The 60,590-nt window shown below is 43.7% G+C and overlaps 7 protein-coding genes across 7 annotated transcripts; all 7 read left to right on the top strand.

Moving 5' to 3' along the window:
• The first annotated feature begins 637 nt into the window (after positions 1-637).
• Positions 638-2,517, top strand: LOC310794916 (uncharacterized protein). Its single transcript, XM_083656951.1, has 4 exons — positions 638-870; positions 1,146-1,250; positions 1,362-1,463; positions 1,638-2,517. The coding sequence occupies exons 1-4, from the start codon at positions 679-681 to the stop codon at positions 1,725-1,727; spliced, it is 489 nt and encodes a 162-aa protein (XP_083513077.1). The 5' UTR covers positions 638-678; the 3' UTR covers positions 1,728-2,517.
• An 892-nt stretch (positions 2,518-3,409) lies between these two features.
• LOC310797058 (uncharacterized protein) lies at positions 3,410-5,145 on the top strand. Its single transcript, XM_083659336.1, has 4 exons — positions 3,410-3,616; positions 3,890-3,994; positions 4,108-4,209; positions 4,388-5,145. The coding sequence occupies exons 1-4, from the start codon at positions 3,425-3,427 to the stop codon at positions 4,475-4,477; spliced, it is 489 nt and encodes a 162-aa protein (XP_083515462.1). The 5' UTR covers positions 3,410-3,424; the 3' UTR covers positions 4,478-5,145.
• Positions 5,146-11,976: 6,831 nt separating this feature from the next.
• Positions 11,977-17,300, top strand: LOC310795787 (uncharacterized protein; the record flags this gene model as incomplete). The annotated part of the gene is made up of 5 exons (XM_083657873.1): positions 11,977-12,168; positions 12,503-12,607; positions 16,045-16,146; positions 16,325-16,443; positions 17,006-17,300. 4 exons carry the CDS (start codon positions 11,977-11,979, stop codon positions 16,412-16,414), a joined length of 489 nt encoding a protein of 162 aa, XP_083513999.1. The 3' UTR covers positions 16,415-16,443; positions 17,006-17,300.
• Positions 17,301-20,524: 3,224 nt separating this feature from the next.
• On the top strand, positions 20,525-23,383 carry LOC310795779 (uncharacterized protein). Its single transcript, XM_083657853.1, has 4 exons — positions 20,525-20,728; positions 22,623-22,727; positions 22,840-22,932; positions 23,064-23,383. The coding sequence occupies exons 1-4, from the start codon at positions 20,537-20,539 to the stop codon at positions 23,145-23,147; spliced, it is 474 nt and encodes a 157-aa protein (XP_083513979.1). The 5' UTR covers positions 20,525-20,536; the 3' UTR covers positions 23,148-23,383.
• Positions 23,384-34,441: 11,058 nt separating this feature from the next.
• On the top strand, positions 34,442-36,124 carry LOC310789593 (uncharacterized protein). The gene is made up of 4 exons (XM_083651239.1): positions 34,442-34,665; positions 35,036-35,140; positions 35,251-35,346; positions 35,479-36,124. Exons 1-4 carry the CDS (start codon positions 34,474-34,476, stop codon positions 35,560-35,562), a joined length of 477 nt encoding a protein of 158 aa, XP_083507365.1. The 5' UTR covers positions 34,442-34,473; the 3' UTR covers positions 35,563-36,124.
• A 2,696-nt stretch (positions 36,125-38,820) lies between these two features.
• Positions 38,821-43,528, top strand: LOC310772546 (uncharacterized protein). The gene is made up of 4 exons (XM_083632383.1): positions 38,821-39,070; positions 41,368-41,478; positions 41,571-41,672; positions 41,831-43,528. Exons 1-4 carry the CDS (start codon positions 38,876-38,878, stop codon positions 41,912-41,914), a joined length of 492 nt encoding a protein of 163 aa, XP_083488509.1. The 5' UTR covers positions 38,821-38,875; the 3' UTR covers positions 41,915-43,528.
• Positions 43,529-53,695: 10,167 nt separating this feature from the next.
• Positions 53,696-54,709, top strand: LOC310795791 (B-type lectin plumieribetin-like). Its single transcript, XM_083657878.1, has 3 exons — positions 53,696-53,722; positions 54,104-54,197; positions 54,402-54,709. The coding sequence occupies exons 2-3, from the start codon at positions 54,108-54,110 to the stop codon at positions 54,663-54,665; spliced, it is 354 nt and encodes a 117-aa protein (XP_083514004.1). The 5' UTR covers positions 53,696-53,722; positions 54,104-54,107; the 3' UTR covers positions 54,666-54,709.
• Positions 54,710-60,590: the final 5,881 nt, after the last annotated feature.

The raw sequence follows: 60,590 nt of genomic DNA, 5'->3' as shown, positions 1-60,590 counted from the left end.
CTGGAAATAAGGACTGTGGTGTAAAAAACCGAAATTCTCCTTTAACTAACATAGTAAAACAAAAATGCTAGCTGAAGTTCGTATCTGAAGTATCTCCAACAACATTAAGGCTAGACTAACAGCATTAAGTTATCTGCTCCGCTCTTCTATTTTCATCATCCTCTTTTTTCTTTCTTTTTTGTCTTCCAGATAACGTATTCGTTTTTCTTCATTAACTGTCAATTCAAGAGAATAGACATGAATCATTCCCGTCAAACTTGCATTACATTCTCCTGAATGTTCGTTCCACCTTCTATTCAAGAGAATGTACGTGAATCATACAGGTTTGACATCCAGTTTGTTCTCATGTCATTGCAAATCATGCAGGGATTGACATGGGGCCCCTTTAGCGAGGTTTCCTACATCATTGCAAATCGTCCAGGCCAGGGGGGGATTTGGGGCCCGTTTACGGAGGTTTCAATGTCATTGCAATGGGCAGGGGGTTGGGGTTTGCGGTCACTGCTGTGGAGTAAAGTTTGTCAGCCCTCTGGGGCCCCCTAACGCCCTGGGGCCCCAAGCAGCCTCTGGTTGTACTGTTTCCAGAAGAGGGGGCGGGTTCTTCCCGCATGTATTAGCATTTGGCCCAGTTTCAGAGTGAGTGGTCTGTTTCAGAGCAGTTGTACAGATACAGGGAGGAAGATGGCTGCTCTGTTGCTGTTGCTGCTCAGTGCCGGAGCGCTGCTGTTTCCTGCTAATGCTCAGGAGGATTACAATCAACTATCTGATAAGTACAGGAAAGGAGTGGATCTGGCCCTGAAGAACCTCAACTCTCATGTTGGAATCCAACACCATTTCCGCTTCTTCCAAAGCCGTGGGATGTCAAACATTGAGGTATTGTACAGTATGCCTGCTTTTAGAGTCGGTGATGGTTATTTTGTTGTGCTGAAGAGGTTGTACTGAATCTAATCTAAACCATGGAACACACACACACATAATTGTACATTTTCCTTGGCATTTTCCTAGTAGTAGTCTACGAGGGGAAAAGTTCATACCGTATTATCAAACTATGTAGTGAATATCTCAGATATCACTCAAGTGGTTGAGGATTGTTCAGTGACTTGTTCAGTGACGTGTTCAGTGCTAAATGCTTCTCTTTTTCTCCTCAGCCTGGGTTCGATGTGACCTACATCTACCACCACTTCTACCTTAAAGCCACTAAGTGCCCAAAAGGAACGGTTGACTCAAGTCAATGCCAATTCAGAACTGACAGAGTAAGTACCTTCTGAAAAGTGCGCAGATTTCCACCAGAGTTTCTGAACTTCCACAACATGACTGGCTTGTTCTGACTTGTCTGTGGTATTTGTTTGTGTGCGTCCATGCAGCCGTTAATAGACTGTGTAGCTTGCTACAAGACATTCGCTGGAGAGATTGAGCAAGATCCTAATCCGTATATCCACTGTGTGCGCAGGCCAGTCCTCACAGAGGTTAGTTCATTTAATGGAGGATTTAATCTATTGCATTTAATCTATTTTAATGTTTACACTGACATCAATTTTTGCACTGCAACTATGGATGCAGAATGTTATTTTCTGCACTTATTTCTGACCTTGATTTATGTGTCTCACATTATTTTGTCAACTGTTTTCCCCTCATGGCAGGTTATGAAGACGGAAAGAATGGAGCGCTGCAACACAATGAGTTACAGCAGCGGATCCCCGACTCTTCTACTAGTAAAAGGAACAGAGTGAATGCTGTGTGTAAAGGAAAAGAGTGAATGCTGTATGTAAAGGAACATAGTGAATGCTGTATGTAAAGGAACATAGCGAATGCTGTATGTAAAGGAACATAGTGAATGCTGTATGTAAAGGAACAGAGTGAATGCTGTATGTAAAGGAACATAGTGAATGCTGTATGTAAAGGAACATAGTGAATGCTGTATGTAAAGGAACATAGCGAATGCTGTATGTAAAGGAACATAGTGAATGCTGTATGTAAAGGAACATAGTGAATGCTGTATGTAAAGGAACATAGTGAATGCTGTATGTAAAGGAACATAGTGAATGCTGTATGTAAAGGAACATAGCGAATGCTGTATGTAAAGGAACGGAGTGAATGCTGTATGTAAAGGAACGGAGTGAATGCTGTGTGTAAAGAAGGAACAGAGTGAATGCTGTAATGCTGTGTGTAAAGGAACAGAGTGAATACTGTGTGTAAACTAAGGGGCAATGTTCAACAACATGTGGACAGTTTGAACTGAACAACAGCATAAGTGGGTCACCGGGTTACTGTCATTGATATGTCACTTCAGAGTGTATTTTTTATTTTTGAATACTTAAAAATTGTGAACAAAACACACATGAACTTGTTAATGTGTGCAGTGTGCACTTCACCTCATCAATATCTTTGTTAGTAGGATACATTTGTTTGTGATTTTGTGTTTGTTGTTTAGCAGTTTTTTATATAAAATGTTGAATGTTCAGTGGGATACATACGTTTAATAAAATAAATTTAAATAAAGTGTCACTTTGTAAAGAATCATCAGTTTTACTTTTTTCAAGAATGTTTATACTCTTGGGTCAATGTTTATACTGTTGGGTTATTTTGACCTAGATTATCTCAGTGATGTCACAATGCCTCCGTGTGTGTGTGTGTGTGTGTGTGTGTGTGTGTGTGTGTGTGTGTGTGTGTGTGTGTGTGTGCGTGCGTGCGCGCCCCATTATGATATCACTGATGACATAATCAGTGTGTGTGTGTGTGTGTGTGCCCCCCTATGACATCACAGTCTTGTCACAATGCCTCCTTGTGTGTGTGTGTGTGTGTGACATCACTGATGATCAGTCTTGTCACAGTGCCTCCTTCTGTGTGTGTGTGTGTGTGTGTGTGTGTGTGTGTGTGTGTGTGTGTGCGTGCGTGCGCGCGCCCTTATGACAAATCTTTTGACATTATCGTTGACATCATCACTGATGACATCACATCATTAGCTAATTAGCCAAATTAAAAAAATACGGCTCCGTCAGGTCAGCCACATGGGTGCCCTCTACACACCCTGAAGGTTTCAGCCCGATCGCACATAAAACAGCATAGCTGTGGCCGAACACAGAACTTGAAACAAACAGACAAAGTCCACATACTCAATTGTATAGATGATTAACTAATGATTAACTACTATACTCAGAACTGACTTTAACTAATCATTAATTAATGATTAACTAATGATTAAAGGCCATTAGCTAATCATTAACTATTCATTAACTAAAAGTTAGTTTCTCATTAGTTTACTAGTAACTACTATATTATTTGTGTACCTTATTGTAAAGTGTTACCGCCTCTGGTTGTAGACTGTTTCCAGAAGAGGGGGCAGGTTCTTCCCGCATGCATTAGCATTTGGCCCAGTTTCAGAGGGAGTGGTCTGTTTCAGAGCAGTTGTACAGATACAGGGAGGAAGATGGCTGCTCTGTTGCTGTTGCTGCTCAGTGCCGGAGCGCTGCTGTTTCCTGCTAATGCTCAGGAGGATTACAATCAACTATCTGATAAGTACAGGAAAGGAGTGGATCTGGCCCTGAAGAACCTCAACTCTCATGTTGGAATCCAACACCATTTCCGCTTCTTCAAAAGCCTCAAGACGGCAGACATTGAGGTATTGTAGAGTATGCCTGCTAAAGAATAAGTGCACAGTATGTTTTCTATCATTTAATCTAGTGGTGAAATTAGAGGTTACGGCGTGACTATATTTATATTTTTGCCCCTGGCAACAATCTGGGTTTCTCATGTGACCCCCCACCCCCAGGAAAAATTATTGATGAAGTGGTTGAGATTGTTCAGTGACTTGTTCAGTGACTTGTTCAGTGACGTGTTCAGTGACTTGTTCAGTGACTTGTTCAGTGCTAAATGCTTCTCTTTTTCTCCTCAGCCTGGGTTCGATGTCACCTACATCTACCACCACTTCTACCTTAAAGCCACTAATTGCCCAAAAGGAACGGTTGACTCAAGTCAATGCCAATTCAGAAATGACAGAGTAAGTACCTTCTGAAAAGTGAGCAGATTTTTGAACTTGAGTTTCTGAGCTTCAACAACATGACTGGCTTGTTCTGACTTGTCTGTGTTATGTTTGTGTGTGCGTCCATGCAGCCGTTAATAGACTGTACAATTTGCTACAAGACATTCGCTGGAGAGATTGAGCAAGATCCTAAGCCGTATATCCACTGTGTGCACAGGCCAGCCCTCACAGAGGTTAGTTCATTTAATGGAGGATTTCATCTATTGCATTTAATCTATTTTAATGTTTACACTGTGACATACATTTTTGCACTGCAACCATGGATGCAGAATGTTATTTTGTGCACTAATTTCTGACCTTGATTTATATGTCTCTCACTTTATTTTGTCAACTGTTTTCCCCTCATGGCAGGTTATGAAGACGCAAAGAAGGGAGCACTGCAACACAATGAGTTACAGCAGCGGATCCCCGACTCTTCTACTAGTAAAAGGAACAGAGTGAATGCTGTAATGCTGTGTGTTAGTGTGTACAGAGTGAATACTGTGTGTAAACTAAGGGGCAATGTTCAACAACATGTGGACAGTTTGAACTGAACAACAGCATAAGTGGCTCACTGGGTTACTGTCATTGATCGTATTTTAGATTTTTGAATACTTAGAATTGCGAACAAAACACATTCACTTTCTTGTTAATGTGTGCGGTGTGCACTTCACCTCATCAATATCTTTGTTAGTAGGGTACCTTTGTTTGTGATTTTGTGTTTGTTGTTTAGCTGTTTTTTATATATAAAAATGTTGAATGTTCAGTGGGATACATACGTTTAACTCATTGAATGCCAATGACGACAGCTGTCGTCAATTCAAATACTGACGTAGAGTGCCAATGACGACGGTTGTCGTCAATTGCGTTTTTTGACGGTGGGACGTGGATCAATCCCTGATACATCTCTGGTACAACTATTGTAGCTATTGGAGGTCTATAACCTATTTTACAGAACCCTTAGGTGGCGACAGTGCTCTCCACATAACAGAAAGGCAAGGAAAAAACAAAGAAGAAGTCGTTATGGAAACGGAAATCGCATCGCATCCGTATGCATCGATATGCTGAAGCACGTTACTGCAGCTGTGCCTGCAGCAGCCAATCTGCTCCCACAATTGAGCCGCTCTGTGTCGGTTGCGACAGCACATCCGCACATCCACACCGTGGAGTTATTATTCTCAACTGGAAGCATCGTTGCCGGTGACAAACACACGCGGAACGCTGTAAAAAAGCTGCACCCTTCACTGTGCGCACAGCAAACTCAGCAGAGAGCCACCACAGACAGGAGGAGGAGTGTGCAGTTGAGGCGAGGCGGGGCGGGGCGGGGCGGGGGGGGCACGCAGAGCAGCACGCAACACCCAGACAGACCCAGGCAGCAGGACAGGATTGACAAACGCAAGCCAGAATATCCGATGCCCACCAGCAGCAAATCAAGACCAGCAAGAAGCTGCAACCAGCAGCGCACGCAGGGGCCAGCGCTGCTGGTTGTAGCTAAAAATATTATTCTGCCAAACAAAATTCCCTGGCCTAAACTGTTTTATTGAAGGAAATTATTTTTGAGGTGTGACTACATTAGAAAAGATTAGCTTCAGAGTCAGTGTGTGCTTGAAATGTTTAATTTCACAAAAGGCCAATTATCTCAGCTTCTAGAAAAAAATTGCTGTTTTTGGATGAATCAAGCTATCTTCTCCGGCTCATAACTAAAGAACGGAAAATGGGATCAATAAACTTTTTTTTGCAGATGATAGAATAGAGTCTCATCGTTCTTTGTGCGTGTTCAGTGTTTACATAGTAATATCACACAATATTCTGTGGGCCTCGAGAAATCACTGAAAACGCTCTGAAACTCTGGCACTGGGAGCGTCCGTTCTCCAAAAGTGGCTGGCACTCAAATTAATAAAGTGTCACTTTGTAAAGAATCATCATTTTTATTTTTTTCAAGAATGTTTATACTCTTGGGTCAATGTTTATACTGATGGGTTATTTTGACCTAGATTATCTCAAACCCATTATTTAAAGGATTAGTTCACCACAAAATGAAAGTTCAGTCATTCTCTACTCATCCCCATGTCAGCTGAACACTGAGTTAGCACCTGTAGTTCCATCTCAACCTTCTGCCAAAGAGTTGAAGTCAACAGTACGATCTTTTTTACAACTCCAAAAAATAATCGAATGTCTCCTTCTCTCACAATGCCTGGAAGGAATTGTGAATTGGATCAACTGTTTAAACATCTGCTGTAGTTCATGTTCAGTTTGGATCAAGTATCTACAGGTTTGCAGCAGTGGCCTAGTTTTTTCTTTCTCCAAACACCTCAAACGTGCTTCCACATTTGCTTGAATACTTGACTCAAAGTTAAGGGCCTGGGCCCAGTTGCACAAAGCACCTTAGGTTAAGATTTCCCTCGATTCTATTTTATGGACACTTTAACTCTGACTCTAGGGGAAATCTTAACCTAAGGTGCTTTGTGCAACTGGGCCCAGATAAAGAAAACAGCAGCCTAAATCTATACTGCCAGCAGCTGATAGAAGTTCCTCAGAGTTTATTCTTAATCAGTGAGTGCGTTTACATGCACACTAATAAACCAATTATTATCAGAGTTCTAGAGTTACTTGATTATCATGTAAACAGCATACACAATATCCTTTACCGGATAAAGGCCGTTATCGGATTATGAGAAATCCGATAAACACACCTAGCTTTCTGCATGAGTGCATGGCCCAATTTCAATGTCCATTCACCCACTTTGAGTTGAGTTCCCACTATTTACCAAAGTGCATGTAAACACAGAAATCTGATTCATGCCAGTTACCTGATTATTCTCAGTTATATGATTATTGTGTGCATGTAAACGCACTCAGTGGATCAATTAGCTTGGTGAAACCCCACCACATGTGACCTGTGTGATGTGTGAAATATGAAACAAAGTAGCAACAGGTTAACATTGCTCAACTGTAGCCAGCTGAGGACTTCAGGAAAATCAGTCAGATCTAATGTTGGTGAGTCCAGCTGTCTCTGAACGGTCTGGTCAAGAAGTCTTGTTAGTAAATGGGGAGAGCACTAATTTATTGGTCCTTTGTGCCAAATGTCTCATGTAAATAGTTTTGTGTCAGAACAATCAACTCCAGTTCAGCAATCTCACTTCCTAAACCACGTTTAGGTGCACAAGGGGGGTCAGCATTAAAAAAAAAATTACAATACAATATTCCACAGTATATCCTAAGGTCATTTGGTGACTTAGTCAACATCAAGTCCGGCGCCTGCATTTACTGTGCTCAGGCCGGTCACTTCCTGGCTGCATGTCCACTGCGGCCAAAAGAGAAGGCTTGTCAGTGATGGCATGGGTACTGACGAGCCATACCACCATCTCTTCTCCAACCCCTTGTGCTCCTATGCAGTTCCATGCTTCCCTGCTCCGGAGAGAAGACACTATCCCTGTGCTCGCTCTGGTTGATTCTGGCGCCGATGCCAACTACATTGATGCCACACTAGTCACTCAGGTTTATCCAGAGAGGCTCTCCCTGCTACGCTGGACACCAGTGCTCTGGATGGCAGACTCCTAGCACGGGTCACCCAGCGCTCTGTACCCCTCACCCTCCTCATATTGGGAAACCACCGTGAGGCCATTCAGCTCCAGCCTCCACCTTATTTCCTCCCCTCTCTCTCCTGTGGTTCTGGGTCGGCCCGTGTTGAAGCTGCACAATCCTCCTCTCCTGTTGGAGCAGGGTTTTTCTTTGTGGTTTCGGTAACACTTCATAATACTGTAACACAAAAAATGGGTAGTTACTGAGGAACGAGTAAGGAACGAACCATTAGTTCATGAATAGTTAATGATTAGTTAATGAGTAGTTGATAGGTAGTTCCTTAATGGTAGTTACTTAAGAACTGACCATTAGTTACCATGTTAACGAACCAGTAAGTAATGATTACTTCCCTAAAAATTTTTTTTTTTAATATTTCACTAGTTCTTGGCTCAAACACTTAGTAAAAAAAACACTTTTTTTGGTAGGGTTTACATATCGCACTTCCGGTGGGCGTGGCCTAACCAAAGTAGGCTAGAACTGTAGCCACGCCCCCAAGGAGTTCGAATGTGAAAAATAGGCTCCGCCCCCTTTCCCTGGCTTCCGGCGGGGGTGGGTGGAGCCAAAAAAGGTAACTCCGCCCCTGAAGGTCGTAGAGCCTCGGGGGCGTGGTTTTAGTGGGGTACCTCGATCTCCTAAGTGGGGTAGGGTACTTTACTAAAGTGGGAGGAGCTACACTTTTTTAATTTGCATACTTGAATAAATTCGTCTTCACTAGTAAAGTAAGCAGGAAGTAATGGTATATTCCTTAGGAACAACTCAGGAAGATGTACTGCTTTACTTGAGGGGGCACAAACATGTTAACTAATGGTAAAGTAAGCAGGAAGTAATGGTATATTCCTTAGTAACAACTCAGTAAGATGTACTGCTTCACTTGAGGGGGCACAAACATGGGAACTAATGGTAAAGTAAGCAGGAAGTAATGGTGTATTCCTTAGTAACTACTCAGTAAGATGTACTGCTTCACTTGAGGGGGCACAAACATGGGAACTAATGGTAAAGTAAGCAGGAAGTAATGGTGTATTCCTTAGTAACTACTCAGTAAGATGTACTGCTTCACTTGAGGGGGCACAAACATGGGAACTAATGGTAAAGTAAGCAGGAAGTAATGGTGTATCCCTTAGTAACAACTCAGGAAGATGTACTGCTTTACTTGAGGGGGCACAAACATGTTAAGTAATGGTAAAGTAAGCAGGAAGTAATGGTGTATTCCTTAGTAACTACTCAGTAAGATGTACTGCTTCACTTGAGGGGGCACAAACATGGGAACTAATGGTAAAGTAAGCAGGAAGTAATGATGCACTAACATGGTAAATAATGGTAAGGTAATCATGAAGTAACGATGAGTACTCATGAACAACTGGTAAGTATTTGGTGGAGTCATGCTCACGAACATGGTAACTAATAGTCAGTTCTTAAGGAACTACCTGTTCATGAACTAGTGAAATATTAAAAAAAAAAAAAATTTAGGGAAGTAATCATTACTTACTGGTTCGTTAACATGGTAACTAATGGTCAGTTCTTTAGTAACTACCATGGGAACTAATGGTCAGTTCTTAAGTAACTACCATTAAGGATCTTTAAGGAACTACCCATTAACTATTAATGAACTAGTGGATGAAAACAAATGAAAAAAAAAATTAGGGAAGTAATCATTACTTACTGGTTCGTTAACATGGTAACTAATGGTCCGTTCTTTAGTAACTACCATGGGAACTAATGGTCAGTTCTTAAGTAACTACCATTAAGGATCTTTAAGGAACTACCCATTAACTATTAATGAACTAGTGAATGAAAACATATTAAAAAAAAAAAAATTAGGGAAGTAATCATTACTTACTGGTTCGTTAACATGGTAACTAATGGTCAGTTCTTTAGTAACTACCATGGGAACTAATGGTCAGTTCTTAAGTAACTACCATTAAGGATCTTTAAGGAACTACCCATTAACTATTAATGAACTAGTGGATGAAAACAAATGAAAAAAAAAATTAGGGAAGTAATCATTACTTACTGGTTCGTTAACATGGTAACTAATGGTCCGTTCTTTAGTAACTACCATGGGAACTAATGGTCAGTTCTTAAGTAACTACCATTAAGGATCTTTAAGGAACTACCCATTAACTATTAATGAACTAGTGAATGAAAACATATTAAAAAAAAAAAAAATAGGGAAGTAATCATTACTTACTGGTTCGTTAACATGGTAACTAATGGTCAGTTCTTAAGTAACTACCATTAAGGAACTACCTATCAACTACTCATTAACTAATCATTAACTATTCATGAACTAATGGTTCGTTCCTTACTCGTTCCTCAGTAACTACCCATTTTTTGTGTTACAGTATTATGAAGTGTTACCGTGGTTTCTTCGTCGAGAAGAAGGCTCACACCGTGGACTCAACGATATAACGGTAAAGAATAATACCCGCTTCCTCTCATTGACTCTGTTTTTGTGCCCCTGCAACAGGCCACTGTCTTTTCCAAGCAGGATCTCAGGAATGCACCACCTCATTCTGATTTCAGATGGAGACGAATGGAATTCTGTGTTTAACACCTCCTGAGACACTTTGAGTACCTGGTGATGCCTTTCGTTTTGACCAACCGTCTTCCTGGCCCTCATCAACGATGTCCTCCGAGACATGCTGAAGTGCATCACCTTCTCATACCTAGATGACATCCTGATCTCTCGTAACATGGAGGAACACATTCAAAATGGGCAGTAGTGGCCTAAAAGTTAGAGAAGCGAGTTTGTGACCGGAAGGTCATCGGTTCCCAGGACCGACAGGATAAATCTGGGCGGGGAAAGTGAAAAGGCAGCGCTTGCCCCTCCCTCATTACCACCACTGAGGTGCCCTTGAGCAAGGCCCTTAACCCCAACTGTTCCAGTGCAGCAGGTCAGTGGCCAGCAGATCAGGTTGTATAGGCCAGCTTCCAGGTGTGTGTGTGTGTGTGTGTGTGTGTGTGTGTGTGTGTGTGTGTGTGTGTGTGTGTGCGTGCGTGCGTGCGTGCGTGCGTGCGTGCGTGCGTGCGTGCGTGCGTGCGTGCGTCACAGGGCACTCCTGAAAAGAGAGTATTACAGTGAGGCTCCTGTAAAAAATACAGGTAAAAAAAAATGCTCTGCCGCCTGAAAACAATCTGTGAAAGCTGAGATGTGTGAGTTAAGTCCCCTGTGAGGTTCCTGGGTTGTAAAATAGCAACGTTGGTCCAAAACGTTGCTATTTTACAATTTTCTGTGAGACTGTGTTGCAGGTTTCACCATAGACCAGGAACAGGTGAAGACGGACGCGGCCAAGATCCAGTCAGTGTGGACAAGTCCCACCACCTTCCTGGACTTTGATATCTTCTACATGTGGTTCATCAGAGACTACAGCAGAGTGGCAGCTCCACCTTCCCTTGAACCCCTGAGGAAAATGTTGCGTTCAACTTCAACCACCTTAAGAGGCTCTTCACCTCTACTCCAGTCTTGGTTTACCCAGACAGACCCCTCTAAGCCGTTCGTGGTCGAGGTGGATGCTTCCGATTTAAGGGTAGGGGGCTAGGGGCCGTGCCGATGAAACCTCACCCATCACCTCACCTCACCCAGTTCCTGGAACGTCAAGTCTGATTCCCTCTCCCGCCAGTCTGCCCCTAAGAGATCCTCCTCCGAGCCTGAGTCATCCTTCCTCCTTCCTGCTTGGTAGCTGCAGTTACGAGGGAGGTGGAGGATGTCTGGCCCTCCTACAGTAACTGCTGTTTCTACCAGAGTCTACCAGGTCCCATGGCCACACCTCGAAGCTCTCCTGCCTCCCTGGTCTCCATTCCACGCTCTTTCATCAAGCAGCAATGTTTGTGGCCCTCAATGGAGAGGGGTACCAGGGATTATGTGTCTTTCTGCTCTGTTTGTGCCCACAGCTGGATTACTGCAATCCCTACCCATTCCCAGCAGCCCTTGGTCCCATATAATGTAGCTGTGGATTGTGTTACTCTGTTACACCTCCATCATCAGGTCAGGTCAATCAACACCACCATACCATACTTACCATAGTTGACCAGTTTTCAAAGGCTGTCAACTTTGTTCCTCTTGCCTCCAGCCAGTTCACTGGTGGTAAGTAGGGGACATTCCACCATCTGCTCAATAAACCTTTTTCCATCCCCCTACGCCTTTTGTCTGTGTCTGCATTTGGCTCTAAGAAAACAACCCCTAACAGTTTCTTAGGGAAAATACATAAGTAGAAGAAATCTCTAAGATTATTCATGAATATTCATGTTGAATGTGGGTGTTGTAGTTTGTTTTCAGGAAAAGAGGGCAGGTTCTTCCCGCATATTAATTAGCATTTAGGCCAACTCCAGAGAGGGTGGGTGGTCAGTTCCAGATCAGTTGTGCAGACACAGGGAGGACGATGGCTGCTCAGTTGCTGTTGCTGCTCAGTGCTGGAGCTCTGCTCTTCTCTGCTAATGCTCAGGAGGATTACAATCAACTACCTGATGACTACAAGAAAGGAGTGGATCTGGCCCAGGAGATGGTCCACTCTAATGGTCAAATCCGGACACATTTTCTCTTCTACAGCACCGTCTTGAAGTCAGACATCGAGGTATTGAACAGTATGCATTATGTATACATTATGTATATTATGTATGCAGTATGCATGCCTGCTTTTAGAGTCACTGTTGGCTATAGTCAGACGTTGAGGTATTGAACAGTAGCATGCCTGCTTTTAGAGTCACTGTTGGCTATTTTCTTTTGCGCTGAATCTCATCTACAGGGAGTAAACCATGAGGGGGGGGGGCAATTGGTAATTTTTCTTACATTTTTCTGAGTCTATAAGGGAGAATGCTCAGGAAAAGTTCATATTAAACTATCTGCAAAGTGGTTGAGGGTTGTTCAGTGATTTGTTCAGTGCTAAATGCCCCTCCTTTTCTCCTCAGCTTGGGTTCGATGAGATCTACTTCTACCACAACTTCTACCTTAGAGCCACCACGTGCCTAAAAGGAACTGTTGACTCAAGTCAATGCCAATTCAGAACTGACAGAGTAAGTACCTTCTGAAAAGTGAGCAGATTTTCACCAGAGTTTCTGAACTTTAACAACATGACTGGCTTGTTCTGACTTGTCTGCGGTATTTGTTTGTGTGTGTTCATGCAGCCGGCAATAGACTGTGTAGCTTGCTACAAAACATTGGCTGGAAATATTCAGGGATCTCCGTATATCAACTGTGTGCAGAAACCGACCCTCACACAGGTCAGTTTGTTTAATGGGTTGTTGCATGTAATCTCTGTTAATATTTAGTCTGTGATTTCATCCATGGAGGCAGAATGCATTTTGTGCACTTAATTCTGACATTTGTGTTTCTCGCACTATTTTATTCACCTTTTTTTCCTCATGACAGAATCAAAAGACAGCGAGACAGAAGCGCTGCAAGACTTACATGAGAGGAGCCGGAATTACTATACTCGCACGTTGAACAGCAGCTGTGTGTGGGGCAACGTTCAACAACCTGTGGACAGCATAAGTGGGTCACCGGGTTACTGTCATTAATCTGTCACCTTTGAGAGGAGCTTTTTGCTTTTTGAATACTTAAAATTGTAAACAAAGAGCAGATATTGACTTTCTTGTTAATGTGTGCACTTCACATATGCCTTTTTATATCCCATTTTAATGAAAATGTTGAATGTTCAGTGGGCTACACCATTATAATAAAGTGTCCCCCCCGCTAAAAAATGTTTGTACTCTTGGTTTGATGGGAGCAATGGGTTACTTTGACCTAAATGACCTGAAACCTATTATTTAATTAATTATTATCATAGTCTTTCAATGATTAGCAACAACATTGATTTTGATGGATTTTTTGTGTGTGCGCCTGTTCCATGCTCGTTAACGTGATATCTAGGGAACGCCTTGATGGAATTTCTTCAAATTTGGCTCAAACATCCACTTGATCTCAAGGATGAACTGATTCGAATTTGGTGGTTAAAGGTCAAAGTTCAAAGTCACTGTGACTGGGCTAGGTAAAATGGGTCATAGCTAGTTATAGGAAGTCGCAAGTCGGGATTTGAGGGATGATTAGGGGGAGTGGGTAGTGGGAGGGGCTGTGGTGAGGGAAATGGGCGGTGCTAGGGAAAAGGGGCCAGGGGGGATAGGAAGGATGTAGAGAGTTGGGGTTCGAGGGGTGGGTAGAGGGAGTGGCTGGGGGGTGTGGGTGGTTGCAGGGGGCATGCATGGTCAGTAAGGGGTGGGGCTAGGCAAACTGGGCCATAGCTAAGGATAGGACGTCATAGAGAGTTGGGAGTCGAGGGGTGGATAAGGGGAGTGGCTAGGATGTGGGTGGTGGGAGGGGGCATGGTGAGGGAAATGGGCCATAGCTAGGGATAGGAAGGTCGTAGAGAGTTGAGGGGTGGGTGTAGTTACGTGTAGGACCATTTTCCATGTTGAAAATGATTAGCTCTGTTGAGGTATGCCCAATCATTGCCTAAAGTGGCATAAGGCTGAATGGCCACACCACTGTGCCATGGGTCTCAAGGTAGGTTACTTGTTGGCGGAGGCATAAAACCACAAGGTGGTTATTTTGTTTTGGTATCTGAATAAGAGCTCTGAATCAAAGTGACACATTTAAGTTGGTTTGTTTTATATTGAAGGGTTTAAAATAAATAATTTAGCCAATCTAAGTGAAACGTGAACATTTATTTATTTAGGCTATTAGAAAAATGTATTGTCTATTTTCACATTTGTGTCTACTTATCCTCCTTACAGGGCCTAGACTTAAAATACTGGTGTACAACTATTTAATTGGCTTTTAAACTATTTCACCATAACAAGTTGTAAACCTACATCAACAAGAAAGTTACAATACCGGTAGTTACATACAAATTAGTAGAACTACAGTTCAATCATGAGAGACTCGTAGGAAGTTTTAACAAGCTTTATTGAACAAATAACCAATTTAAGTGTGGCGTATGGCTCCATGATATGATGACGCTCCTCTTGAGATGAGAGAGGGGGGGCGTTAGTGACGTATAGGATAGATAATCCCCCAAAAGAAATGAAAGTTAGAACGGGATAATATAACGAAAGGGGGCTCATGAAGCTCGCGGGGGGTATGCAAATTGTCAGGACGTGGGTTGACAGGGGTTTAAGCAAATACCGGGATAATGGGTTGTGCAAATTGTCAGGAAATGGGCTGACTTGACAAGACGTGCTCTGACTGAGGTTTAAGCAGAATGCAGGGATACTGGGTCATGAAAATTGTCATGACGTGGGGTGACTGAGGTTTAAGCAAAATGCAGGGATAATGGGTTGAGCAAATTGTCAAGACATGGGCTGACTTGTCAGGACGTGGGCTGATTGAGGTTTATGCAAATGCCGGAATGATGGGTTATGCAGATTGTCAGGACATGGGCCGACTTGTCAGGACGTGGGCTGACTGAAGTTTAAGCAGGATGCAGGGATAATGGGTTGAGCAAGTTGTCAGGACGTGGGCTGACTGAGGTTTAAGCAGAATGCAGGGATAATGGGTTGAGCAAATTGTCCGGACGGGGGCTGACTTGTCAGGACATGGGCTGACTGATGTTTAAGCAGAATGCAGGGATAATGGGTTGTGCAAATTGACAGGACGTGGGCTGACTGAGGTTAAGCAATGGCAAGGACGCTTATGGGGTTATATGCAAATTGCCCGGGCATGGGCACCAAACGGGGATTGGGAGAGAAGACCACCACCAACGAAATGCATTAATACTTCCCACCAATCATGGAATCTTTGGGCTGATAATATAGCAGCTTGCTCTGGATGGATGTAGGACGCATAGGCTGATGAAGACAGCAGCCCAGTTGTTGAAGGGAGGACCCCCCCAAAAGAAAAAAGGTCAACGATGAGGATTACAATCAACTCCCTGATAACTACAGGAAAGGAGTGGATCTGGCCCTGAAGAACCTCAACTCTCATGTTGGAATCCAACACCATTTCCGCTTCTTCAAAAGCCTCAAGACGGCAGACATTAAGGTATTGTAGAGTATGCCTGCTAAAGAATAAGTGCACAGTATGTTTTCTATCATTTAATCTAGTGGTGAAATTAGAGGTTACGGCGTGACTATATATATACAGTATTTTTGCCCCTGGCAACAATCTGGGTTTCTCATGTGACCCCCCACCCCCAGGAAAAAGTATTGCTGAAGTGGTTGAGATTGTTCAGTGACTTGTTCAGTGACTTGTTCAGTGACTTGTTCAGTGCTAAATGCTTCTCTTTTGCTCCTCAGCCTGGGTTCGATGTGACCTACATCTACCACCACTTCTACCTTAAAGCCACGAAGTGCCCAAAAGGAACGGTTGACTCAAGTCAATGCCAATTCAAAACTATCAGAGCCCCGGTAAGTACCTTCTGAAAAGTGCGCAGATTTCCACCAGAGTTTCTGAACTTCAACAACATGACTGGTTTGTCTGACTTGTCTATGTTATTTTTGTGTGTGCATCCATGCAGCCGTTAATAGACTGTACAATTTGCTACAAGACATTCGCTGGAGTAATTGAGCAAGATCCTAAGCCGTATATCCACTGTGTGCACAGGCCAGCCCTCACAGAGGTTAGTTCATTTAATGGAGGATTTCATCTATTGCATTTAATCTATTTTAATGTTTACACTGTGGCATACATTTTTGCACTGCAACTATGGATGCAGAATGTTATTTTGTGCACTTATTTTTGACCCTGATTTATATGTCTCTCACTTTATTTTGTCAACTGTTTTCCCCTCATGGCAGGTTATGAAGACGCAAAGAAGGGAGCGCTGCAACACAATGAGTTACAGCAGCGGATCCCCGACTCTTCTACTAGTAAAAGGAACAGAGTGAATGCTGTAATGCTGTGTGTTAGTGCAGTGGTTCTCAAATGGGGTCCGTGGCACTTTGCCAGGGGGTCCGCGAAAAGTTTTGAGGTCCAATTTTTTTTTTTTTTTTTTTTTTTTTTTTTTATGTTTTTTTTTTATAAAAAAAAAACGATACATGTTACTTATTCCTTCTCAAAGTACTTCCTACATGGTGCTAGTCTATCAAAATATCTTTGCTGTCATTGATTGTGTTGCATAGTGTTTTTCTGTACTGTTGACAAATTGTGATATTGCAAGTCGCTTTGGACAAAACAAAAGCGTCTGCTAAATGACGTAATGTAAATGTAATGTAATGAAAAAAAATATATAGATATATATTTTTTTGCAAAATCTTCATAGTTCAACGAAAATAGTTTATGCTTTAAATCTAAAATGGTTCATGGATTACATTCTAATAACAAACCTATCAAATTAAAAGTCAAGCATGTTACCGTGGAAACAATTAAGCTTAGCCCAAAATCACAAATCAGAATGAGGGGGTCCCCGGTATATTTTCTATCTTGTAAGGGGTCCTTGGCTGAAAAACATTTGAGAACCTCTGTGTTAGTGTGTACAGAGTGAATACTGTGTGTAAACTAAGGGGCAATGTTCAACAACATGTGGACAGTTTGAACTGAACAACAGCATAAGTGGGTCACCGGGTTACTGTCATTGATCGTATTTTAGATTTTTGAATACTTAAAATTGCAAACAAAACACATTAACTTTCTTGTTAATGTGTGCGGTGTGCACTTCACCTCATCAATATCTTTGTTAGTAGGGTACATTTGTTTGTGATTTTGTGTTTGTTGTTTAGCTGTTTTTTATATATAAAAATGTTGAATGTTCAGTGGGATACCTAAGTTTAATAAAGTGTCACTTTCTAAAGAATCATCACTTTTATTTTTTTCAAGAATGTTTATGCTCTTGGGTCAATGTTTATACTGATGGGTTATTTTGACCTAGATTATCTCAAACCCATTATTTAAAGGATTAGTTCACCACAAAATGAAAGTTCAGTCATTCTCTACTCATCCCCATGTCAGCTGAACACAGTGAGTTAGCACCTGTAGTTCCATCTCAACCTTCTGCCAAAGAGTTGAAGTCAACAGTACGATCTTTTTTACAACTCCAAAAAATAATTGAATGTCTCCTTCTCTCACAATGCCTGGAAGGAATTGTGAATTGGATCAGCTGTTTAAACATCTGCTGTAGTTCATGTTCAGTTTGGATCAAGTATCTACAGGTTTGCAGCAGTGGCCTAGTTTTTTCTTTCTCCAAACACCTCAAACGTGCTTCCACATTTGCTTGAATACTTGACTCAAAGTTAAGGGCCTGGGCCCAGTTGCACAAAGCACCTTAGGTTAAGATTTCCCTTAGAGTTAAGGTGTCCGTAAAATAGAATTGGGTGTTTTGTGCAGCCGATTCTATTTTATGGACACCTTAACTCTGACTCTAAGGGAAATCTTAACCTAAGGTGCTTTGTGCAACTGGGCCCAGATAAAGAAAACAGCAGCCTAAATCTATACTGCCAGCAGCTGATAGAAGTTCCTCAGAGTTTATTCTTAATCAGTGAGTGCGTTTACATGCACACTAATAAACCAATTATTATCAGAGTTCTAGAGTTACTTGATTATTCAAGTGGTCATGTAAACAGCATAAACGATATCCTTTACCGGATAAAGGCCGTTATCGGATTATGAGAAATCCGATAAACACACCTAGCTTTCTGCATGAGTGCATGGCCCAATTTCAAAGTCCATTCACCCACTTTGAGTTGAGTTCCCACTATTTACCAAAGTGCATGTAAACACAGAAATCTGATTCATGCCAGTTACCTGATTATTCTCAGTTATATGATTATTGTGTGCATGTAAACAAACTCAGTGGATCAATTAGCTTGGTGAAACCCCACCACATGTGACCTGTGTGAAATATGAAACAAAGTAGCAACAGGTTAACATTGCTCAACTGTAGCCAGCTGAGGACTTCAGGAAAATCAGTCAGATCTAATGTTGGTGAGTCCAGCTGTCTCTGAACGGTCTGGTCAAGAAATCTTGTTAGTAAATGGGGAGAGCACTAATTTATTGGTCCTTTGTGCCAAATGTCTCATGTAAATAGTTTTGTGTCGGGAACAATCAACTCCAGTTCAGCAATCTCACTTCCTAAACCACGTTTAGGTGCACAAGGGGGGTCAGCATTAAAAAAAAAAATACAATACAATATTCCACAGTATATCCTAAGGTCATTTGGTGACTTAGTCAACATCAAGTCCGGCGCCTGCATTTACTGTGCTCAGGCCGGTCACTTCCTGGCTGCATGTCCACTGCGGCCAAAAGAGAAGGCTTGTCAGTGATGGCATGGGTACTGACGAGCCATACCACCATCTCTTCTCCAACCCCTTGTGCTCCTATGCAGTTCCATGCTTCCCTGCTCCGGAGAGAAGACACTATCCCTGTGCTCGCTCTGGTTGATTCTGGCGCCGATGCCAACTACATTGATGCCACACTAGTCACTCAGGTTTATCCAGAGAGGCTCTCCCTGCTACGCTGGACACCAGTGCTCTGGATGGCAGACTCCTAGCACGGGTCACGCAGCGCTCTGTACACGCCTCACCCTCCTCATATTGGGAAACCACCGTGAGGCCATTCAGCTCCAGCCTCCACCTTATTTCCTCCCCTCTCTCTCCTGTGGTTCTGGGTCGGCCCGTGTTGAAGCTGCACAACCCTCCTCGCCTGTTGGAGCAGGGTTTTTCTTTGTGGTTTCTTCGTCGAGAAGAAGGCTCACACCGTGGACTCAACGATATAACGGTAAAGAATAATACCCGCTTCCTCTCATTGACTCTGTTTTTGTGCCCCTGCAACAGGCCACTGTCTTTTCCAAGCAGGATCTCAGGAATGCACCACCTCATTCTGATTTCAGATGGAGCCGAATGGAATTCTGTGTTTAAAGGGATAGTTCTGTTTGTTTGAAGTTGGGTCCTATGAGGTACTCTCATACAGTCAGTGCACTGGGTAAAGCACTGTGGACGCATCACGCACCGAGATAGGAGAACTGCACTCCAGCTGTGGCAGGCACAGAGAGCTGTCTGCTGAGTGTGAAGGGGGCCATGAGCAAAAACGTAAAAAACAACAGAAAAAATACATTAAATGCTTCCATACTGCTCACCTGGCATAATCCAAGTCTCCACAAGCCCTGAGATGCCAAGTTGACTTGAAAAGATGTCATGTACACCCTGTTTTTAGCTGAAATCGTCAATTCAAGGGTAGGGGGCTAGGGGCCGTGCCGATGAAACCTCACCCATCGCCTCACCTCACCCAGTTCCTGGAACGTCAAGTCTGATTCCCTCTCCCGCCAGTCTGCCCCTAAGAGATCCTCCTCCGAGCCTGAGTCATCCTTCCTCCTTCCTGCTTGGTAGCTGCAGTTACGTGGGAGGTGGAGGATGTCTGGCCCTCCTACAGTAACTGTTGTTTCTACCAGAGTCTACCAGGTCCCATGGCCACACCTCAAAGCTCTCCTGCCTCCCTGGTCTCCATTCCACGCTCTTTCATCAAGCAGCAATGTTTGTGGCCCTCAATGGAGAGGGGTACCAGGGATTATGTGTCTGTCTGTTTGTGCCCACAGCTGGATTACTGCAATCCCTACCCATTCCCAGCGGCCCTTGGTCCCATATAGCTGTGGATTGTGTTACCTTTTGTTACCACCTCCATCATCAGGTCAGGTCAATCAACACCACCATACCATACTTACCATAGTTGACCAGTTTTCAAAGGCTGTCAACTTTGTTCCTCTTGCTTCCAGCCAGTTCACTGGTGGTATAGGGAACATTCCACCATCTGCTCAATAAACCTTTTTCCATCCCCCTACGCCTTTTGTCTGTGTCTGCATTTGGCTCTAAGAAAACAACCCCTAACAGTTTCTTAGGGAAAATACATAAGTAGAAGAAATCTCTAAGATTATTCATGAATATTCATGTTGAATGTGGGTGTTGTAGTTTGTTTTCAGGAAAAGAGGGCAGGTTCTTCCCGCATATGAATTAGCATTTAGGCCAACTCCAGAGAGGGTGGGTGGTCAGTTCCAGATCAGTTGTGCAGACACAGGGAGGACGATGGCTGCTCAGTTGCTGTTGCTGCTCAGTGCTGGAGCTCTGCTCTTCTCTGCTAATGCTCAGGAGGATTACAATCAACTATCTGATAACTACAGGAAAGGAGTGGATCTGGCCCAGGAGATTGTCCACTCTAATGGTCAAGTCCGGCAACATTTTCTCTTCTACAGCACCCTGTTGAAGTCAGACATCGAGGTATTGAACAGTATGCATGCCTGCTTTTACGTCGAGGTATTGAACAGTATACATGCCTGCTTTTACGTTGAGGTATTGAACAGTATACATGCCTGCTTTTACGTTGAGGTATTGAATAGTATGCATGCCTGCTTTTACGTTGAGGTATTGAACAGTATGCATGCCTGCTTTTAGAGTCACTGTTGGCTATAGTCAGACGTCGAGGTATTGAACAGTATGCATGCCTGCTTTTACGTCGAGGTATTGAACAGTATACATGCCTGCTTTTACGTTGAGGTATTGAACAGTATACATGCCTGCTTTTACGTTGAGGTATTGAATAGTATGCATGCCTGCTTTTACGTTGAGGTATTGAACAGTATGCATGCCTGCTTTTACGTCGAGGTATTGAACAGTATGCATGCCTGCTTTTACGTCGAGGTATTGAACAGTATACATGCCTGCTTTTACGTCGAGGTATTGAACAGTATACATGCCTGCTTTTACGTCGAGGTATTGAACAGTATACATGCCTGCTTTTACGTTGAGGTATTGAACAGTATGCATGCCTGCTTTTACGTTGAGGTATTGAACAGTATACAGTACATGCCTGCTTTTACGTCGAGGTACTGAACAGTATACATGCCTGCTTTTACGTCGAGGTATTGAACAGTATACATGCCTGCTTTTACGTTGAGGTATTGAACAGTATACATGCCTGCTTTTACGTTGAGGTATTGAACAGTATGCATGCCTGCTTTTACGTTGAGGTATTGAACTGTATGCATGCCTGCTTTTACGTTGAGGTATTGAACAGTATACATGCCTGCTTTTACGTTGAGGTATTGAACAGTATGCATGCCTGCTTTTACGTTGAGGTATTGAATAGTATGCATGCCTGCTTTTACGTTGAGGTATTGAACAGTATGCATGCCTGCTTTTAGAGTCACTGTTGGCTATAGTCAGACGTCGAGGTATTGAACAGTATGCATGCCTGCTTTTACGTCGAGGTATTGAACAGTATACATGCCTGCTTTTACGTTGAGGTATTGAACAGTATACATGCCTGCTTTTACGTTGAGGTATTGAATAGTATGCATGCCTGCTTTTACGTTGAGGTATTGAACAGTATGCATGCCTGCTTTTACGTCGAGGTATTGAACAGTATGCAGTACATGCCTGCTTTTACGTCGAGGTACTGAACAGTATACATGCCTGCTTTTACGTCGAGGTATTGAACAGTATACATGCCTGCTTTTACGTTGAGGTATTGAACAGTATACATGCCTGCTTTTACGTTGAGGTATTGAACAGTATGCATGCCTGCTTTTACGTTGAGGTATTGAACAGTATGCATGCCTGCTTTTACGTTGAGGTATTGAACAGTATACATGCCTGCTTTTACGTTGAGGTATTGAACAGTATGCATGCCTGCTTTTACGTTGAGGTATTGAACAGTATGCATGCCTGCTTTTACGTTGAGGTATTGAACAGTATACATGCCTGCTTTTACGTTGAGGTATTGAACAGTATGCATGCCTGCTTTTACGTTGAGGTATTGAACAGTATGCATGCCTGCTTTTACGTTGAGGTATTGAACAGTATGCATGCCTGCTTTTACGTTGAGGTATTGAACAGTATGCATGCCTGCTTTTAGAGTCACTGTTGGCTATAGTCAGACGTTGAGGTATTGAACAGTAGCATGCCTGCTTTTAGAGTCACTGTTGGCTATTTTGTTTTGCGCTGAATCTCATCTACAGTGAGTAAACCATGAGGATGGGGGGGCACAATTGGTCATTTTTCTTGACATTTTTCTGAGTCTATAAGGGAGAATGTTCAGGAAAAGTTCATATTAAACTATCTGCAAAGTGGTTGAGGATTGTTCAGTGCTAAATGCCCCTCCTTTTCTCCTCAGCTTGGGTTCGATGAGATCTTCATCTACCACAACTTCTACCTTAAAGCCACCACGTGCCGAAAAGGAACTGTTGACTCAAGTCAATGCCAATTCAGAACTGACAGAGTAAGTACCTTCCTGAAAAGTGAGCAGATTTTCACCAGAGTTTCTGAATTTCAACAACATGACTGGCTTGTTCTGACTTGTCTGTGGTATTTGTTTGTGTGTGTTCATGCAGCCGGCAATAGACTGTGTAGCTTGCTACACAACATTGGCTGGAAATATTCAGGGATCTCCGTATATCGACTGTGTGCAGAAACAGAAGTCAGAGGTCAGTTTGTTTAATCTCTGTTAATATTTAGTCTGTGATTTCATCCATGGAGGCAGAATGCATTTTGTGCACTTAATTCTGACATTTGTGTTTCTCGCACTATTTTATTCACCTTTTTTTCCTCATGACAGAATCAAAAGACAGCGAGACAGAAGCGCTGCAAGACTTACATGAGAGGATCTGGAAGTATTCTAGCATCAACACGAACAAATTGAACACAGCTGTGTGTGGGGCAACGTTCAACAACCTGTGGACAGCATAAGTGGGTCACCGGGTTACTGTCATTAATCTGTCACCTTTGAGAGGAGCTTTTTGCTTTTTGAATACTTAGAATTGTAAACAAAGAGCAGATATTGACTTTCTTGTTAATGTGTGCACTTCACCTCATCAATATTCCTTTTTATATCCATTTTTAATGAAAATGTTGAATGTTCAGTGGGCTACACCAGTATAATAAAGTGTCCCCCCTTCCCTAAAAAATGTTTGTACTCTTGGTTCGATGGGAGCAATGGGTTACTTTGACCTAAATGACCTGAAACCTATTATTTAATTAATTATTATCATAGTCTTTCAATGATTAGCAACAACATTGATTTTGATGGATTTTTTGTGTGTGCGCCTGTTCCATGCTCGTTAACGCGATATCTCAGGAACGCCTTGATGGAATTTCTTCAAATTTGGCTCAAACATCCACTTGATCTCAAGGATGAACTGATTTGGTGGTTAAAGGTCAAAGTTCAAAGTCACTGTGAGTGGGCTAGATAAAATGGGCAATAGCTAGTTGTACCTAATGGTGATATGAATGTCTTTGGCTTAAAAGTGGATCTGTTTAGGTGTTTTAGGCAGATGAAACTGAAATATTTTTTCAGAAATCATGCTGACCTCCCTACTAAGGTGCCCCATTATCCTTTTAAACATAAGAGCACTTTTTGTCCAAATGTTACGAATCCTTCAATTAATACTTTCTGTAGAATTGTGGAGCAGGAGGTCTTGCAAACACACGAGAAGCCCTACCATTTTTCTGAAAATCTGTCTAAAGCTGAAAAAATAGCATTGAAAGAACTAACTACTAATAGAGATATTGTTATTAAACCTGCAGACAAGGGTGGTGCGATCTGCATACAAGACGCTGTTAACTATAAACAAGAGATCTTATCTCAGTTGTCAAATGAGACCTATTATAGGAAACTCCCTTCAGACCCTACCTTGTCTTTTCAAAAAGAGATCCAAACCTTCCTGGAAGACGCAAGAGAACGGGGCTGGATCTCTAAAGCTGAATTTGACTTTCTTTTTTGTCAACATCCTATTCGACCAGTTTTCTATACTCTCCCTAAGTTGCACAAATCATTGACAAACCCCCCGGGACGCCCTATTGTGGCACAGATCGATTCCCTATTAGCCCCTCTGTCTGAGTTTGTGGACTTTTTTATTAAACCGATGGTGAAAACACTACCAGCCTACATAAAGGATTCCACTGATTTTATAAATAAAATTTCCACTGTTATTGACATACCTGAGAATGCATTTTTATTGACATTGGATGTGGCTAGTCTATATACTAATATACCACATGACGAAGGGTAACAGTCTTTGAGTGTGTATTTGGAGAATAGAGATGCAGAAAACCCTCCTAATCAATTCATTGTTGACCTTGCCACTTTTGTGATGAAATATAACTATTTTAACTTTGATAATGACTTTTTTCAGCAGATCTCAGGGACAAGCATGGGTTCAATTTGTGCCCCTAATTATGCTAATTTGTACATGGATTATTTTGAGAAAAACTTTATCTTTAACCCCATAAAAAATAAGTATCTTCCCAGGTTGCTAAAGTATTATAGGTTCATTGATGACATTTTCTGCATCTTTCAAGGTGATTTGGAGGAGATGAATGACTTTCTTATTGTGTTAAATGGTTTCAAAAATAATCTCCAGTTCACATGTGAATGGAGCAAAGAAAAAGTGCATTTTCTTGACATGTGGGTAACTATGAAGGATGGTGAACTATGTACAACCATATATTGCAAAGAAACTGACAGAAACACTTTACTTTTACCGACTAGCGCACATCCCATTCCACTGAAAAGGGGTTTGCCCAAAAGTCAGTTTTTCAGACTGAGGAGACTATGTCAGACTATGTCCAAGATTATATTGAAAAAGCATCGGATATGAAATCGAAATTTCTTGCAAGGGGCTACCCCACAGACTGGGTTGAACAGGTATACAACTCGGCTTTAGAAAAACCTCGGCCTGATCTCCTAAACAAGAGTCAAAAAAAGAACAAACTTTATTCAACCACATGTATAACTACATATTCACCTCGTAGTCACCTGGTTAGATCAGCTTTTTTAAAACACTGGCATATACTAAAATCTGACCCTGATTTAACTCACATGTTCAAGGATCCACCTCTGTTTGTCTATAAAAGGGGTCGCAATCTAAGAGATCACTTGGTTCATGAAAATTTCTCATACAACAAACCCAAAAGCCAGATTCAAACTCTTCTAAGCCCTTTGGAAAATGACAATTGCCGATGTGGATCTTGTGCTCAATGCAACAACACAGCAAAAACATCACACTTCTGTCACCCACAGAATGGGAAAAAAATCTTTATTAAGAGTGTCATATCTTGTGCGTCTACTCATGTTGTTTATTTGATAAAATGTCCATGTGGCCTTGCCTACGTGGGAAAAACCACCAGAAAACTCAAACAAAGAACTTGTGAACACAAGAGTGCGATCCGACGCCAAGATAAAGATTCCCCAGTTGCACTTCATTTTAACACTAAGAAGCACGGCATTTAAAGCATGGCATAGCATGGCAATATTCCGCCACTATTTAAAGCATGGCACCCATGCTCTTAGTATTTCGCCACTATTCAAAGCATGGCACCCACTCTTCCCTAAAGCAAGGCACCCATAAGCTCTATATGTGAACATGTGCTTATTTGGCAAAAGGACTCACTACTAAAGGCTTGCAGCCAATTAAATTAGGCATAGTTTGGTTGCTTAGAAATTGACATATGTCCGTTTGCAAGATGTGCGACTATATTTCTCATTCTCTCCCCACCTCCTCCCTCCCCCTGCTCCCCTCTCCCCCACACCCCTCCCCCTTCCCCTCTCCTGCTCTCTCCTCTTGCTCCTTCCCCACCTCCTATACCCTCCAACATCTCCCATTCCCTCCCCACTCTATCACTCTCTCACATTCCCCCTGCTCTTCCCCCATCCCCTGCTCTCTCCTCTGCTCTCTCTTCATTTCTATATTTTCTATATTATCAATTGTTCAAATGTTATCTTTATTCTGTATATTCATGTTACTGTTGTGATAGCTAGAATCAGCTAGACATACTTTCTGTGAAGCCCTCTGAGACATGCTTGTGAATTAGGGCTATATAAATAAACTTGACTTGACTTGACTTGACACGACATGGCCTCCCTCCGTTTCTGTGGCATAGAGAAGGTTCTAATGCCACCTAGGGGTGGAGACCATGACTTGATTTTGAAGAGAAGGGAAGCGTACTGGATTTTTGCACTTCACACGTTGTCTCCTAAGGGATTAAATTATGAACTTTTATTGAATGTAATGCTATAATATGGCTTTTGTGTATATTGAAATGCTTATGTTAAAAATTAGTCCATCCGTCCAGATTGGTACTGACGGGTCTTGAAAGCATATAGCCTATGTAGGCCATGCAGCCTGTAAGTATGTTACTTTTTCTTATATTGTCCCGTTTTTTCTTATATTTACATTTTTATTTATAATACCTTGAATATGGTTGATGTACTTGTGATGTATTGGGCACTGTCTATGTTTTAATTCTAGTGCACATATATTCAAATTTTCCCCTGATTGAGCACTCAATGTAACCACTTCAAGGTGCTCAACCAGGTAAGGTCCTTCGCTGTGATTGGATGATTGGTTCACGATGCCATCCCCTATATGTATATATAGATGGAGTCAAGGCGATGTCGCCCATAATACTGATGAAGGTCCTAGTGACCGAAACGTTTATTCAATAAATTTCTCCTAAAAAGGTGAGACAGTGTGCGGGAGCTTTTTTCTTTAATAGCTAGTTATCGGAAGTCGCGAGTCAGGATTTGAGGGATGATTGGGGGGAGTGGGTAGTGGGAGGGGCTGTGGTGAGGGAAAGGGGCGGTGCTAGGGAAAAGGGGCCATAGCTAGGGATAGGAAGGATGTAGAGAGTTGGGGTTCGAGGGGTGGGTAGAGGGAGTGGGTGGTTGCAGGGGGCATGCATGGTCAGTAAGGGGTGGGGCTAGGCAAACTGGGCCATAGCTAGGGATAGGACGTCATAGAGAGTTGGGAGTCGAGGGGTGGATAAGGGGAGTGGCTAGGATGTGGGTGGTGGGAGGGGGCATGGTGAGGGAAATGGGCCATAGCTAGGGATAGGAAGGTCGTAGAGAGTTGAGGGGTGGGTGTAGTTACTGTACGTGTAGGACCATTTTCCATGTTGAAAATTATTAGCTCTGTTGTTGAGGTATGCCCAATCATTGCCTAAAGTGGCATAAGGCTGAATGGCCACACCACTGTGCCATGGGTCTCAAGGTAGGCTATTTGTGCTTGTAACTCTGGACAGACATGGGTGTAGACTGCAACGTTACTTGTTGGCGGAGGCATAAAACCACAAGGTGGTTATTTTGTTTTGGTATCTGAATAAGAGCTCTGAATCAAAGTGACACATTTAAGTTGGTTTGTTTTATATTGAAGGGTTTAAAATAAATCATTTAGCCAATCTAAGTGAAACATGAACATTTATTTATTTAGGCTATTAGAAAAATGTATTGTCTATTTTCCCATTTGTGTCTACTTATCCTCCTTACAGGGCCTAGACTTAAAATACTGGTGTACAACTATTTAATTGGCTTTTAAACTATTTCACCATAACAAGTTGTAAACCTACATCAACAAGAAAGTTACAATACCGGTAGTTACATACAAATTAGTAGAACTACAGTTCAATCATGAGAGACTCGTAGGAAGTTTTAACAAGCTTTATTGAACAAATAACCAGTTTAAGTGTGGCGTATGGCTCCATGATATGATGACGCTCCTCTTGAGATGAGAGAGGGGGGGCGTCAGTGACTTATAGGATAGATAATCCTCCCATAGGGATTTCTACAGGAGCCATGACGTTGGTGGTGATCAGGGGAGGGGGTGGGGCGAGACAACTGCTCCAGTGATGATCACCACAGATCACAGCAGCTGAGGATGATGGCACAAATTTGAGTAATGACGTAGTAGCAAGGGCTCTATATACCACCACCACCGCTTAGGTGATTGGCTCAGCAGATCAGGAGAGACAGATGACAGCTGATTGGATATTGGAAAATGGAGAAGGGGCAGTTGTGATGTCACTAGTGATGTCACTCGAGCAATTGTGATGTCACCAGTGATGTCACTGGCGTATGGCTCCATGATATGATGACGCTCCTCTTGAGATGAGAGAGGGGGGGCGTCAGTGACATATAGGATAGATAATCCCCCAAAAGAAATGAAAGTTAGAACGGGATAATATAACGAAAGGGGGGTCATGAAGCTCGCCGGGGGTATGCAAATTGTCAGGACGTGGGTTGACAGGGGTTTAAGCAAATACGGGATAATGGGTTGTGCAAATTGTCAGGACATGGGCTGACTTGACAAGAGGTGCGCTGACTGAGGTTTAAGCAGAATGCAGGGATACTGGGTCATGAAAATTGTCATGACGTGGGGTGACTGAGGTTTAAACAAAATGCAGGGATAATGGGTTGAGCAAATTGTCAGGACATGGGCTGACTTGTCAGGACGTGGGCTGATTGAGGTTTATGCAAATGCCGGAATGATGGGTTATGCAGATTGTCAGGACATGGGCCGACTTGTCAGGACATGGGCTGACTGAAGTTTAAGCAGGATGCAGGGATAATGGGTTGAGCAAGTTGTCAGGACGTGGGCTGACTGAGGTTTAAGCAGAATGCAGGGATAATGGGTTGAGCAAATTGTCAGGACGGGGGCTGACTTGTCAGGACATGGGCTGACTGATGTTTAAGCAGAATGCAGGGATAATGGGTTGTGCAAATTGACAGGACGTGGGCTGACTGAGGTTAAGCAATGGCAAGGACGCTTATGGGGTTATATGCAAATTGCCCGGGCATGGGCACCAAACGGGGATTGGGAGAGAAGACCACCACCAACGAAATGCATTAATACTTCCCACCAATCATGGAATCTTTGGGCTGATAATATAGCAGCTTGCTCTGGATGGATGTAGGACGCATAGGCTGATGAAGACAGCAGCCCAGTTGTTGAAGGGAGGACCCCCCCAAAAGAAAAAAGGTCAACGATGAGGATTACAATCAACTCCCTGATAACTACAGGAAAGGAGTGGATCTGGCCCTGAAGAACCTCAACTCTCATGTTGGAATCCAACACCATTTCCGCTTCTTCAAAAGCCTCAAGACGGCAGACATTAAGGTATTGTAGAGTATGCCTGCTAAAGAATAAGTGCACAGTATGTTTTCTATCATTTAATCTAGTGGTGAAATTAGAGGTTACGGCGTGACTATATTTATATTTTTGCCCCTGGCAACAATCTGGGTTTCTCATGTGACCCCCCACCCCCAGGAAAAGTTATTGCTGAAGTGGTTGAGATTGTTCAGTGACTTGTTCAGTGACTTGTTCAGTGACTTGTTCAGTGCTAAATGCTTCTCTTTTGCTCCTCAGCCTGGGTTCGATGTGACCTACTACATCTACCACCACTTCTACCTTAAAGCCACTAATTGCCCAAAAGGAACGGTTGACTCAAGTCAATGCCAATTCAAAACTGTCAGAGCCCCGGTAAGTACCTTCTGAAAAATGCGCAGATTTCCACCAGAGTTTCTGAACTGGTTTGTCTGACTTGTCTATGTTATTTTTGTGTGTGCGTCCATGCAGCCGTTAATAGACTGTACAATTTGCTACAAGACATTCGTTGGAGAAATTGAGCAAGATCCTAAGCCGTATATCCACTGTGTGCACAGGCCAGCCCTCACAGAGGTTAGTTCATTTAATGGAGGATTTCATCTATTGCATTTAATCTATTTTAATGTTTACACTGACATACATTTTTGCACTGCAACTATGGATGCAGAATGTTATTTTGTGCACTTATTTTTTACCCTGATTTATATGTCTCTCACTTTATTTTGTCAACTGTTTTCCCCTCATGGCAGGTTATGAAGACGCAAAGAAGGGAGCACTGCAACACAATGAGTTACAGCAGCGGATCCCCGACTCTTCTACTAGTAAAAGGAACAGAGTGAATGCTGTAATGCTGTGTGTTAGTGTGTACAGAGTGAATACTGTGTGTAAACTAAGGGGCAATCTTCAACAACATGTGGACAGTTTGAACTGAACAACAGCATAAGTGGGTCACCGGGTTACTGTCATTGATCGTATTTTAGATTTTTGAATACTTAAAATTGCGAACAAAACACATTAACTTTCTTGTTAATGTGTGCGGTGTGCACTTCACCTCATCAATATCTTTGTTAGTAGGGTACATTTGTTTGTGATTTTGTGTTTGTTGTTTAGCTGTTTTTTATATATAAAAATGTTGAATGTTCAGTGGGATACCTAAGTTTAATAAAGTGTCATTTTGTAAAGAATCATCACTTTTATTTTTTTCAAGAATGTTTATACTCTTGGGTCAATGTTTATACTGATGGGTTATTTTGACCTAGATTATCTCAAACCCATTATTTAAAGGATTAGTTCACCACAAAATGAAAGTTCAGTCATTCTCTACTCATCCCCATGTCAGCTGAACACAGTGAGTTAGCACCTGTAGTTCCATCTCAACCTTCTGCCAAAGAGTTGAAGTCAACAGTACGATCTTTTTTACAACTCCAAAAAATAATCGAATGTCTCCTTCTCTCACAATGCCTGGAAGGAATTGTGAATTGGATCAGCTGTTTAAACATCTGCTGTAGTTCATGTTCAGTTTGGATCAAGTATCTACAGGTTTGCAGCAGTGGCCTAGTTTTTTCTTTCTCCAAACACCTCAAACGTGCTTCCACATTTGCTTGAATACTTGACTCAAAGTTAAGGGCCTGGGCCCAGTTGCACAAAGCACCTTAGGTTAAGATTTCCCTTAGAGTTAAGGTGTCCGTAAAATAGAATTGGGTGTTTTGTGCAGCCGATTCTATTTTATGGACACCTTAACTCTGACTCTAAGGGAAATCTTAACCTAAGGTGCTTTGTGCAACTGGGCCCAGATAAAGAAAACAGCAGCCTAAATCTATACTGCCAGCAGCTGATAGAAGTTCCTCAGAGTTTATTCTTAATCAGTGAGTGCGTTTACATGCACACTAATAAACCAATTATTATCAGAGTTCTAGAGTTACTTGATTATTCAAGTGGTCATGTAAACAGCATACACGATATCCTTTACCGGATAAAGGCCGTTATCGGATTATGAGAAATCCGATAAACACACCTAGCTTTCTGCATGAGTGCATGGCCCAATTTCAATGTCCATTCACCCACTTTGAGTTGAGTTCCCACTATTTACCAAAGTGCATGTAAACACAGAAATCTGATTCATGCCAGTTACCTGATTATTCTCAGTTATATGATTATTGTGTGCATGTAAACACACTCAGTGAAATATGAAACAAAGTAGCAACAGGTTAACATTGCTCAACTGTAGCCAGCTGGGAACTTCAGGAAAATCAGTCAGATCTAATGTTGGTGAGTCCAGCTGTCTCTGAATGGTCTGGTCAAGAAATCTTGTTAGTAAATGGGGAGAGCACTAATTTATTGGTCCTTTGTGCCAAATGTCTCATGTAAATAGTTTTGTGTCAGAACAATCAACTCCAGTTCAGCAATCTCACTTCCTAAACCACGTTTAGGTGCACAAGGGGGGTCAGCATGATAAAAAAAAATTACAATACAATATTCCACAGTATATCCTAAGGTCATTTGGTGACTTAGTCAACATCAAGTCCGGCACCTGCATTTAGTGTGGTCTTTGACTGAATTTCAATCATGGAAGACTAACCTCTACAGCATAGTTTAGAGCACCCCATGCGTACATGCCCCTCATCATTCAGGGTGTATAACTCCTTAGTGACATCACTGATGACATCACAATTGCTTGAGTGACATCACTGATGACATCACAATTGCTCGAGTGACATCACTGGTGACATCACAATTGCTCGAGTGACATCACTAGTGACATCACAACTGCCCCTTCTCCATTTCCCAATATCCAATCAGCTAAGGACATCTGTCTCTCCTGATCTGCTGAGCCAATCACCTAAGCAGTGGTGGTGGTATATAGAGCCCTTGCTACTACGTCATTACTCACATTTGTGCCATCATCCTCAGCTGCTGTTCATCATCACTGGAGCAGTTGTCTCGCCCCACCCCCTCCCCTGATCACCACCAATGTCATGGCTCCTGTAGAAATCCCTATGGGGGATTATCTATCCTATACGTCACTGACGCCACCCCTCTCTCATCTCAAGAGGAGCGTCATCATATCACGGAGCCATGCGCCACACTTAAACTGGTTATTTGTTCAATAAAGCTTGTTAAAACTTCCTACGAGTTTCTCATGATTGAACTGTGCTCAGGCCGGTCACTTCCTGGCATTGCTATTTTACAATTTTCTGTGAGACTGTGTTGCGGGTTTCACCATAGCCCAGGAACAGGTGAAGACGGACGCGGCCAAGATCCAGTCAGTGTGGACAAGTCCCACCACTTTCCTGGGCTTTGATATATTCTACAGGTGGTTCATCAGAGACTACAGCAGAGTGGCAGCTCCACCTTCCCTTGAACCCCTGAGGCAAATGTTGTGTTCAACCACCTTAAGAGGCTCTTCACCTCTACTCCAGTCTTGGTTTACCCAGACAGACCCCTCTAAGCTGTTCGTGGTCGAGGTGGATGCTTCCGATTCAAGGGTAGGGGGCTAGGGGCCGTGCCGATGAAACCTCACCCATCGCCTCACCTCACCCAGTTCCTGGAATGTCAAGTCTGATTGCCTCTCCCGCCAGTCTGCCCCTGAGAGATCCTCCTCCGAGCCTGAGTCCATCCTTCCTCCTTCCTGCTTGGTAGCTGCAGTTACGTGGGAGGTGGAGGATGTCTGGCCCTCCTACAGTAACTGTTGTTTCTACCAGAGTCTACCAGGTCCCATGGCCACACCTCAAAGCTCTCCTGCCTCCCTGGTCTCCATTCCACGCTCTTTCATCAAGCAGCAATGTTTGTGGCCCTCAATGGAGAGGGGTACCAGGGATTATGTGTCTTTCTGCTCTGTTTGTGCCCACAGCTGGATTACTGCAATCCCTACCCATTCCCAGCGGCCCTTGGTCCCATATAATGTAGCTGTGGATTGTGTTACCCGAAGCCGTTTTCACACATGCGTACAGGAAAATTGCCTGTAAATCAATATCGGCCATTTCCCGGAATTTCCCTTCACACCTGAGCGCTCACATGTGTGAATATAGCAGCGAAATGGCCTGTATTTGACGGGGGGGGGGGGGCACTGCAGAGCGGGTGGGGAGTGACGTGTGCACTTGGATGGGGAATCCTCCTTATTTTGGGGGTCGGCAAAACTCCGATGGTGAAATAAGTTCGCTTGTCACACAATAAATCACACTCGTTTGACTTAAGAGGGCATGTATGTTGTATCCTTCACATTCGTTAACCAGTCTTTGAACTGAAATCTTTGAAGAAGTAGGGATCCCTGTCAGAGAGAAATCGCCTGGCTGGTTCGATGTTTATCTGTTCACCTGCATCGCGTTGAAGCACTTTTTACAGACTGGCTTCGTTTGATGTGTCCAGGGGGCTTGCCCTTGTCAGCAACGTAAGCAAAATACTTGCACATTTCGCTTCGTGCATTTGCTTTCTCAACAAACGTTGGGCAGCTTGCAAGACTCAAGCCGCTGCCATTTTCGCTGTCTGTGTCCCTGTCGGGCTGGACTGAAGGACTCTGGCCAGAGTGCGAGCAGAGAGGGGAGGGGGGGGAGCAGCACGCCCACACATGAAGCAGCCATACCGCTCTTCTGACAACCTAGGAACTGGTGAAATGTCCGCGATGACGGGGTCGCGCTTATACCGGACAACAACTTTCACACATGATGTGTGAAAACGGCTTCTGTTACACCTCCATCATCAGGTCAGGTCAATCAACACCACCATACCATACTTACCATAGTTGACCAGTTTTCAAAGGCTGTCAACTTTGTTCCTCTTGCTTCCAGCCAGTTCACTGGTGGTATAGGGAACATTCCACCATCTGCTCAATAAACCTTTTTCCATCCCCCTAAGCCTTTTGTCTGTCTGCATTTGGCTCTAAGAAAACAACCCCTAACAGTTTCTTAGGGAAAATACATAAGTAGAAGAAATCTCTAAGATTAACCAGAATATTCATGTTGAATGTGGGTGTTGTAGTTTGTTTTCAGGAAAAGAGGGCAGGTTCTTCCCGCATATGAATTAGCATTTAGGCCAACTCCAGAGAGGGTGGGTGGTCAGTTCCAGATCAGTTGTGCAGACACAGGGAGGAAGATGGCTGCTCAGTTGCTGTTGCTGCTCAGTGTTGGAGCTCTGCTCTTCTCTGCTAATGCTCAGGAGGATTACAATCAACTATCTGATGACTACAGGAAAGGAGTGGATCTGGCCCAGGAGATGGTCCACTCTAATGGTGAAGTCCGGAAACATTTTCTCTTCTACAGCACCGTGTTGAAGTCAGATGCCGAGGTATTGAACAGTATGCATGCCTGCTTTTAGAAGTCAGACGTTGATGTATTGAACAGTATGCATTATGTATACATTATGTATATTATGTATGCAGTATGCATGCCTGCTTTTAGAGTCACTGTTGGCTATAGTCAGACGTTGAGGTATTGAACAGTAGCATGCCTGCTTTTAGAGTCACTGTTGGCTATTTTGTTTTGCGCTGAATCTCATCTACAGTGAGTAAACCATGAGGGGGGGCGGCACAATTGGTCATTTTTCTTGACATTTTTCTGAGTCTATAAGGGAGAATGTTCAGGAAAAGTTCATATTAAACTATCTGCAAAGTGGTTGAGGATTGTTCAGTGCTAAATGCCCCTCCTTTTCTCCTCAGCTTGGGTTCGATGAGATCTACTTCTACCACAACTTCTACCTTAGAGCCACTAAGTGCCCAAAAGGAACTGTTGACTCAAGTCAATGCCAATTCCAAACTGACAAAGTAAGTACCTTCCTGAAAAGTGAGCAGATTTTCACCAGAGTTTCTAAACTTCAACAACATGACTGGCTTGTTCTGACTTGTCTGGTATTTGTTTGTGTGTGTTCATGCAGCCGTTAATAGACTGTGTAGCTTGCTACAAGACATTGGCTGGAAATATTCAGGGATCTCCGTATATCAACTGTGTGCAGAAACCGATCCTCACAGCGGTCAGTTTGTTTAATCTCTGTTAATATTTAGTCTGTGATTTCATCCATGGAGGCAGAATGCCATTTTGTGCACTTAATTCTGACATTTGTGTTTCTCGCACTATTTTATTCACCTTTTTTTCCTCATGACAGAATCAAAAGACAAAGAGACAGAAGCGCTGCAAGACTTACATGAGAGGATCTGGAAGTATTCTAGCATCAAGAGGAACAAATTGAACACAGCTGTGTGTGGGGCAACGTTCAACAACCTGTGGACAGCATAAGTGGGTCACCGGGTTACTGTCATTCATCTGTCACCTTTGAGAGGAGCTTTTTGCTTTTTGAATACTTAGAATTGTAAACAAAGAGCAGATATTGACTTTCTTGTTAATGTGTGCACTTCACCTCATCAATATTCCTTTTTATATCCCATTTTAATGAAAATGTTGAATGTTCAGTGGGCTACACCATTATAATAAAGTGTCCCCCCCCCCTAAAAAATGTTTGTACTCTTGGTTTGATGGGAGCAATGGGTTACTTTGACCTAAATGACCTGAAACCTATTATTTAATTAATTATTATCATAGTCTTTCAATGATTAGCAACAACATTGATTTTGATGGATTTTTTGTGTGTGCGCCTGTTCCATGCTCGTTAACGTGATATCTCAGGAACGCCTTGATGGAATTTCTTCAAATTTGGCTCAAACATCCGCTTGATCTCAAGGATGAACTGATTCGAATTTGGTGGTTAAAGGTCAAAGTTCAAAGTCACTGTGACTGGGCTAGGTTAATGGGCCATAGCTAGTTATAAGAAGTCGCGAGTCGGGATTTGAGGGATGATTAGGGGGAGTGGGTAGTGGGAGGGGCTGTGGTGAGGGAAAGGGGCGGTGCTAGGGAAAAGGGGCCAGGGGGGATAGGAAGGTCGTAGAGAGTTGAGGGGTGGGTAGGGGAGTGGCTAGGGGTATGTGGGTGGTGGGAGGGTAGGGTTACGTGTAGGACCATTTTCCATGTTGAAAATGATTAGCTCTGTTGTTGAGGTATGCCCAATCATTGCCTAAAGTGGCATAAGGCTGAATGGCCACACCACTGTGCCATGGGTCTCAAGGTAGGCTATTTGTGCTTGTAACTCTGGACAGACATGGGTGTAGACTGCAACGTTACTTGTTGGCGGAGGCATAAAACCACAAGGTGGTTATTTTGTTTTGGTATCTGAATAAGAGCTCTGAATCAAAGTGACACATTTAAGTTGGTTTGTTTTATATTGAAGGGTTTAAAATAAATCATTTAGCCAATCTAAGTGAAACATGAACATTTATTTATTTAGGCTATTAGAAAAATGTATTTATGTATCTATTTTCACATTTGTGTCTACTTATCCTCCTTACAGGGCCTAGACTTAAAATACTGCTGTACAACTATTTAATTGGCTTTTAAACTATTTCACCATAACAAGTTGTAAACCTACATCAACAAGAAAGTTGCAATACCGGTAGTTACATACAAATTAGTAGAACTACAGTAGTGCAGTGACCTTTCGCCCTGCTGCTGCACAAGGCGCTGTTCGCATGCCCCATTCAGTGTTTAACCCACTTCAAGCTAGGGTAGGCAAGCAACTTTCTTTTACTGGTATTTGGCCAACATGTCAAAGTATGTCATACCCCACTCCCTCTCCCTCTAGGCTATAATCCAAACGCTCTGAGAGATAATCAGATAAATGTGTTTGTCCCTGGCAGGTGAATTGAAGAATGTGCTCGAGGCTCCTTTGGGGGAAAGTGTTGTGAGTGGGAGGAGGTGGTTAAGGTTGATATAGGTAGGCCAGGGCACTCAACATTTTTGATAAGAGTCGCTTGACAGAAATAAAAGAGTCGCACGACGTCCCGCCTCCCTCCTCCCAGCGACAGCGTCTCTCCCCTCCGCTCCACTCGAGGAGGAACGGATCTTCGTTTCCAATAGACTACTGTAACATTTTTGCGTTCCTTTGAGTTCAAATCAATGTAAAAGCATCTTGCCCAAGTCCTAAATGCAAAAAATAACTGTGGGCCCTCTATCTTCAGCTCCCCGCCTCGGTTTTGACGACAACGGCTAACTCCTCTTTTCTGAGAATTGCTCCGCTCCGCTCCTAGGCCAGGCAGGTTGGCTGTCAGACTGACACTGCTACACTGACAGAACTTTCACTACATCACTACATACAGTGACTAGCCAATCACATTGCGCAACAAAATATGACGGTGTCTGCGACATTACAAAATTCTCCAGGTACGCAAAAATGTTCTGTCACTAAAGATGTTTAGTTAAGTGTTTTGATGAAGCATCAGTTGGGCTTTACGAGTGAGAGGGAGGGGTTACGTGGCAGAGAGAGGGACCAGAGAGGGAGGTAGTGGCTGTGTATGTTCCCATCCTACCTCTGTCTTGCTCTTTTCTCCAAAGTGGCCTAGGTGTCATCATCATATAAAAGGGAGGAAGTGGGCTCTGTGTCTTCTTCCTTTTGGTGTTTTATGGCAGTTGGCATAGCTTGTTCTCTTCTTTCGTCTTCGGTGTTTTATGGCAGCCGGCATCCCCCATATCACCTCACCTCCTCCTTTCTGGACTGTTTCCTCTCATCCTGCCCCTCTTAGGTCTCTTCTTCCTCCCGTTCTTCACAGCCACACATGCACACACACCTAAACTACTTCACACCCTACTAAACATCTGTATCCCTTATGGGCTGTGTGTCTCTGTTTGTTTCTTTTGAATTTTGTCCCTGATGATGTCACAATGTCTATGACATTGTCAGTGATGTCACTGTAATTCTGATGTCACTGATGATGTCACAATGTCTATGACATCATCAGTGATGTCACTGATGTCACAATGTCTATGACATGATGTCACTCAAGCACGCGGGCGAGGCCGAAGTTGAGCAATTGTGCGCTGAGTGACGTCACTCGAGCAACTCCATGATGTGATCAGTGATAGTCACTCGAGCAAATGTGATGTCATCAGTGATGCGAAGTTGAGCAATTGTGCGCTGTGCATGCCAATAGAGCAGGCGAGGCCGGCAGCCAGCAGCTGAGCTGTGTATGCGAGTCCTGCAGGGATCGAGCTCACGAGATTTCTAGTTTCCTATAACTGTCCTGGATTCTAATAAACGGTTTTGGCTCAAATCTGAAGTGGAGGAAACAGCTGTGACTGATGATTCCCATCACAGCAGACCTTTATAAACACTCTGGGGCTTTTTCAGGATACGCATGGGTTCCTTCCCAAGACTTGGATCACTACAACTAATCCAAGTCAGATTTGTCATGATCCTTAAGAGGATATTGTCTAATCACATTTCTGGGAAACTGGTTCAATCTGGGGGAAATTCCCCACTAAGAATGTGTTTGGACAAGAAGAGGCCACTCACTCTCACAGGATGTTGTGAGAAAGCTGAAAGATCAAAAGCAAACAGTCATTATTAGTCAGCCTTAATAGGACTTGTTTTGGACTTGTTAATATTTATCCCACTGGAGGAGAGGTGGCTGTCCATAGTCCCATCAGCCGAGCTGCTGTCCAGTGTAGAGAGGAAGATGGCTGCTGTGTTGCTGTTGCTGATTTGTGCTGGAATCCAGCTGTACTCTACCGAGGCCCAGCCGGCATATGATCAGCTCCCCGAACAACACTACAAGAAAGGTGTGGATCTGGTTTTGAGCCAACTCCAATCTCACGCTGCAGTCCGGCTCCATTTTCTCTTCTTCAAAAGTCTGAAAACAGAAGGCATCGAGGTAAAGCAGACATTTTTTATACTTTATTTGTAGGTTTTATATATTACAAAATATTAAATTGTGCACAGAAATATCGCATCAACAATATGCTATTTCAGACAAAGGACAAAGAGAAAAGAAAAAGCTACCATGTCGAGTATTACAAATCTTAGTGCTAAGAACAAAAGCAGTCTGTCTGAGTGGTAAGAACAAAAAAGGAGAAAAAAGACATCAGACAATTAAACAAAAGTACACACATATATACATAGTAGGGATGGGAATCACAAGTTTGATCACGATGCGATCCGATCTCGATTCATTTGACAATGATGCGATTTTTGCCGATATCACAAAGTCTGCCACGATATGATGCGATGCGATTCGATTCAGGGGGCTATGATCGATATTAGACGATATCCCCCATGATATGCCCACAATCAGTTAAACAATCAGTTAAAAAAAGCAACTAAAATATCAGCAACTAAAATATTATTTGACAATTTTATTGTTGAGCTCTTAGACATTTAAATGAAAAACAATATGATTTTTAATAAAAGCATAATGTTTATTTCTTTTATGGCGCGTCATAGTGATTAATATCAATGTTTTCACTGTGGATCGATGCAGTTGGATCGTTGATTATTGAATCGATGCATCAATGCAGATCGATGCATCTTGCCACCCCTAATGCATATAAAGTAATGACAAACACATAATATCCATCCAGATGATGAAGTCCATGGAGTTTATACAGCCCAACAAGAAACTAGACCCTTAGAATTAAGGGAGTGAGCTAAGTCTGTCTACATAGGATAGAAATGGCTGCCATAAGTCATAGAACCTGTCAGTTGAACCTCTATTAGTATATTTTATTTTTTGTAGGTGGATAAATTGCATGGGTTAGGGTTAGGGTTCCATTGAATATGTGAAGAATTAGAATTAAGCGTCTAGCCACTAGAGAAGCGGCTACTGAGTTAGCCTGTAGTTTGGATAGAGATAGGTCCTTTGGGACAATACCAAAAATTGCTGATAGAGGAGAGGGTTTAAATGGTATTCCAAATACATCTGTAAATGTCTCAAAAACAGAGATCCAATAAAGAGATAATCTTGGACATGTGCAGAACGTGTGGAAAAGAGATTTACCTCAATTACAATTTGGATCTGAATCAGGAAAAATCTTCGAAATCTTTTGGTAAAGCAGACATTTGGGTTTATTTTTTTATCAGAATCAGAATCACTTTTATTGCCACAGTATGCAAGTTACATACGAGGAATTTGCCTTAGTGTCTGTATGCAGCGTATTATCAGTAAAGGTTCTTGGCTTATTAGTACACAATACTGTATTGTCTGATTCACAGATTAAAGGACAACACCATTCCTTAGATCATTTTCTGTGTAAGGGGTACACATTGCGTTGTTGATGAGAAATCAATAGCAGCATCACTAAATCAAGGGTTACAGATCACATTTTAGGGGGCATTTTAGCGGGGCAAAACTGGCACACTGCCACCAGCTGATAATGTGAAGTTAATCAGTACTAATTTGGTGATTTATGGTCATTTTCGTATTGAATGGAATTGTTTACTCTCAATCCATGGATCAATTAGCTTGGAGAAAGGAGAAACCCCACCACTGTGTGAAATGTGAAACAAAGCACCAACAGGTTGACAATTTGAGGAAGTAGACATCAGTTAGAAGAAATTATATGAGCTGAACATCAAAGCAATTAAAGCAAATATATATATATATATATTATGGTCCAGAATTCAATTCAGGTCATGATGGTCAAGATCAACTCTTGAAGGAAACATTGAACAACAGTTACAGCTGTTAAAACCCACTTTTGCTTCTGGGTCACCTACATTTTCCCACAGCGCTGGGACAGTAGCGAGGGATAGGAAGGTGGTAGAGAGTCAGGAATCAGGATTTGAGGGGTGGGACCTCGAAGGCAAACCAACGAGGCAAGGTAGAAATGAGCGCGGCCAGGTGAGCGGGCGAGCACGCGCAGCGCAACGCAGCGAGGGATGCTGCTCAATTTCTACTGAGAAATAAAAGAAAAAATAGACCACAGAATACAAATCCAGCTAAACTTGTCTTAACCTTATACTAGTATTCTTATAAACACAAGAAATGCATGTATTTATTTTCCAAATCAGCTGATCATCTATTCTATTTCACCTAAGAACGTAACATGTTCTAGAACTGTTCATTTATTTATCGGCTATAAAAACAGTGCAAAGGTGATAGTTGTTTGTTTCTAGGGATGACAATTGCCACTAAATAGCTCATAATAAACTGATTGCCCCACTATCTTGCAGGCTGGATTTGGTGTGAGAAACATCTACCACAACTTCCTCCTGAAGCCTACCACGTGTGCCAAAGGAACAGCTGAATCAGATCCTCAGAGATGCCGTTTCATTAATACCAGAGTGGGTGAAGCGCTTTCCTTCGGATCATTGATTTTCTATTGCCAACATCCAAAAATCTAATTCTTCATATTTGTTTTACGATTGCTTTACAGCCAATGATGAACTGTGTAGTTTGCTACCATACCCTGACAGATGAGATAGAAAGCAAGCCCAAGCCTTTCGTTAACTGCATCCGCAGACCTCAACTCACACCGGTATACACACATTTTCTGTCTTGTCCAACTGTAACTTGGATCCTGTAATTTTTCTCCGTAATGTCTCAGGAACAAGTAGCCTATCTAAATTACTTCACCATGATACAACCTGGAATTTAATAAACACATAGCTAACTCCCCTCCCTTTGTCGTTTCAGGAAAAAATGAACTCCAGATTGGAACACTGCAAAAAAATTGGTTATAACAGTGGATCTCCTACACTTCTGGCTCAGAGACAGTAATGCAACTTAAAGGATGCCAACTGCCCTAAAACACCAAAGAAGAAGAAGCTTCTGGCTCTCTCTACTGAATGAGGAATTCTTTCACATAGCATCCGCTTCATAACAAAGTGCATATGTGGCCAAACGGAGGAATCTGTAGTAAATCTGTGACATGCATTTTAGGGGAGACGGGGGATGATTGTAACACTTTTTGCACTTTTTCTGTCCGTACCTGTATCTACTTGTTCATTTGAGATAGATTCTTCAAAATCTGGTGATGGACACTTTTTAGATCTGTCTATTGTATTACAAAACTGAGCAGTTTCAACATCTTCATGGTCCACAGAAAAATAGTTGCTCTATCAAACACAGGGGGAGAAATATTACATTCTACCCGACATCCCGGGTAGTTGTAACAACACTTGGGATTAAGATGCAAGACCATTAAGATCAGAAACCGGATCCAAACTGTCATTCCAACTAAAATTCTTTGTTACAACTATCCCATGTTACAACAATAGCAGTCTCTCCTACTACAGTATAGTGAAATTCCTGACTTGCCGATTCTGCCTAGACTCCACTGAATACACTGCACAAAAAACAGCAAATCACCCTTTATTGTCTTGTCTGTTTATTAGATCTTTGGCACATATAACCAAGATGCTACTGCCAGATGTTTGTTCAGGCAAACGTTCTTTTAGCTCTGCTGGGGTACATTACATCCTGCCATAATCACACTTTATAAAGCCAATACTCTCCAGATGCTAAATTGTTTCCAGATGCAAGATTGTATAGTCCTCATCATTGAAACGCCCACCACTCTCCACCCTTTACAAGACAAACAGTGTGATACTTTCTACATGGGAGTGAGAGTGAGCGTGCTAATTGGTATTCAACATGGCCAGCTGCTTATCTGGGACAGGTCTCCTTAGACTGGAATTAGTGGGAGTAATTGGACAAAAATGTCCTGTTTGGGGAAAGGGTGCCTGGCTGTTTGGCTGGTATGATGAAATCGTCACCTTGATACATAATGCACCAAATGTCTTTGTGAATCACTGATTGCATAACCAAAGCTTATTATAATAGTAAAATGTAGAGCAAGTTTACCAAATTGACACATACACTGTAATGTCCAGACTCCCACGCTGTATAGTGCTGAGATTTGATTTGCCTTGTTATGAGAATCACAGCAGCCCTTTGAAGGAGAAACAAAGTCAACTTTAGAAAATGCAGTATGTGACCTATTCATGAAAAACAGTCAGTGGCCAGTCAGTCCCAGCCAGACCAACAATGCTTGTACTTGTCTTCTGATGACTTGTCCAGGACTCAATGGGCTGTGAATCGTGGCCAATTGCATTCAAAGCAGCGCCAAGCTGTCTGGAGTTCAGAATGTTGCTGAACAACTTCGTTTCCACCAAGAGGGCATTGAGGCCATAAACTCTTTGTACATGTTGCCACAAAACAACATTTAAGTCAGTTTGCAATTTCTTTTTCTTTTTTCTCTTTTCGTATAAAAATCTTCAATCTTCAGGTAGTAATCACTTCAAGTCGGCCGCAAGACAAGCCTCACGGAGTTGTGTAATGAATGTAATGAAATTATATAATGATGATGTAATGAATAAATGAATGAGCTCATGCAGTCTATTAAATTAAAGCATTCACACACACCATTCTGTCTTCTGGATGTTTTAGGGAGTGTTAGCAAGGGGCTTCTAATCATCATTCATTTTTATTTAGATGTTTTTTTTCCCCTGCTTTTTGAAATTGCAATTCAAAGATTTTGGAATTAATCACCTGTTGATTTCATGAGCCTTTTTCAGAGTTGATTTAGACACTGGTAATTCTATAGAAACTGAATTAAAGCACTATAGCTGCCTGTTACATGATTGGAAAAGGAAAGTTGCACATCAACAAGGAATTCTCAGTGGAGTACTAAACCCAAAATCCAGAGCATGTCCCAAAAAAAGAGAAAGAAATTGAAACGCTCTGAAGAAGGCTCTGTGCCAGAACGGGTAAGTGTTTTTAAAATGTCAATTCTGTGCTCCTTGACTTGGGAATTTGAGTTGTGCTGCCGTTTCATATTTTTTTTAGAACTACCTGTTACATAAATGGGGGTTATGGTGTAGCAGTGGTAGCGCTGTCGCACCTCACAGCAAGAAGGTCCCCATGGGTTCCATTCCTGCCTGGGACACTGGCACATAACCCCCTCATGTCTTCGGTGCCTGATGCTCATGGGCTATCTCGTCAAAAGGCCCATTCTGTGTGGCGTTTGCATGTTCTCCCCGTGCTCCCCTGGGGTTTCCTCCATATATGAACCCCCCATTAAAAACATGCAAGAAGTTCACCGGCTGACCAGCGACGATAACAGAAGATGGTCCCCGGGTGCTGTACACTGAAAGCTGCTCCTGGCTGCCCCTCAGGGGAGAGGACATGCCTTGTCTGGGTTAAACAAGCAGAGACTGTATTTCACCAGCCACCGTCAGCATCGGTGTGTGTGTGTGTGTGTGTGTGTGTGTGTGTGTGTGTGTGTGTGTGTGTGTGTGTGTGTGTGTGTGTGTGTGTGTGTGTGTGTGTGTGTGTGTCTGTGTGTGTGGTTGCAATGCATGCATGTGTTGTGTTGTGCCCCTGCGGGGCTGCTCACTTATAGCCAACTGGTAAAAGGGTTTTTTGTGAGGACCTTTGCTGTGGTCAATAGTGTTATGCAACCTGATGTATCTGGAGGATTAGGTTCATACTTTCCAATACAAAAAGCTTTGTGATGGAACCTTATGACAACTTTATGGCAAGCTCATCTGTGTACATAACTACATGACTCGCCCGGCTGCTTTCTCATGGACCCCTTGCGCGGGATCCCATGCACAACATATGTGACTGGTAGCACCACATAATATTGAAGGTGGATGATGTATGTATGCTTTTTCTTTCTTTTCTTTTCCTGTGTCTGAGCCCATTTGTGTTTCTTCTAAAAAAAGTGTGTGTGTGTGGGGGGGGGGGGGGGGGACTACAGTCAGCGATACAACTAAATCAGTCAATGTGGACATGCGTAGGCGGTCCACGTCCGCTCCACATCCATCAATAATACTCCTTTGTGTTTAGTTTTGTTGTTCTTTGTTTGCTTGTTTTGTTTATTTAGTTTCTTCCCCATTCATTATCTCTGTCATCTCTGCTGTGTTTGTACACATCTATGCATGAAACATTTAATAACACATTGACTAAAAAACAACAACAAGCAAATACAAATAGTAAACATGTGGTCACCCACCAGTGATGTAATTCCACCCTTGGGTCAGTCAGTGCCTATTTAGTTATATCTTGAAACTGCTTTGTAATCATTCAGTACAGTAGTACAAAATATAAGAGCTACAATACGCAATCAATACAATCCGTACACAACACAATACAGTTTATAACAGACTAGTAGGGAACCTAGACCGGCACATCCGGGTAGCCTACTTTGCATAACGTCATGGCCGTGCCCCTTTTAGGGGTAATGTAAAATAGCAGTACAAAAAAATCTATAGAAAAAGAACAGAATTAATTTTGTTTATAAATGACCCAAAGACACCAGATAGCCAATATATTTCAACTCGACCGGCCGACTATTGTCAAGATACATCGACAATAGTACTTTCCTTATATGAACGCTGTATCCAGCCCACTGATGAGTTTCCACCAGGTTACATGCATCATCCTCATTGACGGTGTTGCCCCTACTCTATAAAAAACAAATATTGCAGATCTTTATTTTTTGGGGGGGTTTTGTTAGTGAAACCAACAACGCAACAACTCGCATAATATCAAATTAAACCATTTTAAATAGTTTGTTTGAAGTGTTTTCGGCTTCTTGTACAGTCTTTTCCTATGGTGGGTTTCCCCATAAAAGGGGCAGTGGCCTTCGCGCTGGATGCTTATGCGGCACAGTTCTGGTCTATAGCTGAATGGTGTGATGTGTTCATAGTTCATACTATCAGTCAGATACTTGTATAGCATACTCTCTAACCATTTATTTTTGCTCTGCACAGTCCAAGACTAACTTTGCTTGCAAGATGGATAACCTTAGTGAAACGCAGGGCCGTTTCTAGCCTGCTACATTAGGGTGGGCTGGTAGAAATATTAGGGGGGCAACTTTGGCGGTAGGTTGCCCAGAGGTTGTCGGTTCGGAGATGGGGATTAAGTTGCCTTATATTCTAATTTATAAAGAACGATTTGAAGCAGGGTGTAGAAGCCATTTCCAGAGTTAAGTGTAGTAGGGACACCAAATCGTTCCAGTAGGTGACTGTGTCACCATTGTGCTTTGGGTCACATACTGTAAGTAGGAACTTACACTCAGGTGACAGGCCAATGTTTACAAATCTATTAACTTACATCCTAATATATATATATTATTGACGGTGTTGGTCTCATCTCGGAATTGTAGTCAGTATTACTCAAACCAGACTTTTAGTCTAATTCTAACTCAAACTGAAAAGTGGCAAAGAAAACAACCTTGAAATCAGATTAACTCACCCTAAAATTAAATAAAAACTCCTTCATCCATAGTTTAAAATAATCAATTCCATAACTTTTTTTCATTGGATGAGCTTAGTTCTCAAATAAAATCAAAGACTAATACAGTGAGAGTTCTCAGTCACCATAGCCAATATTAACCAAACTAGGTCTTATTCAAACTCAAACTGAAAAGTGACAAAGAAAACAACTAAATCAACGAATCAAGCCTATACTCAAAATTCAACCTAACTATATTAGTATACGGTATATTATATATTTGGGATATATAGGCTATATCCCAAACGGGCAAAATCAGAACATTTTATAACACTTTACAGGAGTCGGAGCAGTGCCTGTGGAGTGTACAGGAGCGGTAATGTTAGCTGGAGCCTCTGATGTGCTAGCAGCAGCATCGCTAGAGGCAGTGCCAGCCCAAGCCTTTATGGGGCCCTAAGCAGAATCTGATTTGGGGGCCCGCACCACCTCGCCCAGACACCCATCTGTAATGGAAACATACCTTTTGTTATGTCTGAAGAACGGGCGGACCACGACGTGCTGTTTAATGCTTTATTAACAACGGCTGCTGGTAGTACAGGCTTCAAGGCTCATGCTGCCTAGACGCTAGCAGGCTAAACTGTTACTGTCCACAGTCCGACGTAACTTACTGCACTGTCGTAACACTCTTAAAGGGCCAGTCCCACTGACGTGGCGCATACATAACATTTCCCCCCCCCCTCCGAGATATAACAACACTTAGAAACCCAACCTCCACACAGACAACTTGGCCAGTTCAAAAGTCCGTAACATAGTCATTAAGGTAAGCGGGCCGAGCCCGAGCCCGGGCCAGCCGCTCAACAGGCGCCACCGGGTGGTGGTCGGCTGGTGCTAGAGGAAGTTCAAATGGCAGTCCGGGGTCGTCTGCTGCTGCCAACTCTGTGTCAGTGTCTGCCCACATACCTGTGACGACCGGTGGTGTAGCTGCGAGGACCCCGGTAGCTGCGAGGACCCCGGTACCTGCGGTAGTCGGCGGTGACACTTTGCGAAGACGGCTGGCATGCCACCGTGACCCGTTGGACAGACGGAAGGTGGCTGGCCCAGCTGACCCAGTCCCGGGCCGCGAAGCGTGGTGTCTCCACCCGTCGCGATGTGTCGAAACGCTGTTTCATCTGCCGTTGGTGGTTGCGGACCCTGCGGTGCTCCCGCGCAGGTGGTCTCACAATCGCCGTAGCCCTCAACCGATCTAAGGGCAGCTGCAGCTCACGTCCCGTCATGAGGAACGCTGGGGAGCTGCCAGTTGTGGAGTGTTGAGTGGCTCTGTAGTGCAGCAGGGTGCGACGAAGAGCTGCAGAGAACGTGAACCTGTCGGCCAGGTGGGCCCTGATGCCATTCTTCAGAGTCTGGTTCAGCCTCTCCACCCCCCCATTTGCCTCCGGGTGATAGAATGCTGTGCGGATGTGCTTGACACCTCGCTCCTCCATGAAGGCCGCGAACTCAGCAGAGATGAACTGCGGGCCATTGTCTGTGGTGATGGCTACCGGGAAACCCCAGCGGGCGAAGAGCTAGTCCAGAAAGTCGGTCACCACCTGGGTGGTAACAGAGCCCGTCGGGAGCACCTCCGGCCACTTGGAGTGAAGGTCATAGACCACCACCATGAAGCGCTGGTGGTGTGGGACGCCATGAAGCTCCCCACAGATGTCGAGCTGCAGGTGCTCCCAAGGGCGAGCTGGCCATTGTAGTGGTTGTAGAGGAGGGGCCGCGGGAGAGCCAGTTTTCCCGCTCAGGAGACAGGCTGTACAGTCCTTCACCAACACCTCGATGTCTCTGTCGATGCCTGGCCACCAGACCCGGTCTCGACAGCGCTGCTTGACCCTCACGATGCCCAGATGGCCCTCGTGAGCCATGGCCAGAACGCGTGCGCGCAGGCTGTCCGGTATGACAGTGCACACGCCACGAGCGACACAGACATCATTCCAGCATGATAATTCCTCCCTGACCCGATGAAAAGGCCGCAGCTCATCTGGGAACTTTGAAGGCCAACCTGAGCGGATGAAGGTGCAAAGCTGTGAAAGCACCGGGTCCTGCTCAGAAGCCTCTTGGAGGTCCCGGAGTGACACTGTAGACTGGAGAGGGGAATGGAGCATGTGGATGAGGGCGATCTCTGCAACGTCCGGGCCCGGATCAGGTGATGAGCAGGGGATGGCCCGTGACAGCAGATCCGCCACCACGTTCTCCCGACCTGGAGTGAATTGCAGGGTGTAGTTATACTGCTGGAGCCTTTCCGACCAGCGGTGGAGCCTCAACGGTCTGTGCCCCGTGCCGGACGTTGCGAGCAGGGCTGCGAGTGCCTGGTGGTCTGTCCGCAGCGTATATGACCTGCCATACAAGTACATATGCCAGCGCTCTGATGCCCAGATGCACGCCAGGGCCTCCCGCTCCCCCACAGAGTACTTGCGTTCCGCTTCAGAGAGGGCCCGTGAGGCAAAGGCGATGGGCCGCTCTACGCCACCATGAAGCTGAGACAACACGGCCCCCATGGCTGTGCTGGAGGCATCGCCGGTCACGAGCGTGGGGCATGTAGGGTCGAAGTGTGCAAGCACCGGTGGGGAGGTGATCTGGACTTTTAGGCGCTGGACAGCGTCCGAGCAGGCAGCAGTCCAGAGCCATGGCGTGTCCTTCCTCAACAGCTCGCGCAGCGGGGCCGTGGTAGCTGAAAACTGGGGGAGGAACCGCAGATAATAAGCCATCATCCCCAGGAATGAGGACACCTGAACAGGGCCTGATGGCTCCGGAAGGCGCAGCACGGCCTCCACGTTACACTGCAGTGGTTGGAGACCTTCGGCGGTCACGCGGAACCCCACAAACTCGATCTCCAGGGCAGCCAAGACACACTTGTCCCCGTTCAATGTGAGGTTCTGACTGGCGAGGGCGCGGAGCACCCGGCCAAGGCGCTCGTCATGGACTGAAGGTGTCGGGCCGTGCACCACGATGTCGTCCAAGTAGATCACCACGCCGGGAATGCCCGCGAACACGGTGGCCATGATTTTCTGGAAGCAGCTAGGGGCGGAGCTGAGGCCAAAGGGCATCCTCGTGTAGCGAAACACACCGACGTGTGTGACAAAGGCTGTGAGGTTCCGGCTGTCGGGGTGCAACGGGACCTGAAGATAGCCTTGGCGGAGATCAAGCTTTGTGAAAATGGTGGAACCATGGAACTGTGTGGTCAGGACGTGGCGCATACATAACACCTTTGTCTTTCTGTTGTTCCCATCTTCTCTTTTCATTGTAACACCAGCTCTGACGGAGGCAGTGGAAATTAATTAAAACACTAGCATTAACTAGCCCGTCTGTACAACACAATATTATGTTTTTGTATGATTAATATTCAAATATAATATATTGAGAAGAATCAAGTGTTCTTGGGGGCCCTAAGCAGGTGGGGGCCCTAAGCAGTTGCTTATTTTGCTTATGCCTAGGGCCGGCCCTGGCTAGAGGCAGAGGCAGCACAGGGCTTTAGTATGAGAAACCGATACATCATGAACCCTTTCACTAGCATCACAGCATTCACAAACTACACATTTTCTGGGAAAGGGAAGGTCAGATTGCGATGCCTAAAATGACCCTATGTATTTTTCCGCTCCGAATCCAACGCCACCACCCACGCTACGATCTACGGTTGCGGAGAATCGTCCGCCCTGAAAAGAAGAGTATTACTATTTTCCTAACTTTTAATTGGCTGGGCAAGACTCATTTCTGGGTGGGCTTAGCCCACCCCTGCCCATGCCTAGTTCCGGCCCTGGTGAAACGTAATGTGAAGCTAAACCGTCCATCTGGCAGCGTCAGGTTAGCCCAAGACAGCATTATTATGTTTTTTTCTCAAAAGGGACACAATCTACACTTTAAATTTTTGAATCTCATTGACACCAGTGTCCATTATGGTAACTGCAGTCAGTAGCCTGTTGCTGGCTTTGTAGTTGACTCACAGGAAGCAGGCTGCGGGTCTAAGCTCTGCCATTGGCTCTGACCGTTTCAGTCGGAGCGAAGGGAAATCCCTTTCCGCTCCATGACCGTGTCGCCTCTGCCACTGTGAAACAACGCTAGAAAACTAGCGTTGCTACTGTACATGCTGAAAATGGTAAATTTGGACAAAGATTTGGAATGTGCAATAAAGCAGGCCTGCTTGGTACTTTCGGTGGATGGTTGTAAAGACAAGAGTGAGAGTAGGATCCAGACTCTCTGGTGCTGGTACAGCGTGAAACAGAGGTAATCTGGCAAGCGAGACTACTGGCTTTGGGGAGGTAGACATAGCCTACTCCTGGATAGCATAACGTTAGCATGACACTTGTAGTTCTGCTTCCCTGGGCTGGTGTGGGCTACAGGGATATGATCAAACGCGCTGCAAGTAGTGCCCAAACAGGGACAGTTACGGCAACTAAATAATGTGTAACGGTAGCCAGTGGGTAGTGCAGTGCAGTGAGCATGGGTGATTCTCTGAGAGGGGTGCCTTTTGGGTCTTTTTTTGGAGGGGGGGGGGGTAATCTACTACTTAGACAACCCATCTATCTATATACAGTATATATAACAGGAGAAAGTGGGAAATCTCTCTGTTCTCTGTGTTCTCTGTTTCAAGCTTTGTCCCACTGATGATGTCATGAGATGAGATGAGATGAGATATAATTTATTGTCCCGAGGGAAATTTGTCTTGGGCAAAGTTCAATAGTTCACATAAGCGTTTTTAAAACAGATACAGACGACACATAATAGCGGCGTTTGTACATTCAATTGAAGCAACAGTCACTCACACTGTAGGTATAGCTGACCTAGAGTCAGCTTAACCATAGTAGGGAGTAGTAGAAGTAGAAGCATATTCATGAGTACTAATCACAGGTCACACCAAGTAACAATACAATAGTACATCGTAGGACCGGAATATAAGTGCACAATCACCAGTATGGTAATAAAAGTATCACAATTAAGAGCAATGCAGATGTACAATAACCATCATAAAAGTCTAACTCCACTAAGTGCTATGAACAATGTGATGATTGTTCAGTAGACCAATAGAAGTGGGAAGAAAAGAAAACTTAAACCTGTTGCTCTTGCAACGAATCGCCCTATAGCATCTGCCTGAAGGTAGCAGCTCGTACTCTGAAGTCAGAATGTGTGAAGGATCAGACAGCACCCTATTTGCCAGGCTGAGCACTGCTTTCTCAAAAATTACCTGAAGAGAAGGTGAGTCTTTTCTACCAATTACCTTCATGGCAGTTTTTTCCATTTTTACTATTTTGGATTTGAGCTGGACAGAGAGTGTCCCGAACCAGGCAGCCATGCCATATCTGATAATGTTACCTAGCACTGCATCATAGAAAGTGGACATGACTTTCTTGCTCACACCAAAGAGCCTGAGTCTGCGCAGAAAGTGCAAACGTTGTGCCAATTTGGCACATAGGTGATCCACATGGACATTCCATTTCAGCTGATTGTCCATCTGGATACCTAAGTATTTGTATGATACCACCTGCTCAATTTGTGTTCCACCCAAGACCACTGGGTCATGGGTGCAGACACATTTTGGATCGAAGATCATCTCTTTAGTTTTGTTTGGGTTTAACATGAGATGACTGAGTTCACTCCAGTCATTGAAGTTGCTGATCTCACCGAAATAACCCTCGGGGCGTTCAGCCCCCCTCAGCAGGCTGACTATGACAGTGTCATCTGAGAATTTCAGGGTAAAGTTATTTGGCAGTCTACTCCTGCAGTCATTAGTGTAGGCTCATAGGTGAGGTCATAAGAGCAAAATCATCTTATGACATCACCGATGATGTCATAGGCACTGATGATGTCATAGTGATGGCATAAGAGCAAATTCATCTTATGACATCACTGATGATGTCATAGGTACTGATGATGTCATAGGCATTGTGACATCATCAGTGATCATAGAAATTGTTTAGTTTAGTTTATTAGTTTAGTTGTACACGGACAATGCACATCAATCAACATTGCTGCAGATGTGCCAGTTTTAGCTGGGTACCTGGGAAAGGTGTTGATTGAATCAAAACAAGCAGCTGCAGGGCCAGCTCAGCGAGCTGCAGGGCGAGCGAGGCCTTGCAGCGGCCGCACAGCCTAGGAATCAAGCGCGCGAGCCTAGTGTAAAACAAAACTAATAATAATCAATATTTTGCATTATATGCAAAGACACCTGGTTCTATTAATTGATGGCTTCATGTGGTTTCCTTTCATCTTTTTTTCTGATTCCCCCCTATTTTTCTCTCCAATTGTACTTGAGCAATTTCCCCATGCTGCCCCGGTCACTGCCCCAACCTCTGCCGATTTGGGGAGAGCCGCAGACTAGCACAATGCTTCCTCAAAGACATGCGCCGTTGCCAGCTGCTTCTTTTCACCTGACAGCGGGGAGTTTCACCGGCACGACGTAGCACGTGGGAGCATCAAGCTATTCCCACCAGTTCCCTTCTGCCCTGAACAGGCGCCCCGACCGACCAGGGGAGGCGCTAGTGCAGCGAGCAGGACACATACCCTCAATCCGGCTTCCCACCCACAGACACAGCCAATTGTGCCTGTATGGATGCCCGACCAAGCCGGAGGTAACATGGGGACGCGAGCCTGCCACCCTTGTGTTGGTAGGCAGGGAATCTCCCGCTACACTACCCGGACGCCCCTAATTCAAAGTCTTTGAAGTAAGTCTGGAGGAATTAAAGGGCACTCGATCCAGAGAATCACCCAGTAAACCTCATGGCTCATGGCTCAAGAGATGCTGTAGCGACAGACAGCCTCCTCGCTACGGCGTCCGCCTCCCATGGCGGAGGTTCCACCGTTTGGGCAGGCAGGCAGCACTGTCTCAGGCAGGCTACTGAGGCCTGTCCTGCCCTTTCTGGTAGGCGCATGTCTCAACACGTTCCATGGCCGACCAATGATGGAACTTGATTATCCATTCTGGTAGTAGCCAAATTGCTTGGTTTGACCAAGTAAAACCTTTTTATACAGATTTTGTGAAACGTCTATTGAAAAATGAATGTGGAATGAAACATATTGTCCTCCAGTCCAATTAACATGCAGATTCAGATGAGGATGGCTAATTGTCATGATCAAAGGGCTCCCCAAAGGGCCTCCCTCCACCCAACCCACCCCCCCCACCCCGCCCCTCTCTCTCTCTCTCTCTCTCTCTCTCTCTCTCTCTCTCTCTCTCTCTCTCTCTCTCTCTCTCCCTCCCTCCCTCTCTCCCTTCCTCCCTCCCTCTCCACCCCGGCCCAGATAATATAAAGAAGGGAGATTAGACTGAATTTCACTTCATCCACCTCTGCTGCACTGTGCTGGACTTTCAAGCCTGTAAGTAATGTACACTTCTATATTGAATGATAGATTCATGTATTAAACGGTGTAGCTGGACTTCTAAAATGCAGCAATATAATGTTATGATCTGGTTTGTAGGACTGAGCTTTATAATTGTGCATTCGGGCTCATAATGGGTATAAATTAAAGCTGATAATCAGTCAATTGTAAATTGTGATGTTATATGTGAGGAAATATTTGACTCCAAAATAAAAACAAAAATTATTTTATTCAGTATGAGTCACTGGTGCAGCACGAATGAAATGGCACACCAAGGCCCAAACATGTTTTGCAACGTATTTTAGAATCCGCATTTTAGATGGATAGAACGTCACAGTGTTTTTTCTCTTTTTCTCTCTCTCTTTTTTAAACTTTCAGAATCATGAGCAGGAACTACTTGTCCAAAAATGATGAGCTCCGCAAGGGAGACTACATCATGTCCAACAACCGGGAGTGGAAGGCCATCTTTGAGGTGAGGAACTCAGAGGATCAGGAGATCTGAACAGTGTACTTGTAGTTTTACTGCTAGTGCTCATCAAGATGCATGCATGTGCACTCATCATCCATGTAAAATGAAAGGCAGTGGTGGTTTTTTGTTCTTTGTTCTTGTTTTTGTTTGATTGGTGAGCTTATATGTGCACAGGTGCATAACGGTTAAGTGTCTCTGTGTGTGCAGGAGGACGGTAACTTTGTGCTTTATGGCTGGAAGCCCATGTGGTCCTCAGACACTGCAGGATGTGGTGGTCATCGCATCTGCATGCAGCACGACTGCAACCTGGTCATGTACTCCAACGCTGACAAACCCTGCTGGCACACAAACTCCAGCAAGTCTGAGAAATGCAACATGTGCCGCCTCCACCTGACCGATGATGGTACCTTGCTGGTGCAGAGGGAAGGAGACGACATCTGGAACTCTACTTCCTCCAAAGGCATGAAGTGATATCATAAAAAAGATCAATAACCACTCAATCTAACTTGTGTACTTCAACCAAATAAATAAATAATAACAAAAATCTAGTTCATGCATGTTTTTCCTCCTCCTCTTTGTAGGCACGTGTGTGTGTGTGTGTGGGGGGGGGGGGGGGCTCTCAAAACATTATTTTATCTTTTTTTTCATAATAATTAATAAATTGTAGCAATACAAGCAAAACTATTGGAGCAAGTGCAAAACACAAATGAGATTGTTTGCACAGTGTCCCTGTCTCTGTCCTTCTCGCGTGAGCATGTGATCACTGTCATTTTGAGAAATGTCTTGCCCGACACAGCTGAGCTATCAACAGAATCACAGAGCATGAGGACAAAGATCCAGCGAGACCTGTGATCGGTATCGGTTAGTTTAATAAATAATGTTGCAGCCATTAGTTAAACGTGGCAATATATCACATATTGCTATCCTGCAATTATTTCTTAGCATCTACAGTAGGCATCATTGAATCGGTGTAGCTAATTGAAACTTGGACTGAATTGACTATTGCTAGCAAGCTTGATGCTGCTGTTAATTTGTGTATTTCTTAGCCCAGTAGCCCAGATTGTCTAGTTTACATGTTTACATGTTTTCATTTTATATAGGCTACTATATACAGTAGTGAGTGGCTGCAAAATGAACTTGAAATCAAGAACAAAAGAAAGAGACAAAGTAGGGCTCAAGCAGAAGGCAGCAGTGGGACTCAAGACCACAATGTGAGAGGCAGACTGCATGGGGAGACAGAGACAGACGGTGTCAGGACAGCTAGATTACCTTCATTATTCATCCAAAAAAACAACAACAGAAAATTGACTTTTATTTGTCTTGTCTTTGTTTATTAGATCTTTGTTCAGGCAAATTTGGATTTGTTTGTTGCTGGGATACATTGATCCTGCCTGGCTCTGAAGTGAATACGCTCCAGATGCCACATCATGCGAGATTGTTTCATCAAAACACTGCAGTTAATGTGAAACACAGGCAGTGCAGCATTATATCTACAGTAAAGTGCATGCGTATGTTTGTGAAGAGTATAAGGCTGCTGTGGAGGCTATCAGTTGAATATCAAGTAGAAAAATCATGGATACACCACTCCTCCCCGTTTACAAGAGGTACATTGTGATCCTTTCTACAGCAGAGTAAGCTTTCCCATTGGTATTCAACATGGTCAGCTGCTTGGAATTGGTGGGAGCCTAATTGAATAAAAATGTCTTGTTTGGGGAAAGGGCGCCTGTTTGGCAGCCAAACGGAAGATTTAAAACTAGGCAAAATTTGGCCAGTTTGAAGTCTTCACCCAACTACATAACACAATACATTTGTGAAGCACTGATTGCATAACCAAAGCTTATTATAATATAGTAAAATGTAGAGCAAGTTTACCAAATGGACACATATAATGTCCAGACTCCCACGCTGTGCCTTTGAGAATTGATTCGCCTTGTTCTGAGAGTCACAAACTTTTGAAGAAGAAAAAAGTTAAATTGATAAAATACAGGATGTGACCTGCCATTCATTAAAAAAGAGAACAATGAACAATGAACAACAAAGAGAATTGTGTTCATTGTAATGGCATGATCAGAGGCTAGTCTTTTCTCAATCCACACTGGAAAAAAAGTTATTTTTTATTTTTTTATCAAGAGTAGGATTTCTTGTAAGACCAAGTTTGTTGTTTATCTTTTGTGGCCTTTGTTATGTGGGTAAAACCATAAGAGAGATGAAAGTCCGCTTCTCTGAACACAAAAGTAGCATTAGAAACAAGGATGAAAAGTCCTCATTGACGAGGCATTTGAACTCCCTTTAGGTTCCAGGGTCTTGAAGCTGTTGGACCTTTGAAAAGAGGGGGGACAGGGTCAGGGCTCTGTTGCAAAGAGACGCTTTCTGGATACACACCCTGCAAACAGAACATCCCAAAGGCCTCAATGAGGAGTTATTATTATTAGGGTGTTTCCTCTAGATATGTTAAAATTCTATTTATAGTTTTTCTAATTTTCTTAGTGTATCTATTGTACAGGGAACAGGCCTAGGTCTATACTTCTCTCCTAATTGCTTAACCAGCTGCAGGTCAGGTTTTTTTTATATAGAGATGTTCTTGGTGCACAGTGTGATCATGAGTATGATGAGAATAATAATAAGTATTTTTGACTGTGGGCTATTTTTTTATGCTTTTCTTTGTTATATTATACCTTTGACGTAATGTTCATAATAAGAGTATTATTTGTAAACACAATACTTTATTTTTGTAACATTGTTTTATACCCTTTTCTCCTACCGGTGGTCATACATTGTCCTTTTTTGAATAATTGAAAGTGCTTCCGGCGGCCATTTTGCCTTACGTTAAGTATGGGTTCTATTTCCGGTGTAACCAATTTAGATAACCCCCCAGCCCCTGACAAAAAAAAACGTCTATGAGGATTTTACCCTTTTACAGCAGAGCCATTCTGCTCTACAGCCGTGTCGTTCGGGTGCTGGGATAACGTAATGCATTGTGGGTAGTCGGCTACTAACTGTGGCTAATGTTAGCGGCTAGCTAGCTATGTTACATGGCAGTAAAACGCCACCAAATTGATTTAACTTTTAACCATTTCGAGTAACACACATTTCGAGTTTCCATACGGACCTCCAGCGTTGGTTAGTTGTTTATAACGTGACTATATTTATAACTTTTATAACGGACTCCAGCTTCCGGTTTATAATTCGGGTCTGCAGCCAGAGTATAACAAAGGAAATGGCAAGCGGCAACAATGAGTCACGTTAAACCGGACCTTGTACCCACGATTCTTTTTTACAGTGGGGCATTCAAAAATAAGGTGGATAGAGGATTTTTTCCGCCTTACGCAGCACAACATTGCAGAAGGCCTTTTGGCTGAAATGTCCGTTGCTGCTGTCTGTCCCAGATGACAAACTTTTGGAAGGACATGTTAGTGTGCTAGCCTGTTCTCTTTTTTAATCAGTCTATTTTGGCCCTGCACCGAGGTTTTCTCGTTGGATTGAGTGTGCTCGCTATCGGTGAGTCTATTATTCATGAAAAACAGCCAGTGCATTAAAGTCTACACCAACAATGTCTGTATTTGCCTTCAAAATCCCTTGAGCAGGCCTCAGTGGGCTGTGAATCGTGAGAACTTTGTAGCAGTGCATGCAACCAGCAATAATCAGCCCACAAAAGAATATCGCCCTCCATCTCTCTCTGTCTCTGTCTCTCTCTCTCTCTCTCTCTCTCTCTCTCTCTCTCTCTCTCTCTCTCTCTCTCTCTCTCTCTCTCTCACGCACAGACAGACACACGCATCATGCACACACACACAGAAGCGAGGAGGTGAGGTGATTTAAGGTCACTATAGTGCAGAGCCCGTTCGCATCGATCGCTACTGCGCTACTGCGTCCACGGCTGCCCAGCAATACATGCGCCAACTGTGTGCAGTAGATCGGACGAACGGTTCTCGAGATATGCGGAAGACACACACACACACACACACACACACACACACACACACACACACACACACACACACACTCACACTCACTCGCTCACTCGCTCGGTTCTCGAGATACGCGAAGGACAGAGAGACAGACACTGCTGGCATTATAGTGTAGATACTCTGGCAACACCCAAGGGTGAACTTTTAGTGACCAAACTAGCCGCCAGTCTGAGCATATTATTTTCGCTACAAACGTAGACAGGGAGACTGGTAAGTGGTAACCCTGTCACGGGTCCATTCCACTTGGAGTTGGAGGAGGTCACCTCGGGGCCTGCAGGTGTACATACAGTTTGTTTTGGCCCACCGCCCCACCATGATTTGACAAGCTCATAAAAAAATAAAAAAAATAAAAATCCTTCCGCATTACTGTCTTTCAGAGGCTCGAGCGGGCTCGTTTTTAAAGCTAGTGAAGACCCTCATACATAGGCGATTCTATACCTAAATTTTAAAATAAAAAGCATTAATCTGGGGCACTCTGAGAGCAAAATGAAGAGGCTAGTAGATATGAAGAACTACACACATCACATTAATATCCTCTTCACTATGCTGTGGCTTTACAGTGATGAAAAAATAATTGTCTCCTTATATAGCCTATTCTATCTGCATGATAGTGTTTCCCAACCACTGAACCGTGGCCCACTGGTGGGCCTCAGAGCACCATCTAGTGGGCTCCTAAAGCAGGTGTTTGCAGTCAACTACTTGAAATTAATATGTGGCAGTCAAAATCTATTTGTGGTGCTCAAAATCTATTGTGGTGTACCTCCACAAATAGATAACTGTATAGGAGACACTGAATGCTATAGTAGGATATGACAACACATTCTGAACAGGGCACTCCTGAAAAAGAGAGCATTGCTCTCAGTGAGACTCCCCCTGTATAAATAAAAGGTAAAAAAAACAAAAAAAAACATCTGGCCACTAGGGGTTGCACGTGCAGCCAGTGCACCAACGTATAATCGCGCATGCCCTCATATCATTATGAAACTAGAAGAGGCATCCATTGGTACCAACCATACGATGCTAGCTTGTCGGGCAGATAAATAATGCTTAGTTAAAGGGATACACCAACATTTTGGGAGATTAGCCTCTTTGCCATATTCCCAATAGTAAAACTAGAACGTAGATGCCTTTCTCTCCTCTGTGCGTGCATTAGAAAGTGCATTTCACCCCTCCCGCTATAGTGAGCTTAGCAGCTGAATGGTAGTAAACGGTACACAAGCCTACCCCCGTTCAGTCACCAAAGATACACATTCCAACAGTGTAAGAAACACTCACATGTACATGTTGTGATTCGTGTACTCACCATGTGATGAAATCATCCAAATTCATGGGAAACGGTCATTTTCAAAGTAAATCCATAGCCAGAACTAACGTGGCAGAACCAAAGTTACTTTCCGCATTTGCCTGGCGCTCGGTTCACACAAGGTGCTACTCAGAAGCAGCGCTGAAGCAGCGCTTCATGGAAGCTTCAAGCAGGAGCCTTGCCGTTCACACCAGAAGGAGTCTCTTTTTCTCAGCGCCTCGCTCAGCCCTGCCCTCCCCCCGCTCACAACTTGCAATGAATTCATGCTTGGCTGCTGGGGTGCAGCATGCTGCACGCTTGGAAAATGGAGCAGAAGCTGAAACTATTGCTGCAGTGTCGCTTCAGCGTGGCTTCAGCATGGCGTGGCGTGTGGCTTATGTGATTGGTCTCGCCTGTTAACAAGGATGCTAAAATCAAGCTGCCTCCGTGACGCTGCGTTGCTTCAGCGTAGCTTCGGCATATGGTGTGAACGAGGGCTTAAGGCACATGTGCTGTGTGCAGTCATCAGTACTTCCTGGTGATTTAATGTGATCTGTCAGGAACGCCTTGAGGGGATGTCTTCAAATTTGGCTCACACATCCACTTGTATTCAAGGATGAACTGGTTAGATTTTGGTGGACAAAAGTCAAATTTCAAGGTCACTGTGGCCGCATGTCCGTCCGTTCCATCAAAGAAGGGGGGTGGGGCTAGGTAAAAGGGGCCATAGCTAGGGATAGGAATGCCGTAGAGAGTTGGGTTTTGAGGGATAGCTAGGGGGAGGTTGCGAGTGGTGGGAGGGGCATGGTGAGGGAAAGGGGTGAAGCTAGGGAAAATGGGCCGTAGCTAGGGATAGGAAGTTGATAGCGAGTCAGGATTCGAGGGGTGGGTAGGGGGAGTGGCTAGGGGGTGTGGATGGTGGGAAGGGGCGTGGTTAGGGAAAGGGACGGGGCTACGGAAAAGGGGCCCCATAGCTAGGGATAGGAAGGTCGTAGAGGGTCGGGGTTCGAAGGTTGGCTAGAGAGAGTGGCTAGGGGGATGTGGGTGGTGGGGGTGTGAGGCTCAAGGAAGGGGTCGGGGCTTTGGAAAAGGGGCTGTAGCTAGGGATAGGAAGGTCATAGAGGGTCGGGGTTCTAGGGGTGGGTAGGGGGA

Source organism: Poromitra crassiceps (assembly GCF_964638095.1).
Source record: "Poromitra crassiceps genome assembly, chromosome: 2".
In the NCBI taxonomy this organism is placed as follows: Eukaryota; Metazoa; Chordata; class Actinopteri; order Beryciformes; family Melamphaidae; genus Poromitra; species Poromitra crassiceps.
The sequence above is the reverse complement of the archived record's forward strand: the minus strand, read 5'-3'. Positions and strand labels throughout refer to the sequence as shown.

Bases quoted from the DNA above. Each gene is read 5' to 3' on its own strand.
- LOC310794916 (XM_083656951.1), top strand. From the start codon at position 679: ATGGCTGCTCTGTTGCTGTTGCTGCTCAGTGCCGGAGCGCTGCTGTTT. The intron at 871-1,145 runs GTATTGTACAGT...TTTTCTCCTCAG, and splicing joins GTGGGATGTCAAACATTGAG to CCTGGGTTCGATGTGACCTA. The intron at 1,464-1,637 runs GTTAGTTCATTT...CCCTCATGGCAG, and splicing joins GCAGGCCAGTCCTCACAGAG to GTTATGAAGACGGAAAGAAT.
- LOC310795779 (XM_083657853.1), top strand. From the start codon at position 20,537: ATGGCTGCTCAGTTGCTGTTGCTGCTCAGTGCTGGAGCTCTGCTCTTC. The intron at 22,728-22,839 runs GTAAGTACCTTC...GTGTTCATGCAG, and splicing joins GCCAATTCAGAACTGACAGA to CCGGCAATAGACTGTGTAGC. The intron at 22,933-23,063 runs GTCAGTTTGTTT...TCCTCATGACAG, and splicing joins TGCAGAAACAGAAGTCAGAG to AATCAAAAGACAGCGAGACA.
- LOC310797058 (XM_083659336.1), top strand. From the start codon at position 3,425: ATGGCTGCTCTGTTGCTGTTGCTGCTCAGTGCCGGAGCGCTGCTGTTT. The intron at 3,617-3,889 runs GTATTGTAGAGT...TTTTCTCCTCAG, and splicing joins TCAAGACGGCAGACATTGAG to CCTGGGTTCGATGTCACCTA. The intron at 4,210-4,387 runs GTTAGTTCATTT...CCCTCATGGCAG, and splicing joins ACAGGCCAGCCCTCACAGAG to GTTATGAAGACGCAAAGAAG.
- LOC310789593 (XM_083651239.1), top strand. From the start codon at position 34,474: ATGGCTGCTCAGTTGCTGTTGCTGCTCAGTGTTGGAGCTCTGCTCTTC. The intron at 34,666-35,035 runs GTATTGAACAGT...TTTTCTCCTCAG, and splicing joins TGTTGAAGTCAGATGCCGAG to CTTGGGTTCGATGAGATCTA. The intron at 35,141-35,250 runs GTAAGTACCTTC...GTGTTCATGCAG, and splicing joins GCCAATTCCAAACTGACAAA to CCGTTAATAGACTGTGTAGC.
- LOC310795791 (XM_083657878.1), top strand. From the start codon at position 54,108: ATGAGCAGGAACTACTTGTCCAAAAATGATGAGCTCCGCAAGGGAGAC. The intron at 54,198-54,401 runs GTGAGGAACTCA...CTGTGTGTGCAG, and splicing joins AGTGGAAGGCCATCTTTGAG to GAGGACGGTAACTTTGTGCT.
- LOC310772546 (XM_083632383.1), top strand. From the start codon at position 38,876: ATGGCTGCTGTGTTGCTGTTGCTGATTTGTGCTGGAATCCAGCTGTAC. The intron at 39,071-41,367 runs GTAAAGCAGACA...ACTATCTTGCAG, and splicing joins TGAAAACAGAAGGCATCGAG to GCTGGATTTGGTGTGAGAAA. The intron at 41,673-41,830 runs GTATACACACAT...TTGTCGTTTCAG, and splicing joins GCAGACCTCAACTCACACCG to GAAAAAATGAACTCCAGATT.